General features: G+C 43.8%; 1 long non-coding RNA gene across 1 annotated transcript; it reads right to left on the minus strand.

The window, feature by feature from the left end:
• Nucleotides 1-23490: 23490 nt before the first annotated feature.
• Nucleotides 23491-54287, minus strand: LOC143773383 (uncharacterized). Its single transcript, XR_013215163.1, has 3 exons — nt 54002-54287; nt 31043-31157; nt 23491-23616 (listed from the first exon to the last, which is right to left on the minus strand). It is a non-coding gene; the product is annotated as an uncharacterized LOC143773383 (long non-coding RNA).
• Between the last annotated feature and the right edge of the window lie 17802 nt (nt 54288-72089).

The raw sequence follows: 72089 nt of genomic DNA on the forward strand, positions 1-72089 counted from the left end.
GCCGATAAACCGAGGCTTAAACTTAGGAGAAGAGACCCTCATAGGGACAAAACGAGAAGACAACCACACCAAATCCCCAACAGAAAGCCGAGGACCAACACGACGGTGGCGGTTGGCAAAAAGCTGAGTCTTCTCCTGGGACAACCTCAAATTGTCCACCACCTGCCCCCAGATCTGATGCAATCTCTCCACCACAGCATCCACTCCAGGACAATCCGAAGATTCCACCTGACCAGAGGAAAATCGAGGATGAAACCCCGAATTACAGAAAAACGGGGACACCAAAGTGGCAGAGCTGGCCCGATTATTGAGAGCGAACTCCGCCAATGGCAAAAAAGCAACCCAATCATCCTGGTCAGCAGACACAAAACACCTCAGATATGTCTCCAGGGTCTGATTAATCCGCTCGGTCTGGCCATTCGTCTGAGGATGGAAAGCGGACGAAAAAGATAAATCCATGCCCATCCTAGCACAGAATGCCCGCCAAAATCTAGACACGAATTGGGTCCCTCTGTCAGAAACGATATTCTCAGGAATACCATGCAAACGAACAACATTTTGAAAAAACAGAGGAACCAACTCGGAAGAAGAAGGTAACTTGGGCAGAGGAACCAAATGGACCATCTTAGAAAAACGGTCACACACCACCCAGATGACAGACATCTTCTGAGAAACAGGCAGATCTGAAATAAAATCCATCGAGATGTGTGTCCAAGGCCTCTTAGGAATAGGCAAGGGCAACAATAATCCACTAGCCCGAGAACAACAAGGCTTGGCCCGAGCACAAACGTCACAAGACTGCACAAAGCCTCGCACATCTCGTGACAGGGAAGGCCACCAGAAGGACCTTGCCACCAAATCCCTGGTACCAAAAATGCCAGGATGACCTGCCAACGCAGAAGAATGAACCTCAGAGATGACTCTACTGGTCCAATCATCAGGAACAAACAGTTTATCAGGTGGGCAACGATCAGGTCTATCCGCCTGAAACTCCTGCAAGGCCCGCCGCAGGTCTGGAGAAACGGCTGACAATACCACTCCATCCTTAAGGATACCTGTGGGCTCAGAGTTACCAGGCGAGTCAGGCTCAAAACTCCTAGAAAGGGCATCCGCCTTAACATTCTTAGAACCCGGTAGGTACGACACCACAAAATTAAACCGAGAGAAAAATAATGACCAGCGCGCCTGTCTAGGATTCAGGCGCCTGGCGGTCTCAAGATAAATCAAATTTTTGTGGTCAGTCAATACCACCACCTGATGTCTGGCCCCCTCAAGCCAATGGCGCCACTCCTCAAAAGCCCACTTCATGGCCAAAAGCTCCCGATTCCCAACATCATAATTCCGCTCAGCGGGCGAAAATTTACGGGAAAAGAAGGCACAAGGCCTCATCACGGAGCAGTCAGAACTTTTCTGCGACAACACTGCCCCAGCTCCGATCTCAGAAGCGTCGACCTCAACCTGAAAAGGTAGAGCAACATCAGGCTGACGCAACACAGGGGCAGAGGAAAAACGGCGCTTAAGCTCCCGAAAGGCCTCCACAGCATCAGGGGACCAATCAGCAACATCAGCACCCTTCTTAGTCAAATCGGTCAATGGTTTAGCAATATCCGAAAAACCAGCAATAAATCGACGATAAAAGTTAGCAAAGCCCAAAAATTTCTGAAGACTCTTAAGAGAAGAGGGCTGCGTCCAATCACAAATAGCTTGAACCTTGACAGGATCCATTTCAATGGAAGAGGGGGAAAAAATATATCCCAAAAAGGAAATCCTCTGTACCCCAAAAACACACTTAGAACCCTTCACACACAAAGAATTAGACCGCAAAACCTGAAAAACCCTCCTGACTTGCTGGACATGAGAGTCCCAGTCATCCGAAAAAATCAGAATATCATCCAGATACACAATCATAAATTTATCCAAATAATCGCGAAAAATATCATGCATAAAGGACTGGAAAACTGACGGAGCATTAGAAAGACCAAAAGGCATCACTAAATACTCAAAGTGGCCCTCGGGCGTATTAAATGCGGTTTTCCACTCATCCCCCTGCCTGATTCGCACCAAATTATACGCCCCACGAAGGTCAATCTTAGAGAACCACTTGGCCCCCTTTATGCGAGCAAACAAATCAGTCAGCAACGGCAATGGGTATTGATATTTAACAGTGATTTTATTCAAAAGCCGATAATCAATACATGGTCTCAAAGAGCCGTCTTTTTTTGACACAAAGAAAAAACCGGCTCCTAAGGGAGATGACGATGGACGAATATGTCCCTTTTCCAAGGACTCCTTTATATATTCTCGCATAGCAGCATGTTCAGGCACAGACAGATTAAATAAACGACCCTTTGGGTATTTACTACCCGGGATTAAATCTATGGCACAATCGCACTCTCGGTGCGGAGGTAACGAACCAAGCTTGGATTCTTCAAAGACGTCACGATAGTCAGACAGGAACTCAGGAATTTCAGAGGGAATGGATGATGAAATGGAAACCACAGGTACATCCCCATGAGCCCCCTTACATCCCCAGCTCAACACAGACATAGCTCTCCAGTCGAGGACTGGGTTGTGAGATTGCAGCCAAGGCAATCCTAGTACCAAATCATCATGTAGATTATACAGCACCAGAAAGCGAATAATCTCCTGGTGATCCGGATTAATACGCATAGTTACTTGTGTCCAGTATTGTGGTTTATTATTAGCCAATGGGGTGGAGTCAATCCCCTTCAGAGGAATAGGAGTCTCCAAAGGCTCTAAATCATACCCACAGCGTTTGGCAAAGGACCAATCCATAAGACTCAAAGCGGCGCCAGAGTCGACATAGGCGTCCGTGGTAATAGATGACAAAGAGCAAATCAGGGTCACAGATAGAATAAATTTAGACGGTAAGGTGCAAATGGAAACAGATTTACCAAGCTTTTTAGTGCGCTTAGAGCATGCTGATATAACATGAGTAGAATCACCACAATAGAAACACAACCCATTTTTCCGTCTAAAATTCTGCCGCTCGCTTCGGGACAGAATTCTATCACACTGCATACTCTCTGGCGACTTCTCAGTGGACACCGCCAGATGGTGCACTGGTTTGCGCTCCCGCAAACGCCTATCGATCTGAATAGCCATTGTCATGGACTCATTCAGACCCGCAGGCACAGGGAACCCCACCATAACATCCTTAATGGCATCAGAGAGACCCTCTCTGAAAGTCGCCGCCAGGGCGCACTCATTCCACTGAGTAAGCACAGACCATTTACGGAATCTTTGGCAGTAAATTTCCGCTTCATCTTGCCCCTGAGATAGGGACATCAAAGTTTTTTCTGCCTGAAGCTCCAAATGAGGTTCGTCATAAAGCAACCCCAAGGCCAGAAAAAACGCATCCACATTGAGCAACGCAGGATCCCCTGGTGTCAATGAAAAAGCCCAGTCTTGAGGGTCGCCCCGGAGCAAGGAAATCACAATCCTGACCTGCTGTGCAGGGTCTCCGGCAGAGCGAGATTTCAGGGACAAAAATAATTTGCAATTATTTCGAAAATTCTGAAACCCGGATCTATTCCCCGAGAAAAATTCCGGCAAAGGAATTCTCGGCTCAGATACAGGTGCATGACAAACAAAATCTTGCAAATTTTGTACCTTCGTGGCGAGATTATTCAAACCTGCAGTTACACTCTGAAGATCCATTACAAACAGGTGGACACAGAGCCATTCAAGGGTTAAGAGGAGGTAAGAAGCAGCTAGACAGCAATTAAGGGCTAGGCAGCAAAACTCTGAGGGGGGAAAAAAAAAAAAGAAATTTCCCTTCAACACTTCTTTTTCTCCTGCTTCAGCCCAAACAATTAACACTTTGAAGGCCGGTCAAACTGTCATGATCTCAATGGCAAGAGAACATAGCATAAGCATATATAGGAACTAGCTCTTGGAAGATGGGAACTGAGCTGACCATGAACTAAACCTAACGCACAACTAGCAGTGGCCGGGTAGCATGCCTACGTTGATTCTAGATGCCCAGCACCAGCCGGAGGACTAAATAAAACTAGCAGAGGAAAATATTAGTCCTAGCTCACCTCTAGAGAAATACCCCGAAAGGAGACAGAGGCCCCCCACATGTATTGGCGGTGAGTTGAGATGAAATAACAAACGTAGTATGAAAATAGGTTTAGCAAATTTGAGGTCCACTTACTACATAGCAGAAGACAGAAAGGACACTTTCATGGTCAGCTGAAAAGCCTATCAAAAACACCATCCAGAAATTACTTTAAAACTCTGGCATTAACTCATAACACCAGAGTGGCAATTCCTGTTCACAAGAGCTTTCCAGACACAGTAACGAAACTTCAGCTGTGAACTGGAACAAAAATGCAAAAACAAACATGGACAAGAGTCCAACTTATCTAGTAGTTGTCTAGGAGCAGGAACAAGCACAGAGAGGCTTCTGATAACATTGTTGACCGGCAAGCAACTAACAGAGCAGCAAGGTTATATAGCGACTCCCACATCTTGATGGGAACAGGTGAACAGAGAAGATGAAGACACCAGTTCAATTCCACCAGTAGCCACCGGGGGAGCCCAGAATCCAAATTCACAACACTCCTGCCTCTAATGAACACCCCTTCTACCATTCTTGGGCCCACAGCATCACCCCACTCCTGTCGAACCTGCCTCCTGGGACCCCATTCCATGTAAGCTACCATTCGAATGGACTATAAGGCTAGGTTCAGATTGCGTTAGTGCAATCCGTTTAGCGCGAGCGCTAGCGGATTGCGCTAACGCAATGTCTTTTTCGGGGCCGCGTTCAGGGGTCGCGTTAACGTCCCTGCTCTCGCAGATCCCCGATCTGCGAGAGCGGGGAACGGACCTCTGGTGCGCCGCGGACGCTGCAAGCAGCGTCCGAGGCGCGCTACAAAAGACCGGCACATCGCTAGCGCGTGCCGAAAATGACACGCGCTAGCAATGCGCTCTAACATTGCCGGCAATGGGAGCACTAAGGGACGCGGTGCACGGCGTTAATTTCGCCGTGCAACGCTGTCCGTTAGCGCTATCCCATTAACACAATGGGAACCTAGCCTAACATGCACCACCATTTTATTAAAACATTTTTTTCCTATTTTCCTCCCCAAATTTGGGTGTCTTACAAACCGGTGCATCTTATAATCCCCACAATACTATGTGCAGAACTCCTGTGTATAATACCACTGATGATAAAAAAAGTGTTAGTACTGTAGTTTTTGTTAATGATTAGTATGGTAGTATTATTCGGTCACTATGTGGTGGTAATATGTGGTCTAGTCAAGGTGTAGCAGTATTTATCCCTTGTATGTGGTATTATTTGTTCACTATGTATTGGTAATATGCTGTCTGGTCATGGTATGGCAGTATTTGTCCCTTTTACATGGTATTATTGGTAGATTGATCTTGGTATAGTGGATTATGTTGTGAATGGGAATCACTTGTTCTTTCTGCTATCCATATCAAGAAGTTTCTTTATTTTCATTAGGAATTAAATACTTGAAAGTTTAACCTTTCACGGTTGTGTGACACAGTGGCAAATATTTACATAAAAGGATTTCTCTGGTGAAAATGTATTGAATTGTGGGGGTCCGACTGCTGCATAATGCAGAAATGCAGATAGGTAACATCTTGTGCTCATTGATGAACCCCATTAATGCAGACAATCGTAGTTGTACATCACAGTTATGGTGTGGGAACAGTAGCAGTGTTTGAGCTATATGTAATTTACACACATTTGTATTTTTGGTCTGAGTCCTGTCTTGGAAAAAAGTGACAGCACTTGAACCAATGTTATTCAATTGGGCTGTTCATATGCATGGTTGTTTTCATAGACTGAATTTACATGTGAAAAAAAAAACACACCGTGCACTAGTTTTGTCCATTTGACTGATGAGAGTTGTCCATTCAAATTTTTGGATGCACAAACAAATTGGGTCCCATAAGGCAGGGGTGTCAAACTTATTTTCACAGAGCGCCACATCAGCATTACGGTTGACTTCAAAGGGTCACTTGTAATTGTAAGGGCTCATGCAGACGTCCGTGTAACATGGTATAAGGAAGGACTGCAATGCACAGACTGACCAGAAGCTATAAGAGAGCTGTCTCTGGATAGTAGGGTTATATGACAGCTGTCCCTAGGTAGTACGACTACGAGAGTTGTTCCCTGGGTAGTAGATCTAAGAGTGCTGTTCCTTTGTAGCAGGGCCAAGAGAGCTGTTCCACAGGTGGCGTCACAAACACAAACTTTATTCAAAACCCCTTTAAGGACATTCCCTTTAACATGGGCACCTAGGGCCACGGACCGGGTCGCCGCCACCGTGACATCCCCCTTTAAGTACTGGACCCGGTACCGAGTACTATTGCCCTGGCGGGCAACTCAGAAGACCTGTTGTGGGAGTTTCAAGTTGCTTTCTCCAGAAATGAAGTTGATTTTGGATGTAAAGCCCGCATTGAACATGAGATTCTGACAGGAGACACACCTCCGATCCGTGAGCGACATCGACAAATTCCCCCCAACCTGTACTGGGAAGTAGTAAAAGCCATGATATCATAGATGCAAAGTAGTGGAGTAGTGCGGAAGAGTCAGAGTCCATGGGTTGCACCAATAGTGCTTGTCGGCGATCTGCGAGAGCTGCTACTGTGTAGGCGGTGCAATCTTGGAGGAGGAATTTTTTTTCTTCTCCAGCAAGATGGCACCGCCGGCACCTGCACAATAGCAGCTATCGGATCTTTATATACACCGATAGCTGCTACTGCACAAGCACGGTGGGTGCCATTTTCAATTTTGTTTTGTACTTGCTCAATAACATCAAGAACAGTTATTACTAGGACACTAAATGTGCGATTATGCTGCAGCACAGGTGTTATGGCTGACACCTGCCTGCAGAAGGGTTTTTTTTCTCCAGTATGTACAGGTATTCATTATGTAAACTAAGGGGCAGGTGACTGAGGGATCAGTGACCTGTCAGCAGTCTGCATTATGAATACCTAATCAGAGCAACACATGAAGACCCCCCATAGCCCCGCCCAGGGGCATGAGCATATCAATAACTAAAAACAGAAAAAAAAGATTAAACAACTACCACAAGATGGATTTCAGCAACCAAGGTATCATTTTAATCAGTATAATGGCGCCGACCTGATACTTTCTGTAGGTTACTGAGCAAAATCATGCTGACTGGTTCCCTTTAAGACACAGTACAGCTATGGCACCCAAACCAGAGGTGCAACTATAAAGGTTCTCTAGGGCTGAGGGCCCTATAGAGTTCTTGGACCCTGTTGGCTTGCATAGGTCGAAGCATCCCACAGCGGGCATCCTGCCACAAGATTCCTCCAACACAACTTTGAGTGGCGCCAGTTGCTGCTATTTTTACCAAGACATCAAAATGTTAGTGGGGTAGAATGTAAGGGTTAATCACAGTTTACTGTATTATTTCAGATTTGTGATGTAATATATGATCTGGCCAGTAGAGGGCAGTGGCGAGATACCAGGGTTGGAGCGTATAGGTTTTTGGCAGTTGGTGGGCTTTGGGAGGAGTCAAAGGAGGTTCCGTGTGGAAGTGAAGCTGCAGATCCTTGGAGAAAGTCTGGACAGGGCAGTGTGACTCTGACCCTGTTGTTGGTATCTCTGGGCCATGTTGTTCATCTTATGGAAGAGAAGCTGCAGATCTTTACATGAACCGACTCGTTGAGCACAACCAAGTACACAGCATCTTGGGCTAGGCCACGTGAGGTCTTATCTCAAGGACTTAAGGAAGCCTTGTACTGGAGAAATTGGCATTCCTTAAGAGCTTAAAGACAGCATTTCTATCTCTAAGGACTTAGGGAAGTCCTGTGTTGGAGAGATTGGCATTCCCTAGGAGCTTTAAGATGGCATTCCTGATTATTCGAGACTCAGCCAAGCCAAGACCCTTCTACTTCAGCTTCAGGATGTACCGGCACCATCTTACATCTCAATATATATGCGCATATTCAGTATAAATAGCCTTATAGAAGTTCAGTTAGTTAGGAGAAAAGGCCTCTTCTGTAAGAGACACTTCGAAAACTGCTCCGAGTAGGCGATTACTAAAGTACTGGCACAATATTGTTGTTTTATTGCGTTATGCATAGAAAAGGTTAATCGCATTGTATTTTGCTTGCATATAACTGTTAATTCTGTTTAAGTGTACCTGCATATACTCTTAGTCAGTGTTATTGAGAGTAACTGCTGTCATTGTATTTGTTACTTATATACTGATTACCTACAATCCGTTCCTTCATTTTTTAAACTGTTTAGTAAATATTCATATTATATTATCTAATCTTTGAGCATGTCTGCTGATTTTTTCTGCACCCATCCTCCTGTGGCCGTCCCTCGTCCACGTGTCAGGGATTTCAAGCTTTGATGCCCCCTCTGTCATCAATATAGATTGTTTGGGTAGTACATCCATAGAAATTTAATATTTATAATATTCCATGGATTTACCATTCAACGATGTGGACACTTTTTTTAATATGCACATTTCTACATGATCCCCACATGCTTAGTTATTTAGAGCATATGTGAAATGTGTAAGCACCAGACCGGTCCATTCATGATTTTCCAATGCCAGTAGACTATTCACAGTAACTGATGCAACATATTGTCAGGAAGGCAGCAACAACCTACTTTTCAGGCAGCCAAATACTGGAGCTCCTGCAGACATCTCTTCTCCTAGTACAGAGCACAGTATCAGCCAAGCAAATGTAAGGATTTTGATCATTCCTAACTGCCTGCAATAAACCGGAAAGATACCGAGAATCAGTAGTCAGGGGCGTAGGTGAAAAATTCAATCCGGGGTGAATGCAATAAGAAGATTTCATGAACTGAAAGATATTTGTGTATATATATTTGTGTATATAGGAGTCGGACATTTTCTTCTTATGTACATTTAATGCTATGCTCATGTGAATTAGAGGTTCATGGAACCATTTACTTACTATTCATTATTTCATCTTTATAAGTGGACTTGTCACTGGGCAAAAAGAGGGCAATTTTTGCTCTTGTTTTAGTTCCACTCTTGTCATCTTAGTTTTCGCTTTTTCTTTTAAGTCAGCCATCCGGTTTCAGAAATATGGGCCTTTATATTTAGTGAGACCAATGTGCTGATTTTTATGGTCTGTACCAAGGAGGTGATTCTCACAGCATAATAATGCAGAATGCAGGGCAGCCTAAAGACTTGCCCCAGCAGAGAATCCTGGAGATCACACCCCACTGTAAAGACCATAAAAATTAGTATATGAGGTGCGCTAAATAAAAGGTGCGTCTCTCTAAAACCGTACTGAAGATTAAAAAGAAAGAAAGAAAAATGAATACTTGGGGGAAAGCAGGAACAAAATAAATAATACTCTTTTTGTTTATTTAACATGTTGGGACTAGAGATGAGCGAACCGGAACTTAAAAGTTTAACGTTCTTATAGGACAGTTAATGTCCGATGCTAAACGCCAAACACAGACTTTCTCCGGATATCTGTTGTAATGTTTGAAGAAGAGAGAGAGGGAGAGAAATGGAAAGGGAGGTAGAGGAGAGGCAGAGGAAGATAGAGTCCATTGTTTCAATGGGATTCGGGTTCAAAACAATGGGGTTCGGGTTCTGGTTTGAGTTTGGGTAAAGTTCTGGTACCCCAACCAAACTTTGGAATAAAGTTTGGGGAAATTCCACAGGTCCGTTCATCTCCAGTTGGGACAATACAGAAAAATGCCAGGATATAAAGTAATGTCTAAACTAACTAGTATGTGAGGGTGAGGATGAAACAGATGGGAATCTACATCACATGGGATCTCCTCCATCACGCTCCATCTTTGTTGCATCATTTACCATAGGACTCAATATGGGATTCATACAAGGACAAACTAAATGATAGAGATGCCACCAAATCTCACTGTGAGTAGAAAAGACAAACTAGGCCAAACTGATTGACTGCCCCCATAACGATACCAGTCCCCTCGTTATATTAGGTGGGTAAACTGCTGGTTTTGCTTAGCTGACACTACTAGTTAAAGTAGTTCTGTACCAATGGGATATGCTGTCATTCTGTGATCATTTCAGCTTAAATACTGCTTCAACTTATTGATAAGAATTAGGCTCAAAATAGATCTGTAACCAGATTCTACACTAATCACGGCATACTCTATTATATGGTTCTCTTAGACCTGATGAGGCTAGAGCACTTAGCCTTATTGGCAGCTCATCATGGTCCCTCTTCCCTGCTGCTGCTGAGACCTCACACTGCTTAGTACAAGCTGCTGCTGTCAGTCAGGCTATGTGGGCAGAGACTGAACACAATTGGACACATGAGCTCTGCAGTTTGGATTCATGAATTCTCATGCACATATCAGGACTGCAAATCCTTTCTCCCGTGGATTTAAGTTCATCAGCATTATCCGATCTAATATATATATATACTGTATATTGGACAGATTCACTTTAAAGGAAATTTGTCAGGTCATGTAACTTTCAAAACTGTCAGTATAACTCTATGGGATATGATTGACATTCTCCCCTTATGGTAAGATTTTTGACAATGATGCACACTATATGCTAGCAGTCCTACTATAATGGTGATCAATCACGGCCAGAGAGGAACAGATTAGAGGATTCAGTTACTGTGGCACAAAAAAGCATCTCATTAGAATGAAGAAAAAAATAATGTTGGCATTTAGCTCGCCTTCTTGTGACATCCCAGTGCATTACTTTTGGATTATTAAACAAAACTATAGCAAAAATGACCACTGTACATCAACCAAGGTCAAAGTAACGAAAATGTCAAAAACATACCAAAGAGATGAAGCTGATCCATGCTGCCTGATCCATGAGCAGCATGTATCAGACACTGGATCATGCAGCATGTGTTTGTTGTCAAGTTCCCTTTGCGGAAAATGTATAATCAGACGATGACATATTATCCAAATAAGATTTTTATTATAAATAAAAAACATATTTTTGGTAAAATTCCTCAAGAGCAGGCACAGCATACTTTAGTGCTTTCTGTAGCTCATTTCTCAGTTTTGCTGTGTAGACTTTGACTGAATAAGCAAAGTCATCTCATTATCTTTGTTAAATTGGGTAAACTAATAACAACTCTTTTATACTGTTGGAAGATTCGATAAGGCAGAATGGTAATGAAATACAAATGAATTATGCATTTTCCTTGTCACTACCTGATCTGTGTGTGAGGGGGATGTACTCTATAATTTTCTGAAGAATGTACTAATCTCTGGTATTTCTTTGCTAATTCCCTTTCAATACCGATTCCATTAAGCAAATACTTCCTGCTGTACTATTGTAATTTTTATAATGGTCACAGGAACAGCCATAATTAGCATGCTTTTGTGCTTTCTGCAGCACATTTGTCAGTTTTGCTGCACAGACTTTGACAGAATAAACAAGGTCATGTCATAGTCATGAGAGGTTAGGTGAGCTAACAACAACTTTATTACACTACTGGAAGCTTTGGCAAGGCAGAATAGTAAGGCTATACATACAGATAAGGCTTTGTATGCAACTTCCCTGTCACTACCTGGTCTCTGGGGAAGGGGGAAATGCTTTATCCCTGAAGAATATAATAATCTGTTACGGTATATTTCTCTGTTAATTACCTCTACATCTGCACTAAGGAAGAGTTTGACTCCAATATGGTTGAAAAAAAAATTGCAATAAGAAACTAATTTTTTTCCCTTTAAAAGGGAATCTGTCACCCCTTTTTTTATATGAGGTTAAAATATCCATCAATTCAGCGTCAGTCCTGCATTACAGCAGTACTTTTGATAGACCCTGACTCCCCACCTTTGATGACTAAATACCTTTTTAATATTTCCTGCGTTGTATGTAAATTTCCTCGGTCTGGTCCGATGGGTGGGGCTTATTTGCCTTCTCTCCTCCTCCTCGGCTTGCTGGATGTAATGCAATCTGTGAATAGCACAGATCCCGTATAGTCTCGATGCATGCGCATTGAATTGGCCTCTCGCGCCTGCGCAGTATGCTTTGCCCAACTGTGGTCAAAGCATAAAATCAGCGCATTTTTCATTATGTTCTATGCCCCCTTGCATGGCAAGACTTCCGGGGCACAGAACGTAATGTAAAATCCCGGCGCATGTGAAATAATGATTTTTATGCTTTGCCCACTGTTGGGCACGTGCGAGAGGCCATTTCAATGCGTACGCGTGGAAAATGTGTATGAACGCAGGAATGAAGAATAATAAATGCGTAGAGCAAGACAGGAGGTGAGGAGAGAAGGCAAATAAGCCCCGTCCATCGGACCGGACCAAGGAGATTTACATACAAAGCCGGAGAGATTAAAAAGGTATTTAGTCATCAAAGGTGGGGAGTCGGGGTATGAAAGGTACTGCTGTAATGCAGAGCTGACGCTAAATCGAACGATATTTTTACCTCATATCAAAAAAAATAGGTGACAGATTCTCTTTAAATGACCAACCTCACTCCACTACATCTCTATATATGCAGTATATATGGATGACACATATAATTTACTTTTCATTCTTCCATTCCTTACAGTACAGCTCTAAGAAACGAAGATAAAGGCAGAAGAGCGTGCAGTTGGAATCCAAAGGCACTGACATTTCCCTGCACTGTGCAAGCCCAATACACGTGAAGGTTGCGAGATGGAGATTTGAGATTCTCTCTGCAAGCATATGGCACAAAGGTGAGATGTGAAATAATACCTCAGGGCCTATGTTTACTTTCCAATTAGAAACCAAATGGCCAGCTGTGCCTGGAAATGCCTTGCACGCTGACCTGATTCCCCTCTGCCTTGTTCTCACAAGATGAGCATGGATTCCTGTGGACAGCGGATGGGAAACAAGGAAAGGGTTTCCATTTATTTGGAGCTGAGAACTACACATAAATAAACACACAAATCGAGAGCTCTTATACTGTGAATCGCTGACGAGCGCCCTATCTGGCGTTCATTAGAAGGCATTGAATAGAAATCACTGAGTATTGCCGCTGGAGAATATTATTCTATTAAAAGTCTTCATTTAGGACCAAAGTCACTCACTACTGTTCTTGGAAGTAAGCATTTTTCACTACTTACTTCCCTAAAGGGAACCTGTCACCATGGAAATGCAGTCCAATCTGTAGGTGCCATGTTATAAAGCAGAGGGAGCTGAGTAGATTGATATATAGTTTAGTGAGAAAAGATATAGCATTACTGGTGTTATAGTCAGTTAAACCTCTGCGCTTTCTGGGATGTTTGGTCCAGTGGGCGGTCCTGTCAGTGACAGACAGCTTTCTTTGTATAAGAGTGCATACAGAGGTAGCTCTAAATCACTGCTAGGACCGCCCACTGGACCAAAAATCCCAGGAAGAGCAGAGGTTTAAACTATTAAAATACAGGTTATACTGAATCTTTTCTAACAAAGCTTTGTATAAATCTGCTCAGCACCTCCTTCTCTATAACATTGGACAGATTGGACTGCATTTTCACGGTGACAGGTTCCCTTTAATAGAACACATGTTTCTGTAGCTGCTCTTTTTCTCCTGAGGAAGGATAATTTCCTATTTCTGGATATGATAAAACTTCTATAGAAAGAACATTTTGAAAATTGTTGGTATATTTTAAAAACGTATTCCCAAGCTAAATAAGTTATCCTCAATTCACGGCAGTCGTCCCCCCAGCGATTCCGCGAACGGGGCTCTGGAACCCATGAACTAGGCTCTGCAGGGCCACGTTTTGATTTGAGAGAAGCTCAACCTTGACTTGAGAAATGCTCGACCTCCTCTCCACTCCTTATTTATAGGACAGCTTCAGAACCGGTCCGGTCCAAGTCAATAAGTCTGCAGTCACTCTGTATGACTACACACTCATGAATCCTGCCAGTGCACGGTGTACCGGACCCATTGAAGTGCAGTTCGTACGAAACGGCCATTGTCCACACAAGGCATCCACCTCTTCCCCGCTGTACCCGTTATAATGGATTGAGTAAAGGACTGTTTTAATTTGGTTGGTGAGTGCCACTATCTTCTTTTTTTTGGGACATTATTTGATTATCCCTGTTTGGTGTGCACCCATATTTCTGTAGTTGTCCGGTGTTCAGCAATACAGGCAGAAGTTGAATTACAGCTATAACAATCACAGAAGGAGGTGCCGGCAATATATTCTCCTGTACAAAAAATATTTGGAATGTTTTGTAGTCAATCCATAACTGATGCATTCCTCGGACCTGAAAATTAATTTAAACTCCTTTACCAGACCCCCAAATTGATGTCAAAATGAATTCAGAACCTTTCACAAAACCGCATGCATACCATAAAATTAATTCTTAACTCACAAAATGAATTAACACCCTAGATGTCATATTTAAAAATTAATTCAGACTATTGACTTCAAAAATCACTTAAGACAATGCGTTGCCACATTTTTACTAACCTCATCTGCAGCATAAATTAGGGGTAGAGACCCCGATCCCAGCAATGTGTCACTTACTGAGCTGCTTGCTGTCATTTTGATTAAAATCACTGTATTATCTGATGCAGATCTAGCAGCTTTCTGAATGCTGAGCTCTGTATAACCCCACCCTCACCACTGATTAGAAGCTATCTGCCTATGCACAGTGTACACAGAAAGCTGCATACAGTTGTGGGGCGGATCTATACAGAGCTCATGAAAATGAAGGCCTACCTGGCAGCAGGTTTACTAGTCCTCCAATGATAATCTCCAGCTGATAAAACAGTGGAAATATCCACACAGACATTGTGCAGATATTGCTGCGTTTACTACTATGTAATGGTGCACCTTTATCACTGACCTGATCCTTGGTATAGCAAAGGATGAAATCGGTGGTGAAAATGTTAAATCTGCATCGGTCAATTCCCGCCGTGGATTTTCTCACGAGTATACAGTATGTGTTTTTATTTTAATGAGGTCAAACATGAGGAATGAGAAGGGGTTGTCCAAGTAGTGGACAACCCCTTTTAGCTCAGATTAGGTGGCAAAAATCTGGTGGCAGATTCACTTTAATATTCCAGACATCAAGTCTCCAAATGAATCTAGTCCCTAGATGACATACTCTTAAATGTTTTCACATCTCAGAAAATAGTATTTATTTTACAATGCCACAGCATTCAGATAAAAGAACACATGCAAAGTAGATGTAGGCCGGAGAAGATATGCTGTGGTGACTAGTGGGGAGACAATAAGCAGCGGAGGATGTGTAAGGCTGGACATTCTGCCCTTATAATTGTCACCTCCCAAACTCACCATCATTTCTTACAGTTGTGTTCAAAAGTTTACATACACCGGCAGAATTTTTGCTTTCTTGGCCTTTTTTCAGAGAATATGAATGATAATACCAAAACTTTTTGCTCCACTCATGGTTAGTGGTTGGGTGAAGCCATTTATTGTCAAACTACTGTGTTTTCTCTTTTTAAATCATAATGACAACCCAAAACATCCAAATGACCCTGATCTAAAGTTCACATACCCCATTTCTTAATACCGTGTATTGCCCCCTCTAACATCAATATCAGCTTGAAGTCTTTTGTGGTAGTTGTGGATGAGGTTCTTTATTTTCTCAGTTGGCTTCACCCAACCACTAACCATGAGTGGAGAAAAAGTTTTGTTGTTATCATTCATATTCTCTGAAAAAAGGCCAAGAAAGCAAAAATTCTGCCGGGGTATGTAAACTTTTGAGCACAACTGTAGATTACAACATACTCTAGGTTTTAAGCATCTTCCTCTTGGCTAGCTCTCTAGGTGCTTGACCTTGGTCGTGCTTTTCGTCCTTTTAGGTGCCTTTTATACAAATCTTTGCCTACGGTAACTTTCTAAAAGCCACAGCAAAACCACTAAATTTTTTCTTTGCTAAAAAAACCCCCCGAACAACAACATCAACTATAATCCTTATGCTGATTTAAATAAAGTGTTCATACTTTTTAAGCTATAGCTCTTCTTGCTTTTTTGGATGTATATAATCCTTAGTGGCTGTTCATATACAACAGTGCTTGTTTAACTAGATTCTCCACTTACGTTTATTTTTAGAAAAATCTGATTAATAATGCAGGCTGAGATGGAAAATGACATGGCGTGACTGCTGTCATGCGGTTTTCCTTTTTTCTACTGTCAGTACATTGCCAATTTAGCTTTGAGCAGAACAGACAAGTCATTTCAGACAGATTTCTCAATAGGGAGAAGACTCCAGAACAACTTTCAATATTATTATGGAACTTTAACCCCTTTCTGCCAGCTGACGGAATAGTACGTCAGCTGGCAGATCCCCTGCTTTAAGGTGGGCTCCGGCGCTGAGCCCACCTTAAAGCCGCGACATGTCAGCTGTTTTGTACAGCTGACATGTGCGCGCAATGAGCGCGAGCGGAATCGCGATCCGCCCGCGCCCATTAACTAGTTAAATGCCGCCGTCAAGCGCTGACAGCGGCATTTAACTAGCGCTCTCGGCCGCGCGGCCGGAAGTGCTCGCACTGCTGACCCCCGTCACATGATCGGGGGTCAGCAGTACTTCGCCATAACAACCAGAGGTCTCCTTGAGACCTCTATGGTTGTTGATGGCCGAATGCTTTGAGCGCCACCCTGTGGTCGGCGCTCAAAGTACACGACCATTTCTGCTACATAGAGGTGATCTGTATTTCACCTCGATGTAGCAGAGCCGATCGAGTTGTGCATGCTTCTAGCCTCCTATGGAGGCTATTGAAGCATGCCAAAATTAAGAAAAAAAAGTGTTTAAAAATATTAAAAAAAATAAAAATATATAAAAGTTTAAATCACCCCCCTTTCGCCCCAATCAAAATAAAATAATTAAAAATAAATCAAACCTAGACATATTTGGTATCGCCGCGTTCAGAATCGCCCGATCTATCAATAAAAACAAAGGATTAACCTGACCGCTAAATGGCGTAGCGAGAAAAAAAATCAAAACGCCAAAATTACGTTTTTTGTTCGCCGCGACATTGCATTAAAATGCAATAACGGGCGATCAAAAGAACGTATCTACACCAAAATGGTATCATTAAAAACGCCAGCTCGGCACGCAAAAAATAAGCCCTCACCTGACCCCAGATCATGAAAATTGGAGACGATATGGGTATCGGAAAATCACGCAATTTTTTTTTTTTTTTTTTTAGCAAAGTTTGGAATTTTTTTTCACCACTTAGATAAAAAATAACCTAGACATGTTAGGTGTCTATGAACTCGTAATGACCTGGATAATTATAATGGCAGGTCAGTTTTAGCATTTGGTGAACCTAGCAAAATAGCCAATCAAAAAACAAGTGTGAGATTGCACTTTTTTTGCAATTTCATCACACTTGGAATTTTTTTCCCGTTTTCTGTTACACGGCATGGTAAAACCAATGGCATTGTTCAAAAGTACATCTCATCCCGCAAAAAATAAGCTTTCACATGGCCATATTGACGGAAAAATAAAAAAGTTATGGCTCTGGGAAGGAGGGGAGCGAAAAACGAAAACGAAAAAACGGAAAAAGCTCCGGGGGTGAAGGGGTTAAGTAAGTTTTTGACACTTTGTTGTGATATGATAAGAATTGCTTCATGATCCTTCCAAACTACAAGACAATGTTTAATGTATGAAAAGAAGCACAACATTTGGCGCTCTGTGTACTGTGCTATAAAATTATAGTTGTCCAGCAAATAAATATCTTTATATATGTTTTTAGATGTGTTTAAATGATAAATATATAGAACTTACTAATATAATATTATTTTTAAATGTCCACTAATGTCTCCATCAGCTCCACTTGGCTTTGGTTTTCCATAGGTCAGACCTTTCTTTGCATCATTTGTGATAGAGAGGGGAGCTGATGTGACTATTGAAATGAGCAGTCAGCCAGCCTCCTTCGTTCTCAGTACTTGTCACATGTCAACACTGAAAACTTTCATCTGTTTCGAACCCAAGGTGGAAGATTAAATGCCAGAGCTAGTTCCAACAGACATAGGAAGACATTTGATAAGGTTTTTACTAAGAAATCTGACAGCATTGTAAGGTAGGGACAGAGTCCCTGATTCCAGGGATATATTAGTTTACTGGGTGCAGCAGTTATGAAAGCGTCACAGTGTTCTCTGCTGCAGGTCTAGCAGAGCTCAGTTGATGAGCTGTGTATAATCCCACCCACACTACAGCTTTCTGTGTACTTTGTATAGTGACAGAGAGCTGCTAATCAGTGGTGGGATCATGGTTGGACTAGGAGGCATGAGGACAGTTGTCCTGTATTGCTAGTTACCTGCTAATAAAGCAATGATTGCATTGAAAATACAAAAAGCAGCCTAGTGACACATCTCTTTAATCAGGGTCTCTACTCCAACATTATGGTGCTCTCAAATTACAAAGCAATATCTGGTGACAGATTCCCTTTAAATGAGCCTGTTCTCAAGATTGGGCCCCTAAAGTCATATATTTGTCACATGCGATGGATATGCTATAAATGTTATTCAGCAGTATACTGAGTTTTGCTACAGGGCCATGTGTTTCTTCATATTATTCTGCCTTGCTTTATTAAGGGATGTCAAGGTTGTCTGCGGCAATCGAATGCACTTATAATAAAAATTCTGAATCACAAATTTCCTGTTATCACATTTATATCAGAAAGAAGTTGAGAGCCAATAGGATTGAGAATGACTGCAGAAACAGACTACACAGAACGTGTTTGTAGTCTGTTACTATGGAGACACAAAACTAGAAAATTAGTAATTATGGCAGTTGCCTTTGATGCTTCATTTTTATTGTGGTTATTTCTTTTTTAGCATTATATATATAAGCGAAGGATATCTCATTAGTTAAAGAGGATTTCTTCTTTGGACAATTCTTCATTGGTAGAAGAATCTACTGGTGAAAGTTGATCACATAGAATCCTATTGCTGAGGCTCTCAATTGTGATCTGTCGGGGTACTCACTATCAAGTTCTCGTGCAGCACCACCACAGGTGAATAAAAGCATTACGTGCCTCTCATTGATCTTAATGAATCAATTATGGATCTGATAGCAAAACCTCTAAAATAATTTGCAAACCACCTTTAATTTAAAAAAAAAAATGAATGCATGGGTATGCCAGATACTCCAGAATGAGAGATGTTTGGTCAGGGTAGGGTAGGGTCATAGGACCGTTTTCTGCACATCCGATGAAAAACATCCAATTATTCTGATCAGACTTTGATAGGAGTTTAATCACAGTTTAATCAGAGTTGCATCCATTTTTCCGGATGTGGAGAGAAAAATAAAAGGTTCTCCATCTTCTCCATTCTGTCAGTCCATGAAAATCGAATCGCACTCAGATGTCATTCGAGTGCGGTCTGATTTCTTTCACGGACTCAAAGTTGTTTTTTTCGGTTGACCAGTCGGTCCAAAGGAAAAATCGGACAGCGCCATAGAATATCATAGGTAGGAGTGCTATCTATGAAAACAAATAGTAATCGGTGGTGTGTACGAGCCCTTATAGATAGTCACAGGTAATAGAGGTGTTGCACCCACTATACAGATCCTAAAGTTTAGTAACTACTAGACAATCTGACCAATGTCATTATTACATTCCCTGTTTTTTGATGGTTTCTTCAGAGTATAATTAAAGTAAAAGTCACTAATCTGCCTCCTTTCCAAGGAAATACGAAAGACTGAATGTCATCAAATATTTATTGAGAACTGGTGTATACATAATTATTATTTCGGCAGTTTATGGAAAACGAATGACAAAACTGTTAATCTTTCCTCAGCTTTTATTTTTCGTGATGTGAGCCATTAGAAAAGTACATGAATTTTTTTTTGTTTCATCTTGGGAAATGTGACAAACAGAAGATGTGAAAAAAAGAAAACATGTAATATATATCCACAATAACCCAGCAAGTAATACCGTAATACATGTGTTCATTACACCAGAAAACAGATTGATGGAAATACGTTCTAAGATATTTAGCACTGAAATCAGAAGTGATTAAAGGATTAAAGGGGTAACACCTCTTAAGTCTGCCCCAAATAGTTAACAAAACAATGCTATATCATGACAGTGCAAATGACATGTGAAAGCCATAGAAAGCATGAGGATGGCCCACAAATCGATTAATAGGTGACCGTTACAGGTGCAGGGCAGTAGCCATGGGCGAGGTACTTATCTCTTGCACCCTGGCACATTACATGAAAATGGGGGTTGTGTTTCTGTGTGTGGACCTGTACTATGCGGGCTCGTGCTTGCATGTAACCGATGTTGCTGGTTTGCCAGAACCAGGTGTCCAATGAAGGAGACCATCATTTGAAAATAAATGGGAATATATACAAAAAAGATAGAGGGTACACATTTCTCTGAATGTTTCCTTTACACCACAAAGCATTTTTCAGAATTTCCTTCCTTCTCTTCTCTATTGTTCTCCATTTTCACACTTCCTCTTTACTTACTCTGCTTGTATCCTGTTTCTCGTTACTTCACCACAACCCAGTCCTGCCTAGCAAGAGTCCTTTACTCAACCTACGTCTTCTTTCCCCCCAGGGTGCCAGTATGGCCGGTACTTATCTTCTCCAGTGCTGACGCTCTGGAACACCCACAAGGGACAATCTATTCATCTCATGTACTCAGTCCTGTCCTAGGCCCTTTACCTTCACTAGTTATAAATGATGAACATTTCTGATAGTGTCATGAGTGTATCACGTCCCTCTGAAAGACTTGGAGTTAGACGGTCAAGTCGGATAATGAATTGCAGTCCACCTTAGAGATGGTGTGATTTATGTCCTAATTTAAAAGGAGTTCCCTTTCCTTCAGTGCTGAAAGAGTTAAGGACTATTTCCTTGCTCGCTAAGACCATACAGCCTGGTTGTTCTCAGCTGCAACTGCGTACCCTTAACTCCCTCTATATATACAGGCTCTGGGCGTTTAGTCCCTGCATGTAAAAGATTTGTCTTCCTATGCTGTGTACTAAAGCTAAGTAGTTGAAGCTTGGGGTTGGAGTTGTAGTGTTCTGTTGTCTGCTGTTGTACATGTGCGTTTATCTCCTAGTCCTGTTTCCCATTTCATTTATTCCTCCCTGTCCCTATCCTTCTCCCAATTGTTGGTTAGTGCTTTTGTATGATAATGAATAGACCGGAGTTGCACATTTGAAACTTGACTTACACACTCAGCTCAGAGTATAAACGACAGAGGATCTGTTCAAGCGACTGGCTGGTGCGCTCAGTTTGCCCATTGCTTTCCGGATGGTAAGCTGAGGGAAAAAACAGAGAGATATTCCCAACTTTTTGCAAAAAGCCAGCCAAAACTTAGCTACGAATTGTGCTCCCCTATCTGATACAATGTTCATAGGCACCCCATGTAGACGAACAACCTGAGAGAGGAAATGCCTAGAGAGGGTTTCTGCTGACGGTAAACTAGCCATGGGTACAAAATGCGCTAACTTGGAAAATCTGTCTAAAATTACCCAAATTACGGTATTACCCCGGGATGCAGGAAGGTTGGTAATGAAGTCCATGGACAAATGAGTCCAAGGTCTCCTCAGAATTGGTAAGGGCACCAATTCCTCGGCCTGCCGGCAATGAGAGCTCTTGGAATGGGCACATACCCCACACGCAGCTACGTATTTCTTAATCTCAGAAGGTATTAACGGCCACCAAAAGACCCTCATTACTGCTTCACGCATGGCTGTAATACCTGGGTGAGCACCCAATTTCGAGTCATGGAACTCCCACAGGAGTGTGGTGCGCAAATGCTGTGGAACAAACAATTTGTCTTCAGGTTTGGACCTAGGAGCTAAAGATTGAGCCCCAATAATCTCCTGCTCCAATTCCGATGACAGTTCGGCTATAACCACCCCGGGTTGACGAATGGAGGACTGCGGGTCGGGGGCGGACAGTGGCTCAAAACTACATGATAAAGAATCTGCCTTCACGTTTTTAGACCCTGGACGAAAAGTAATAGAGAATTGGAATCTGGAGAAAAAAAGTGACCAGCGGGCCTGCCTGGGAGTCAGTCTTTTAACTGATTTAATATACTCCAAATTTTTGTGGTCAGTGATGACCGTAATAGGGTGAGCCGCCCCCTCCAAAAAATGCCTCCATTCTTCGAACGCTAATTTGATTGCTAGAAGCTCTCTATTACCTATGTTATAGTTTCTCTCCGCTGGAGAAATTTTTTTCAAAAAATAGGCACAAGGCCTAAGGTTAGTCAGAGTGGCTGAACCCTGTGACAACACAGCCCCCACCCCCACAACATCAACTTCAACCACAAATGACCTGGATGGGTGGGGTTGAACCAAGACCAGAGCGGACATGAAGCAATTTTTCAGAATTAGAAAAGATAGTCTACCTAGAGGGGGCCAATTCCTGACATCAGCCCCTTTACAATTGAGATCAGTAAGGGGCTTAACTATCTGCTAGAAACCTTTGATAAACCTGCGATAGTAGTTCTCGAATCCCAAGAAGTGTTGGAGTCCTTTAAGGTCCTGAGGTTGGACCCATTCCACAATGGCTTGCACCTTCTTGGGATCCATCCGAAACCCCTGTGGTGAAATTACGAGCCCCAAAAATGTCAATTCCTGAACAAAAAATGTACAGTTCTCAAGCTAGACAAATAATTGATTTTCTCTAAGTCATTGAAGCAGTTTTAACATGCAATAAATGAGAATCTGTGTCAGCACAATATATTAGGATATCATCTAAATAGATAACCACAAAGCGACCAATGAGGTCCGCAAATACTACATTGATGAAATTTTGGAAAACAGCTGGTGCAATAGTGAGGCCATCCACATTAACTCTTATACCACCTAACCTGCAAACTCAGCGAGCCATGACAATCTGGACTGGAGTGTAACCAGTTCCATACCACCTATAGAATTTAAACATCTGAGTAGTGTTGAGCATGCTCGCCAGTGCTTGATACTCGATCGAGCATCAGGGTTCCCGAGCACCATGCTCGAGTCCCTGGCACACACGTTTCATGGCTATTAGACAGCCAATAAACATGCAGGGATCACCCGCCATACACAGTAATGCTGTAGCCATGGTGGCTACTGGTATTACTGTGATTGGCTGGCTGCATAATGTAATTTGGTATTTTAGAAGACGCAGAGACACAATGCTTGCCACACTCTCCTTTGGAGGCAGATAATCTACAAGGGAGAGCTTAGATTAATGTATGCCTTCACCGAAATATTTTAAAGTTGCACCATTTAGTGCCTTTCATGTGAGAATAAAATTGTGATTTTTAACCATTTTAAATCCTATTCAATAAATAATTAATAAAAAAAGGATATAGAGTCCCCCCCATTTTTAATAACCAGACAAGGTAGACAACTGAGGGCTGATATCAACAGGCTGGGGAGGTACATGGACATTGGCCCCTTCTCATCCTAAAAACCCGCAATCATCTTAGAATTGGCGCATCACATTAGACTGTGTAGAGTTAGCTGGCATCAAGTCCAGGGGTTATTAACGGAGAGGCCTCTATCAGAAACTTGCATTACTTACCAAGTAAGCTGAATGAAAAAAAAAACACAGACAAAAATATTTTATTTAATAAAAACCTTCCTGACTCCCTGGTTCACCAATTTATAAATATTAATAATAATTAAAAAATAGCCATGCTGGTCTGAAGTTGTCCAAGGATTCCGACGTAGTCCACCAACAGTAACCTGAAAGACGTAAAAAGAGAGAATTAAATAAAGACAAGAAACAGTCCCTTGTTCACCAATTTATTAACCCTGCAGCTCACATGTAGTCCATGGTGCTCCCACGACGTCCACCAATTCTATAGTGCACCTTATGGTGCTTCGTACTGAGAATGAAACTTCAAAGTTCACTCCCGATGATGGAGGAGCTAGGTGGAATTTTTTTTTTTAATAAATTGATGAACGAGGGCTAGTGTTAGAGAGTCTTTATTCAAATAAAGTATTTTTTTCTGAAATACTGGGTTAGAAATGGGGGTGTCAGACAGATACCGCTCCATTACTAACCCCTGGGCTTGATGCCAGCTGACATTACACAGCTGATATCAACCCCAAAAAATCAGGAAGATGCAGGCAAAGGACCAGAATCTAATGGATACCCCAACTCTGGGATAGCTGTTGGCTGGTATTTTCAGACTGAGAAGAGCAAAATTACCATGGACTTTCCCTGATAATATCAGCCCCAGCTGTCTGCTTTACCTTGGCTGGTAATAAAAAATGCAGGGGTACCTCACATCAATTTTTTTTAGCTATTTATTTAGTTTCCAGCAGCAACCTGAAAGTAAAAGATGCATCCAGGTGTCTTCTCCATTCTGTTCCCATTCTATTTGAGTGCTTACCTTCCCAATTGCACAAACAAGTTCTGTGTACAAAATATATAGGAAGCACTGACAACGCTTTCTCCTCTGGTTCCTGTGATCATGTGATTGTTAGGTATAGGAAGAGAGCAAAAGCTTCTGGGTCCTGCGAGATCCTGTCAGTTCTGCTATGCAGACAGGAAGCTGAATATCCCCTGTAACTGCAGCTGAACCTAATATACCACCCCATTTACAGGAGAAATCAGCAATATAAAGAATGTATTAACATATTAAAATGCACCTCCTAATGTCTTTTATGATCCTATAGGGAGCACAGTTGACATAAATGAAAGAAAACAAAGAATTAAGCAAACAAATCTAAACTAAAAATAAAAAACTATCAGTCCAAATTGCTTTCTACTCCTGCTCTGTTTATATATGTTGTGGCATAGCGACTGGTCATGTGATTAATGGGCGGTATGTATAGCAGAGGTGGGTGGCCCTGTGATGGAAGCCTGGGTATGTTTTGCTCAAGCAGATCTACTGCTGAGGGATTTGTTTACATTGGGAAGGCTTCCAGGTGATTGGAGAGACGGATGGGTCCAGTCACCTACAAACCCACCCAAAGAGGCCTGTCTGAACACCTAAGATGGTTTTGTGTTTAAGGACCTGTGGTGATGTCACGCTCACCTGACTGGCCATGTGACAGGTACCTGCGTGTGGTTACACCTATGTAAAGGAGGTGTGTGTAGCCCATGGTGTGAGTGTTTGGGAGTCTGCAACTGTGGACAGACTTCCATGTGTCCTGGCTGGACACTGCAGAGTGGCCTGTGTGTTGGACGGTTCCAAGTGGGGACAGAGGTCCTGAACAGCACACAGAGACCATATTTAGGCTGGAGAGCCTGCGTGCTGGACATGGCACAGCCTGTGTGCCTACAGGTCTGAGAGAGAGCGGAGCTCTACTACGGACATTGAGGATTCATCTGTCTGATGTAAGATTTTTTATCGTTTGTTCATCTTTCTATGGTTTATGGAGAGAATAAACCAAACAGACTGCTTTAAGTTGAAAACAGTGCCTGAGTGCTTGACTACCGCAGCCAAGAGAGTGTCTCCCCAAGACCCGTAATGGGTGAAATGTTACAATTGGTGTTTCGAATGCGGGCAACGATCCAAGGAGCACATGTTGCAGCGCTGGCTGGTCTGAGCCAGAAGAGTGGACGATCTTGACAACCGTGAGTAAATACTGACCGGGGTCCATAAGAACTGCTGTTTATGGGATACCTCTGAGGAGAAGAGGGATCCGGGAACCTGTGTGGCCAGCAGGTAACAGACAGGAGTCTGTGGTATTCTGACCAGGTCAGTGAGAATTGTTGTTTGTGGGATACCTTCGAGGAGAAGAGGGTTCCAGGAACCTGTGTGGCCGGCAGCAACAGGTAACGGACAGGAGTCCGTGTGATACTGACCGGGGTCAGTGAGAAACTGTGTTTGGGCTGTGAAGCCGGGTGTGTAACAGACAGGAGTCTGTGCTGTGCTGACCGGGGTCCGTGAGAGACTGTGTTTTTCTATAAAGCACGTGTGCAGGTGCTTGCTGTGGACCGGCGAGTCCATGTATTTCTTTTTTTTTTCTTTTCTTCTCTGATCAACTTGCTGTGGCTCGGCGGAGCCACAAAGACTGAAGGCGTCTGGCGGTAACTTGGCGGGGTTACGAAGTATGAAGTTTGCTGTGGATCGGTGGGTCCACGAAGTCTGCGGTGGTTACGTGCAGTGCAGTTGCAGTAAGAGGTTCTGCAGCAGCTGGAGTTGCGGTGGCAGCAGCTGCGGCTTGTGATCGGCAGCCGGAGGTGCCGGTGGTTTGTGTCTGCAGCGGGAGCTGTGGTAGCACCAGTAGGAACTGGTGAGGTGTCGGAAAAGACATTGCTGGACCAGGTCGTGCAGACTCTTAAAGGGCCAGTGCCGAGCTAAAGAGACATATACTGTGGAACTGTTGGGGCTTGAGAGTACTGTGGGAAGTCCACAGGGTGTACCCCAGAGTGGGGTGGTGTCCCTAAAGGGGGTGGAGTCCCAAAAACAGAGCGGTGACCCAAATAATTATGGTTGGCCAAAAAGGGGCCTTGCATTCCATAAAAGGGGCGGCATCCCAAAAGGGGGTAGTTGCCCAAAAGGGGGTGGAGTCCTTAAAGGGGGGTGGCCCTAAAGGAGAAAATAGCCCACAAGGGGGTGGTGGCTATAAAAGGGGCAGAGTCCAAAAAGGGGATAGTGACCCAAAAAGGGTGGAGCTTTCAAAAGGGGCGGCATTGGTTACCTCAGTAGAAATGTCTGGGGAACAGCAGTGTTTGTGTTTTGCGTATTCCGAGTGCGGCATAGACTTCCCGTTTGATGACAGGCGACAGGTGTGTACTGTTATGTTACACCGTGAAGGAGTATCTGGACTTCTGGACTCAAAGAGTCAGGTGACTCTGACAGGAACTCCTCTCGTCTTCTGTCTAACCGAGAAAAAGGTCAATGTTCGCTGCATTCATGGGGTCACTGTTGACTATACTGTGGACAGAGTGATCATTGATATGTCCAAAAATGTAAAGTGCCAAGATGGCGGTATAACACCAGACTTGTTCTACCCCTTTGAGAGGGGTTGGGACTTTGTGATCTTTGAAGACATATGGGAAGTTGACGCAGTGTGGGTTTGTTCACAGGAGAGACGGAATGGTCATATTGTAGCCCCACTACAGCAGAAGGCTGTGGGGATTCCTGTTAATGGGATGTGTAAAGAGGAAGTAGCGCCACCTAATGTCAATAGTCCAGAGTTACGGGTGACCGGAAGAAAGTGTGGGTCTGACACCTGTTTAAGTGGGGACTTGTTGTTCCATGATGACAGGGTGAGATAAGGTGACTCCTATTCAGACTTTGACTCAAACGCAAGGGGAAAAGAGTGCAGTAAGGGGGAGCTAAGTAAAAATGGCACATCTTCATCTCATCGTGGGGGCCGCGGAAAGACGGGGTCACGTGCAGATCACGTTATCGTCCCTGATAAGGGGGTTACTTTATCTCTGACAAACCCTAGCACTGAGGTAGTTAGTGACGGGCTGGGGTTAGAACAGACCTTTAGTAGACCCACATCTGCAATGCCCAGAAAGAGTGAAGTGGCTCAGTATGATGAAGGCTCCTGAGTACCTGATGCTGAAAAGATGGAGAACTCTGAAGTTACCAAGATTCAAGAGGTATCTAAGAGTAAACAGAGAGCCCTGCAGAGACCATAGATGTGGGTGCAGAAACAGGTGGAACCCTAAAGAGGCAGAGTGTGGGTGGGCAAGAGACCCCATCTGAAAGTTTAATTAAAGAACTGGTGGTGCGACATGTGCTAGCCATAAGAGAGCAGGACCATAACATAGAGCTGCTTAAAGAAACAGTAGAACGAGAAAGGGTCCTGAGGCAAGCAATTGAGCACAGAGTGGGTGACCTAGAGAAGGAAGTCTCTGAGCTCAGAGGTCACCTATCAGCGTGTCAAAATATGAACAAGGCCATACTGAAAGATATGAAGGTGTTCAGAGAGGCCCAAGAGAAGAATCAGCAGGAGCTTCTCCAGAAAGAGGATGAGCATCATTGCTTGGTAGAAGAGCAAGATAAAGTTCTCCGAGAGCTCAAGATAAAGGAGACTAATCAACAGCTCCAGAAATCCACGGATGACCGGGAAATCGAACTGTTGCGCTCTCCCGATCTGACCGCTATGAATGAGAGTGAGCTGGAGAGGCTGACCAAAGAAGGGGCCTCCATGGAGGAAGAAATCCAGCAAGGGAAGTGCCACGCAGATGGCCGAACAAAGGACATCAAGGTCTTGGAAAACTGCGCTGACGCTAAGGACGAGGAGGTCCAACGATATGACCAAGAAGGTGAGACTTCGATCTTCAAGTGCGTAATAGACATACCCGAAGACATGCAAGAAGCATGTGCCAGTGAGGAGGTGCATGAAGCATTTAAAAAGGCGGTCGAAGAGTGTAGGGTGCACTGGACACATGCGACCCATCAACTGGTCATACTGTCAACTACGGAAATCACAGTGAAGCGGGTGGCTGTCTTGAGAGAGATGCATCTACAATGCCTCTGCACAAAACAAATGATCATGTTGAAGAATAAGGAAGCCACTCGACATCTGGAGCTAGCAAGAGAAGCTCAAAGTCGGTTGGGTATTGTAGAAGATGTCGTGCAAGTGCCCAGAGGTCTGGTGAGGAAAGTCATCGGAAGATTTGGCAAGGTGATGCAAAAGATGGTGAATAGGTCCGGTGTTATGAGAGTGAGCATTCCGGCTGATGATGAAGCCCAGGTTGTGGGTGAGGATGGGATGGTTCCATTCCTTGTCGTCGGATCCATGGAGAGCCTTGGGAATATCCAAATGCTCCTGGGGTATCGTGTCGCATACCTGAAACAGATAGAGCAGCTAAGACGTGAGAGGGAGCAGATCAATATAGAGCTGCAAGGATTGGCAAACAGATTGCCACCACCTTCAACTTGCAGTCTAGAGAGACGAAGAGGTTCTCTAAAGACTGGAAGTCCTGAAACTGAAGTTAACAGAGGATATAGAGGTAAAGGGAAGAGCTGCTCTCCGAAGAAAGACAATAGGAGAGAGCAACAACAGAGAGGGAACTGAAGGTGGCCAGATGGAAGAAGTAGAAATAGTGACTCCTCAGTTAGTTCAGGGTTCAGTGACCTAAGCGGGAGATTCTGTAGCAGAGGAAATGACAAGGGGTCATCTTTATCAAAGGGTGTGACGGAAATGGTTGACGAATGCCGACAAAAGGGTTCAGTAACAGGCCCTGACTTTGACAGATGGTTTGACTGTCAGGAACGACTGAGAAGGATCTCTGGTCAGGTAATAGAAAGTGCCAAGCCCCACGGCTTTAGGCAGAGGGGGGGAATATGTGGCATATAGTGTTGAGCATTCCGATACTGCAAATATCGGGTATCGGCCGATATTTGCTGTATCGGAATTGGAAGTGTGCGGTGCGTATGGTTCCCAGGGTCTGGAGGAGAGGAGACTCTCCTTCAGGCCCTGGGATCCATATTCATGTAAAAAATAAATAATAAAAATAAAAAATATTGATATACTCACCCCTCTGGCGGACCCTGGCTCTTAGCGGTGTAACCGGCAGCCTCCGTTCCTAAGAATGCAGGGGGTGAAGGACCTTCGATGACGTTGCGGCTTGTGATTGGTCACATGAGCGGTCACATGAGCGGTCATCGAAGGTCCTTCACTCTGTATTCTTAGGAACGGAGGCAGACGCTTGGACCGGTGAGAGCCGGGGCCGTCGGAGGGGTGAGTATATCAATATTTTTTATTTTTATTCTTTATTTTATACATGAATATGGATCCCAGGGCCTGAAGGAGAGTTTCCTCTCCTTCAGACCCTGGGAACCATTCCTATATTTTGTGTCCCATTGATATGCATTGGTATCGGGTATCGGTATCGGCGATATCTGATATTTATTGGATATCGGCCGATCCAATCCGATACCGATACCTTTGCATATCGGAAGGTATCGCTCAACACTAGTGGCATAGCGACTGGTCATGTGATTAATGGGCGGTATGTATCGCAGAGGTGGGTGGCCCTGTGATGGAAGACTGAGTATGTTTTGCTCAAGCAGATCTACTGCTGAGGGATTTGTTTACATTGGGAAGGCTTCCAGGTGATTGGAGAGACGGGTGGGTCCAGTCACCTACAAACCCACCCAAAGAGGCGTGTCTGAACACCTAAGATGGTTTTGTGTTTAAGGACCTGTGGTGATGTCACGCTCACCTGACTGGTCATGAGACAGGTACCTGGGTGTGGTTACACCTATGTAAAGGAGGTGTGTGTAGCCCATGGTGTGAGTGTTTGGGAGTCTGCAACTGTGGACAGATTTCCATGTGTCCTGGCTGGACACTGCAGAGTGGCCTGTGTTTTGCACGGTTCCAAGTGGGGACAGATGTCCTGAACAGCACACAGAGACCATATTTAGGCTGGAGAGCCTGCGTGCTGGACATGGCACAGCCTGTGTGCCTACAGGTCTGAGAGAGAGCGGAGCTCTACTATGGACATTGAGGATTCATCTGTCTGATGCAAGATTGTTTATCGTTTGTTCATCTTTCTACGGTTTATGGAGAGAATAAACCAAACAGACTGCTTTAAGTGGAAAATCGTGCCTGAGTGCTTGACTACCGCAGCCAAGAGAGTGTCTCCCCAAGACCCGTAATTGGTGAAATTTTACAATGTGCACATATGTAGATAGATAATCTATGTATATATATGTATATATAGGTATATATATATATATATATATATATATATATATATACAGTTATGCTCACAAGTTTACATACCCCAGCAGAATTTTTGCTTTCTTGGCCTTTTTTTCAGTGAATATGGGATCCAAGAAGTATTGTTTCTCCTTGCGGAGAGTGACATATTAAGCATGTCGAGATGAGGAGACTTAAAGCCGTAATGCTCCTCTGGGAAATATGCAAATTGTCTCTTCAGAGAGGAAGAGGACTAGAACTCTAGTGCCACCTATTGGAAGTAGCAATCCTAACAGTCAATGTCGACCCTTTCACGAGCCTTGTCACATGACTTAGGATAAATACCAAACCAGAATCTCAATTTGCGGACACTGTGTTTTGGGGTACTGCCCCTCGTCAGTGCAAAGTGGAGATCTAGTTTGGCTGAGTGAGAGGCGTCTGACCGGGATCCAAGAAGTATCATTTCAGTGAATATGAATGATAACACCAAAGCTTTTTGGCCACTCATGGTTAGTGGTTGTGTGGCTACTAAAGTTAACATCCTCACCTGTGACCTGTTTCCTTTGAATCAGTGTGTGCGCATAAAAGCTGAGTGAGTTTCTGGGATCCAGACAGACTCTTGCATCTTTCATCCAGCCACTGATGTTTCTGGATTATGAGTCCTGGAGAAAGCAAAATAATTGTCAACGGATTTACGGGAAAAGGTAGTTGAACTGTATAAAACATGAACGGGATACATAAAGATATCCAAGGAATTGATAATGCCAGTCAGCAGCGTTCAAACTGTGATTAACAAGTGGAAAATCAGGAGCTCTCTAAAAACAAAACCACGGTCAGGGAGACCAACAAAAATGTCGTTGACAACTGCCAGGAAAATTGTTGAGGATGCAAAGAAAAACCCACAAATGGCATGATATTACCAGAAGTCAAATTTTTTTTGTTCAACTTTGCGTTGTGCAAAACGTTTTCAACTTTTCAAATACTGTTTTACACCAGAATTGTGCTGTAAACAATCTGATGAATCAACGCTTTTGTCTGAAAGTCATGCCAAAATTAGGATCATGCCTAAAAGGAAAAAAAAAAGTAGAAAATGATACATTTTCCCAAAATGAAACACTGAGGTTGCTACGCGATTGTTTTTTTAATGCAATTTTACTGTATAAATCCGTTTGTGCATAGCTGAGCTCCTTTAAGAGTAACACTTACAATTTTTTATAGCTTGAGATATCTGGCCCCACATTATAAATAATTTATGTATTGTACCGGGTGCAAAACATTTCTTATTTAATCTTCCTAAAAGTACTGGTAATTAAACTGAACACTGAGCAAATAATCAAAAATTCATAAATGATAGGTATATTCAATTTAGAAATTAGTTCCGGTATTTTACAATTGAAAGCAGATTGCATAGTCTCAAAAAGTTTTGTGAAGTCACATGGTCTCACCGTGTAATTGAACAGGCTAATTACCCACTAGGCACACACATTATAGGGCTGTCTAAGCACAAATGGGTAATTATGTAGCTGATTAATTAGCAGCACCGAGACGGAATGATTACCCAATAAAAATGACAAGGTAGTTACTAACTGGCTCCTCTGCATTTGGGATATATTTGTTTTAGGACATGCTATAATCGCCCACTAATAATTTCACCTAAACATACAGACTTTGCGTTCTTCAGCATAAACAAAACACCCTGTCACATCTACATATTAAATGGATACATTAAATTGATGTATTATGCTCAGGTTCAAATAGCATATGGAAATGGAAAATTCCACTTAACTTAATTTTCTTGAAAGGAGGGAGGAACATGTAAAAGCAGCTGTGGCTGGTTCTGCTGTTTTATATGCAGTAGTCAATTTACATTACTTTAGATGATCGTAGTTATCTGACCCCTTCATGTCTGTCATATGTCATTGTTATGGCCCTCCTTTTTGAATCTTCACTGTTATTTCAACATACCTACTATAAATCAATGCTAGAGACCAATACAGTAATCAGAGAAATATGCTTTTTCTCCACTTTTGAGCCACTTCTCATCAAGATAAAAAGTAAACGATGGACCAGCTCACCGAAGGATCAGAGAAGGGTTGGAAAGGAAGGATGAGGAATAGAGTGATTGAGAGAGGCAAAGAAATGATGCTGTTGCTCCTTTTAAGTGTTTTATCTCACCCCAGAGCTGGATTCACAGCTACATTGCTTCTGAATATGTGCTAAATAGAATTTGGAAAGCAGGATCCCTCATGTCTGTGTGTTCGCTACATAGCAGATAGTTTTCACCCAATAGCTGAAAGACTTAGCATTATATTAGAGACAGAACCTGTAGAAAGGAAAACTGGTGAAAAATGAGGGATTTAGGTCATATAGTGAACAAAAATAGTGTTATTCCCACTATTCAAAAAAGAAATTAAAAGATTGCTTTAAATCCGAAAACTAAAATTTAGCATTGGAAGACAATGTCTAACTGGAGGAAGGCACTGGTAAAGTTGATTAAAATTGAATCAAAATAGGGTAAAAACTAGGGATGAGTGAATCGATTTACAGAACCCTGGTCCATGTCAGTAGTCCTTGACCACCAGATGTGAGCTCTATCAACTACCTCCTACTTGCCAGAATCTCCCTGTGCCATTTTTTTTATTAGTACAGGTGCTTCATGCCATAACGTGACATTGTGCTGAGCCAACAAATCAGAAAAGGAGGAGGGGATTCTGGTAGTTAAGTATTAGTTCTCAGGGCTCCCATCAGATGAACATGGACTACTGAAGCAGCCAAAGCTCCAGGGTCCTGCTAATCAATTCACTCATCTCCAGCGAAAACTATAAAGAGAAATATAGTTTAGGTGTATTGGGTTTTTAGCCAGAGGGTATTAGCCTGTGATAGGAAGGGTAAGGGTCATGCAGACGGAGCAGTTTCCCACTGACTCAACTTTGACTCAACCTTTTTTCTACAAATGATTGTGAGGTTAGCATTCTCAAAGTACAACAGTGGGGATTAACTTAGGGTCATTTGATGACAGAAGTTAGTGAATTAAAGTTGAAGCCTTTGCACGTAATGTATGATTTCTTGGTTTACGAGAAGGTACAAATACTGTTCATGCAAAGGGGCCCTCTGCTGTCTGTCTGGTCCTGGATGGAGGGTACTAACAAAGTTTCATAGTTTGTCCTCAGTTTTCCATTCCCGGCTTCTTATATTTATTTTCACATTCTAACCTGAAACTCCTTGGCCCTATTACAAAATCTGTAACAAGGCTCCCAACCATCACACATCCCTTATAGAACTGAATTTCATTTATTGGCCAAGGAGACTAGAGATCAGCTAATCAATTTGATTGAAATCTAATTCATGTTGACTTTTTTAAGAATTTGCTGAAGCTGTCAAATTTGAATTCTTCACCACAATGCCTTATAGCTGTCAAACCATATGGTATAGCACAACCAATCAAGAGAGATTATTACAGCCTATATAAAAGTAAAGGCAGGAAAGGAAGCAGCCATCGTGCAGTGACTCTGAATAGAGAGAGGACACCATGGTTCACAGATTATGGTAAGGATAGAGTTAGAAAACCATAAAGAACTGAATAAACTGTACAAATAGTGTGTAGAAGCAGTGCAGTGATTAAGATTAGAGTAAAAAGAAAATACAGTAGTGTCATACATGTATTTGAAAGGCAATTGGAGATTGTGGAATACTTTCAAATTGCCATTAATCTAATTTTTGCAAAGAATTTGGCATTCAAAAAGATTCTTTCATCTCTAAAAGAGATATTTTATACTTCTTTAGGACTGGGTGAGCTAAAACATCTGCACCACTTTTCGGTTGGGTTACACCTATGTGTTTCCATATGAAACCTATCAGACGTGCATTAATAATAAAATACAATGATTCTGTTTTGCACAGAGCTGTTGTAAAATTATTATACATTTCCATCAGACTTCTGCTGTTTGTTACTAAGCTTCTAATAGAAAAAAATAGTGGTGTTTTTCTTTGGACTCACTGTGACAGAGCAAATGTCTGGAAGCTGCTCCATGTGTAAGAGCCATTTAGGCCCTAGGGCCACCATGTCAGATGGCGCTAAAAGATCTTGTTCACTTAAAACATATGTTTTTCAATATATGATTAATTGAGTTGCCGGAGAAAATAATGGTTTTGCACTTTGCATGTTTTTCTCATTGACTAGTCTCTGCTCTATGATGAATATAAATTTGCCTTGAGTTTAAAACTTGAGAAATCTGTGACAGATTGATGGTTAGAAATGCAATGCTGACACCTTCACAGACCAGACTGTAGCTGTTAGGCGCAGTTGTAGCGCCCCCACTGCCGCAGGGCTGAGGGGTACCCGGTACCGGGCCTCTAAGTCTCTGCTCTGGGGTTGTCACGGTGGCTAGTCCCGGTCCGTGACCCTGCTGAGGGGCGTACAGTAATAAATGTGGATGGTGGTGGTGGTGCGGTGCAGTAAATAATGAGGACACCAGGTTGCAGTCTCTTTACCTCTTTACTGAAGGTTTTAGAGTCCTCAGTCCAGAGCGCTGTCAACAGGGCTGTCAAAGACCGGCCGGTCCAAAGGCACATCAGGAGTTCCCTTTACAGGTGGGAATCAGTGTCTACCTTCTAGCGCTGGGTGTTGTAGTTCTTCCCTGCTGAGCTCCCGGGATAGTCCTCACAACTGTTGTGTCTGTTTCTCGTGTTCGTTCTCTCCGTCCCCCAGGTGATATGGTAGGACGCACCCGTATGACGGGGTAGGCCTGGAGTTCTTCCGGGACCCTAGAGTCGCCCCTCTCCCACAGCTGCCTCCGTTGTCTGCTTAGGTGATTTGTGTGAGACAGCCAACCTATAATTGGCTGTCCGGCCGTGGTTTGCAGTAGTACTTAGAGTCTCTTACTTGCTCGGCGTTCCGGCCACCGACTGTTTGCGCCTCAGAAGGATGTTGCCTCAGTCTAACAGCACGACTCCTTCTGGTCCTAATTCCTCTTTACTGTATTCCCGTTGTTCACTGGTTAGTTCTGCTCTTAGGAGTCTGCCAGGATCCCATCCCTGACAGGTCCTCTCACTAGCTCTTCCCAGTTACTTCTCTCCCCTCTTCCTGTCCAACCCCCAGTTTTACCAAAGTGTGAGGAGTGGCCTACTAGATAGAACCCCCCCCCCTGGTGGCCGGAGTGTGAAGTGTAGTGTGAGTGTTACCTGGTCAGAGAAACTCCGTTAGTGCAATCAGACGTAACATCACTCCCCTTAGTGGCAGAGCGACATTACTGCAACGACCAGGACTCTGGGGCGCTGCACTCCCCCCCGGGTAAATCCAGTACTCCTGGACTGGGAAAACAAGAACAACATTACATGTTAACAGAAAACACACAAAATGTTGAAATATCATAAACAATTAAACATAGCAGTGCTTCCCTTTATGGGAGGTGAGAACTCTTGAAAGTTGCGAAAGTTAGGTCATGCACAGTTTATGACTCTCAGTTCAGTGGTTGAAACAGCGGGGACCCCGGGTAAACAAAGGGGTCCCCTTTTAGAAGTTTTTGGAGCAATTCACCGTCCATTACTCTATTGTCCATTTCAAAACCTGTAACAAAAGATATATACACAAACATTTTCAACTAAATAACAGCCCTTATTAGTATCTCTAAGTTTTGTAGCGGAGGGGAATTTGATTCTGAGTGCTGCGTGTGGACCTTCGCAGCACAGGGGTTGCTACTGGCCTAACAGGGCCCACTATACTTGCTACCCCTGGTGTAGTGTACTGCCTTCTAGCTACACTTTCAGTGAGTCTGGGTAGCACTGGCAGGCTGAAGCTCTCAGGGCTGCTGCTGCTGGCAACAGTAGGTACGGCAGGCTCACCGATAGCAGAGGGAGGATTTGCCGGTTCAACGGTTGGCATGGCATCTTCAGGTAGGGCTTGTTGAGGTTGCGGGGCCGAATGATCTGGTACCACCATTGTTTCTGGTGGGTCCGGCTGTTGAAACGTTAGAACAGGTACCACGATGGCCTGATTTATCTGAGTCCAGGACTGGGGAAAGTCACCAAGGACGGTATGGATCATCTTCTCCTTTTCCACTGGCGGGGAGATTCCTGGGGCCGTGTCCCTCTCTCTCAACTTATCGGGGCAGACTTTAAGGTGATCCCTGGATACCGCTGTCGAGGTCTCCCCTCTGTCCTTACTGATGAGACAGACCTTCATGTTGTCGAAATCGGATGGCAGGATGGTATACGGTTCTGCTTCCTATTGGTCATCGAGCTTGTGTAGTCTCCTCTTTCTTTTAAGTACTTGCTCACCAGGTGACAGGGGAATCGCAGGAGCATGCTGGTTGTAGTCCCTTTCCTTTTTCTGCCTAGCCTGGGCGAGACTTCTTTCCACGCACTCCTGTACTTTGCGGTACCTTCGCTGCCTTTCTGCATCCCAATCCACATCCGGCGAGGTATCTTCGGGGACTAGGACCCCCATGTCCAGATCAACGGGTAACTGGCTAGGCCTTCCCCTCATTAAGTACGCTGGAGTACAGTTGGTGGAATTTACTGGGATGTGATTGTAGATATCCACCAAGTCAGGCAACTTTGTCGGCCACAGGTTCCGTTCCTCTACGGGCAAGGTCTTCAATAAGTCGATCACCACCTGGTTCATCTTTTCGCACATCCCATTGGTTTGAGGATGGTACGGCGTGGTTCGGATCTTCTTACACCCGTACAGTTGGCAGAACTCTTGGAACACTTCTGCTTCGAATGCTGGTCCCTGATCAGTCAGTACCTTCTCCGGGTAGCCATGGGGCCTACAAAAGTACTGCTGGAAGGCCTTGGCGGCAGTCCTGGCCGTTAGATCCTTGACAGGTACAACCACCAGAAATCTGGAGTAGTGATCTACGATGGTAAGAGCGTAGATATAGCCGGACCGGCTAGGTGTCAACTTCACATGATCCAGCGCGACCAGTTCGAGCAGCCGTTTGGTGATGATAGGCTGCAGGGGAGCCCGTTGGCTGCCACGGTCCTTCCTGCGCAGGCTACATGGACCGCACTCCCGACACCACTTCTCAATGGCTCTCTTCATGCCAATCCAATAGAACCTCCCTCGGAGTAGCCTCTCTAGCTTCCTCCATCCGAAGTGTCCGGCTCCATCGTGGTAGGCTCCCAGAACCATGGGCGCATCTCGCCTTGGCACCACTATCTGCCACACCAATTCATGCGTACGTGGGACGATGCTCCTCCTGCACAGCTTGCCATCATGGATAAACAGTTTGCTTCTCCCCTTCCACAGCTGTTGGGTTTCCTGTGGATCATCTGGGCCGGGATGCAACCCTGCCTGCGTCAAGAGCTCTTTCACCCGACAGACCGCGGGGTCACCATCCTGAGTTTCCGCCCATCCGTGATGGGGCAGGGGATTCAGCGTGGCATCCGGTTGGTTTCTGTGCCTGTTCTTCACATGATGAGAGTTCTGAGTGGCTTTGGGGCAATGGAATGCAGGCAGCTCCACCTCTTCAAGTGCCTCCGGGTCTTCTCCCGTTTCTGGCAAGTTGGGCATTCGGGACAAGGCATCGGCATTGGCATTCTTGTGTCCTGTCCGGTACTTGATGGTGAAATCATAGTTGGACAGCCGGGCCATCCACCGCTGTTCCAAGGCCCCGAGTTTGGCAGTATCCAGATGCGTTAGCGGATTGTTATCCGTGAAGACGGTGAATTTCGCGGAGGCCAGGTAGTGTTTGAACCTCTCTGTCACTGCCCAAACGATGGCAAGGAATTCCAGCTTAAAGGAACTGTAGTTATCAGGGTTTCTTTCCGTGGGACGGAGTTTCCTGCTGGCGTGTTGTGATTCGGTTCGTGGGCTCCCCCGGTGGTCTCTTGTGGTACTGGTGTCCTGCAAGCTTTGCCTTCTCAGTTCACCTGTTCTTATCAGGATGTGGGAGTATCCTATTTAACCTTGCTCCTCAGTCATTCTAATGCTGGCCATCAATGTATCCAGAGTGATTCTGTTGCATGTTCCTGCTCCCAGTTTTCTGCTCAGCTAAGTTGGACACTTTAGTCCTTAAGTCTATTTTTGTATGTTTTGTCCAGTTTGCACTTATGTGAATCTCTGCATCTGGAAGCTCTTGTTGGGCTGAAATTACCACTCCAGTGGCATGAGTTGTCACATGAGTTAAGGTAATTTCAGGATGGTGTTTTGAAGGGTTTTGCAGCTGACCGCGAAGTCCTCTGTTGTATCTTTCTGCTATTTAGTTAGCGGGCCTCTCTGTGCTATCTGCTTTCATACTACGTGTGTCTTTTCATCTGCTCTCACCGTTATTATATGTGGGGGGCTGCTATCTCCTGTGGGGACATTCTCTGGAGGCAAGCCAGGACTGTGTTTTCTTCTACCAGGGGTAGTTAGTTCTCCGGCTGGCGCGCGGCATCTAGAGACAACGCAGGAATGCCCCCTGGCTACTTCTAGTGTGGTGTGTAGGTTTAGCATCGCGGTCAGCTCTAGTTTCCATCACCCGAGAGCTTGTCCGTTTATTCTATGCTTCTGATGTTTCCTTGCCATTGGAAACCATAACAGTATGTGGGGGGCTGCTATCTCCTGTGGGGACATTCTCTGGAGGCAAGCCAGGACTGTGTTTTCTTCTACCAGGGGTAGTTAGTTCTCCGGCTGGCGCGCGGCATCTAGAGACAACGCAGGAATGCCCCCTGGCTACTTCTAGTGTGGTGTGTAGGTTTAGCATCGCGGTCAGCTCTAGTTTCCATCACCCGAGAGCTTGTCCGTTTATTCTATGCTTCTGATGTTTCCTTGCCATTGGAAACCATAACAGTATGGCCAGCCCAAATGTTTAATCTATAGGCTGAAGCAGGAGAGAAAAGGAACTGTGTGAAACCTTTTTTTTTTTTTTTTTTTTCCTTCCTCTGAAGTTGCACTCCAGCTCTAATTGCAGTCTCCTGTTTTCCTCTCCTCTTAACCCCTGAATGGCTCAGACTTTATCTGTTGAAATATGGATCCCCAGAGTCTGGCTACCAATTTGTATAATCTTGCCTCTAAAGTTCAGAATATACAAGATTTTTTGTTACATGCTCCTCGGTCTGAACCTAAAATTCCTATACCGGAGTTTTTTTCTGGAGATCGATCTTGTTTTCTAAATTTTAAATACAATTGTAAATTGTTTCTTTCGCTGAGATCTCATTCTGCTGGAGATCCTGCCCAGCAAGTAAAAATTGTTATTTCTTTACTGCGGGGTGACCCCCAAAATTGGGCATTTTCATTGGCACCAGGGGATCCTGCGTTGCTCAATGTGGATGCGTTTTTTCTGGCTTTGGGGTTGCTTTATGAGGAACCAAATTTGGAGATTCAGGCTGAGAAAGCCCTAATAGCCCTCTCTCAGGGGCAAGATGAAGCCGAAATATATTGCCAAAAATTTCGAAAATGGTCTGTGCTTACTCAGTGGAATGAGTGCGCTCTGGCGGCAATTTTCAGAGAAGGTCTCTCTGATGCTGTAAAAGACGTCATGGTGGGGTTTCCTGCGCCTACTGGTCTGAATGAGTCCATGACAATGGCAATTCAGATTGATCGGCGTTTACGGGAACGCAAACCTGTGCACCAGTTGGCGGTGTCTTCTGAAGAGGCACCACAGAGTATGCAATGTGATAGCTTTCTGTCCAGAAGCGAACGACAGATTTATAGGCACAAAAATCATTTGTGCTTCTATTGTGGAAATTCTACTCATGTTATATCAGCATGCTCTAAACGAACAAAGAAAGTTGATAAATCCTCTGCTATTGGCACTTTGCAGTCCAAGTTTATTTTGTCTGTAACTCTAATTTGTTCGTTATCTTCTATTGTTGCGGATGCGTATGTGGATTCTGGCGCCGCTTTGAGTCTTATGGATTGGTCCTTTGCCAGGCGCTGTGGGTTTGATCTAGAGCCTCTGGAAGTTCCTATACCTTTAAAGGGTATTGATTCTACACCATTGGCTAGTAATAAACCACAATACTGGACACAAGTGACTATGCGTATGACTCCAGACCATCAAGAGGTGATTCGCTTCCTTGTACTGTATAATCTACATGATGTGTTGGTGCTGGGATTGCCATGGTTGCAAACTCATAACCCAGTCCTTGACTGGAAAACAATGTCTGTACTAAGCTGGGTATGTCAGGGAAATCATGGGGACACATCTTTGGTCTCCATTGCTTCATCTATTCCCTCTGAAATTCCTGAGTTTTTGTCTGATTATCGTGAGGTTTTTGAGGAATCTACTCTTAATTCTCTTCCTCCTCACAGAGATTGCGATTGCGCCATAGATTTGATCCCTGGCAGTAAATTTCCTAAGGGTCGTCTATTCAATCTGTCTGTACCTGAACATGCTGCCATGCGAGAGTATATTAGGGAGTCCTTGGAAAAGGGACATATTCGTCCTTCTTCGTCTCCTCTTGGAGCGGGGTTCTTTTTCGTAGCTAAAAGCGATGGTTCTTTGAGACCTTGTATTGATTATAGACTCTTGAATAAGATCACAGTCAAGTATCAGTATCCTTTGCCATTGCTGACAGATTTATTTGCTCGCATTGAGGGGGCGAAGTGGTTCTCTAAGATTGATCTTCGCGGTGCGTATAATTTGGTGCGAATTAAGCAGGGGGATGAGTGGAAAACCGCATTTAATACGCCCGAGGGCCATTTTGAGTATTTGGTGATGCCTTTTGGTCTGTCAAATGCCCCTTCGGTCTTTCAGTCTTTTATGTTTATGCACAATATTTTCCGTGAATATCTGGATAAATTTATGATTGTGTATTTGGACGATATCTTGATTTTTTCGGATGACTGGGAATCTCATGTTCAACAAGTTAGGAGGGTTTTTCAGGTTTTGCGGACCAATTCTCTGTTTGTTAAAGGTTCAAAGTGTGTTTTTGGGGTTCAGAAGATTTCTTTTTTGGGGTACATTTTTTCCCCCTCTTCTATTGAGATGGATCCTGTGAAGGTTCGGGCTATTTGTGACTGGACGCAACCGACTTCTCTTAAGGGCCTTCAGAAATTTTTGGGCTTTGCTAACTTTTATCGTCGATTCATAACTGGTTTTTCTAGCGTTGTCAGGCCTTTGACTGATTTGACTAAAAAGGGTGCTGATGTTGCAGATTGGTCTCCTGCTGCTGTGGAGGCCTTTCGGGAGCTTAAGCGCCGTTTTTCTTCTGCTCCGGTGTTGTGCCAGCCTGATGTTTCTCTTCCTTTTCAGGTGGAAGTTGATGCTTCCGAGATCGGAGCGGGGGCGGTTTTGTCGCAGAAAAGTTCAGATTGTTCAGTGATGAGACCTTGTGCGTTCTTTTCTCGAAAATTTTCACCCGCCGAGCAAAATTATGACGTCGGTAATCGGGAGCTTTTGGCGATGAAGTGGGCATTCGAGGAGTGGCGTCATTGGCTTGAGGGTGCTAAACATCAGGTGGTGGTCTTGACTGATCACAAAAATTTGATTTATCTTGAGTCGGCCAGACGTCTGAATCCTAGACAGGTGCGCTGGTCGTTGTTTTTCTCCCGGTTTAATTTTGTGGTTTCGTATCTGCCAGGTACTAAGAATGTGAAGGCGGATGCCCTTTCTAGGAGTTTTGAACCTGATTCCCCTGGTGATTCTAAACCTACGGGTATACTTAAGGATGGGGTGATATTGTCTGCTGTCTTCCCAGACCTGCGACGTGCTTTACAAGAGTTTCAGGCGGATCGGCCTGATCGTTGTCCGCCTGGTAGATTGTTTGTGCCGGATGAGTGGACCAATAGAGTCATCTCGGAGGTTCATTCTTCTGCGTTGGCAGGTCATCCGGGAATTTTTGGTACCAGAGATTTGGTGGCTAGGTCCTTCTGGTGGCCTTCCCTGTCTCGGGACGTGCGTACTTTTGTGCAGTCTTGCGATGTTTGTGCTCGGGCCAAGCCTTGTTGTTCTCGGGCTAGTGGGTTGTTGTTGCCCTTGCCTGTTCCTAAGAGGCCTTGGACACACATCTCTATGGATTTTATTTCTGATCTCCCTGTTTCTCAGAAGATGTCCGTCATTTGGGTGGTGTGTGACCGCTTTTCTAAGATGGTTCATTTGGTGCCCTTGCCCAAGCTGCCTTCCTCATCTGAGTTGGTGCCCCTGTTTTTTCAGAATGTGGTTCGGCTGCATGGTATTCCGGAGAATATCGTTTCCGACAGGGGATCCCAGTTTGTGTCCAGATTTTGGCGGGCGTTTTGTGCCAGGATGGGCATTGATTTGTCTTTTTCGTCTGCATTTCATCCCCAGACAAATGGCCAGACGGAACGTACTAATCAGACCTTGGAGACTTATTTGAGGTGTTTCGTGTCTGCTGATCAGGATGACTGGGTCTCCTTTTTGCCGTTGGCTGAGTTTGCCCTTAATAATCGGGCCAGTTCTGCCACTTTGGTCTCCCCTTTCTTTTGCAATTCAGGGTTCCATCCTCGTTTTTCATCTGGTCAGGTGGAGTCTTCGGATTGTCCTGGAGTGGATACCATGGTGGATAGGTTGCATCGTATTTGGGGGCAGGTGGTGGACAATTTGGAGTTGTCCCAGGAGAGGACTCAACGTTTTGCTAATCGCCATCGTCGTGTTGGTCCTCGTCTTCATGTTGGGGACTTGGTGTGGTTGTCCTCCCGTTTTGTCCCTATGAGGGTCTCTTCTCCTAAGTTTAAGCCTCGGTTCATCGGTCCTTATAAGATTTTGGAAATTCTTAACCCTGTGTCTTTTCGTTTGGACCTCCCAGCATCCTTTGCTATCCATAATGTCTTCCATCGGTCATTATTGCGGAGGTATGAGGTACCACTTGTGCCTTCTGTTGAGCCTCCTGCTCCTGTGCTGGTTGAGGGTGAATTGGAGTATGTGGTGGAGAAAATCTTGGACTCCCGTGTTTCCAGACGGAGACTTCAATATCTGGTGAAATGGAAGGGCTACGGTCAAGAGGATAATTCTTGGGTTACAGCTTCTGATGTTCATGCTTCTGATTTGGTCCGTGCCTTTCATAGGGCTCATCCAGATCGCCCTGGTGGTTCTTGTGAGGGTTCGGTGCCCCCTCCTTAAGGGGGGGGTACTGTTGTGATTCGGTTTGTGGGCTCCCCCGGTGGTCTCTTGTGGTACTGGTGTCCTGCAAGCTTTGCCTTCTCAGTTCACCTGTTCCTATCAGGATGTGGGAGTATCCTATTTAACCTTGCTCCTCAGACATTCTAATGCTGGCCATCAATGTATCCAGAGTGATTCTGTTGCATGTTCCTGCTCCCAGTTTTCTGCTCAGCTAAGTTGGACACTTTAGTCCTTAAGTCTATTTTTGTATGTTTTGTCCAGTTTGCACTTATGTGAATCTCTGCAGCTGGAAGCTCTTGTTGGGCTGAAATTACCACTCCAGTGGCATGAGTTGTCACATGAGTTAAGGTAATTTCAGGATGGTGTTTTGAAGGGTTTTGCAGCTGACCGCGAAGTCCTCTGTTGTATCTTTCTGCTATTTAGTTAGCGGGCCTCTCTGTGCTATCTGCTTTCATACTACGTGTGTCTTTTCATCTGCTCTCACCGTTATTATATGTGGGGGGATGCTATCTCCTGTGGGGACATTCTCTGGAGGCAAGCCAGGACTGTGTTTTCTTCTACCAGGGGTAGTTAGTTCTCCGGCTGGCGCGCGGCATCTAGAGACAACGCAGGAATGCCCCCTGGCTACTTCTAGTGTGGTGTGTAGGTTTAGCATCGCGGTCAGCTCTAGTTTCCATCACCCGAGAGCTTGTCCATTTATTCTATGCTTCTGATGTTTCCTTGCCATTGGAAACCATAACACTGGCGTAAGCGATCACCCTTTCTTTGCCTTTCTGGACCTGGGACAGCACGGCTCCTAATCCCACATTGCTGGCATCTGTGTACAGCACAAACGGTTGGTCGTATTCGGGGTAAGCCAGTACCTCTTCTCCCGTCAGTGCCGACTTCAAACAAGTGAAGGATCCCTCCAGCTCCTCGTTCCAATCAAAGGGGGTGCTCCTCCCCTTGGTCCTCTTTGGTTGGCCCACCAACAGGTTTTGCAAGGGTGCGGCCTTCTTGGTAAAGTCCTTAATGAACCTCCGCTAATAGCCTACCAGCCCGAGGAACTGCCGGACTTCGTGAAGGTCACTGGGCTTTGGCCAGTCCTTGATCACCGTGACCTTGTCGGGGTCTGGGGCTACTCCTTCAGCGCTCACCACATGGCCCAGGTACTGCACTTTAGGTTTCAGCAGATGACACTTGGACGGTTTCACCTTTAAGCCAAAGTTGGACAGGGCTTCAAACACCTCGGCCAGGTGCTTCAGATGGTCTTTGTAGGTCTTAGAGAAGACAATGACATCATCCAAATACAGCAGCACGGTTTCGAAGTTCATGTGTCCCAGGCAGCACTCCATCATCCTCTGGAACGTTCTGGGAGCATTGCACAATCCGAAGGGCATGTAATTGAATTCGCAGAGACCCATTGGTGTCGTGAAGGCCGTCTTCTCTTTGTCCGCCTCTGCTACAGGAACCTGCCAGTACCCACTGGTGAGATCTAAGGTAGAGAAATAGTTAGCAGATTTTAAGGCAGCCAGAGACTCCTCTATCCTGGGCAGTGGGTATGCGTCCTTATGTGTAATGCGATTCAACTGCCTGTAATCAACACACATTCTCATTGTACCATCTTTCTTTTTAACAAGGACTAACAGAGCTGCCCAGGGGCTACAGCTGTCTCTCACCACCCCAGCCTCCTTCATTTCCCGCAACATGTCCTTGGCACACTGGTAATGAGCTGGGGGTACAGGGCGATATCTCTCTTTTATGGGTCGGTGATCTCCCGTGGGGATATGGTGTTGGATCCCTTTCACCTGCCCAAAATCTAAGGGGTGTTTGCTGAATACCTGCTCGTACTCGTGTACCACCCTGTAGGCCCCCTGCTTTTGATGGGATGGGGTAGAGTCAGTGCCCACATGCAATTCCCGACACCAGTCTTTTGAGTGCTCTGCAGAACCGTTGTCCTCCGCCACGTTTGACGGGACCAAGGGTTCAGGTGTCTGTATCACACTATTATTAACAGTGAACAATTTGGCAAGCGTGGCATACTTGGTGAGGTGAACCTCTTCCTCCCCACAATTGAGGACACGTACGGGCACTCTCCCCTGGCGAACGTCGACCACCCCCCGGGCTGTCAGAATAGTAGGCCTATTGTCTGAATATACGGGTTCTACCAAGGCCTGGTAGTCCTTTCCCCTGAGGCCTATGGCTGCCCGACACCATATTAACATTTCACTCCTGGGGGGTATCACGATGGGGTTTGAATCACTCACAGTGACACGACCAATCTCACCACCAGTCAGCTCTACCTGCTGCCTCTGCATCAGAGCTCTGATTTCCTTCTGCAGGGCACGTTGCTCACTGTGGCCAGCGGTTTCTGCCACCTGTTGCAATAAAACAATAACTTCAGCAAGACCATTTTCTATAACATTAGTACCAAGAGTCATCATGGGATTACATTCTCGACGGTCAATATCAACAATCACAATCCCTTGGGCTTTCAATTCCACCCGCCCCACCTTGATGGTGACCTCCTTATACCCCACTTGTGGCAACGGCTGACCATTACTGGCTATTATGGTGAAATCATCGTCAGGGCCACGAGTAATATCGGTGTCCTCCCAATACCGTCTATAAAGCACGTAAGGTATAGTCGTCACCTGAGAACCGGTGTCCAGCAAAGCGTTCAAGGGGATTCCATCAACCACTACAGGGAGAACTGGTCGTCCTCCAATGTACTTGGTTCTCCAATGCTGCGGGCCTGACCGTCCTACTCCTGGGGGTTGGCCCTTTGCCCCAGGGGTTGCTCGTTTAAAGGACAGTACCTTGCAAGGTGGCCCACCTGGTGACAGCGGCGGCAGATGGGTCGTCCGTCCTGGTGAAAGCGATCGTCGTTCCGGCCTCTGGTCGGCGGAGTCCTCCTCTGTCGCATCCAAGGGACATCCTCTGGTCTGGAGGCCAACTGGATCTTCTCCTTGGGGGCCTCCTGCACCGTCCGGGCCAGGGCAGCAACGCTCTTGGTTAGCTCCTGCATCTGGAGGCGAAGTCCTGCAGGGGAGTTGTCCTCTAGGCTCTGGGCATCGGTCTCGGCGGCGACTGGGGCATCCGACGCCACCTCCTGGTGGTATGTGAGAGCGGGGCGCCGGGGAGGTACTGCACAGCTGGGTTGTCGCTCCTGCAATGCCTGGATAGCTTTATCTTTGAATTGCGCAAAAGTCAAGTCTGGATTTTGCATGGCCAGGAAGTGCAATTGGCCCCGCTGGTGACTGCACAGGAGCCCCTCAATGAACTGCTCCTTCAGGAGTTTATCCTCATCCTGCATGCTGCCGGGGTCACTCTGCTTAATGGCCCGCATCGCCTCCTGGAGATTAAGGGCATAGTCCCGTAAGCTATCCTGCGGTCTCTGTTTGCATCCATAGAAAGTCAGTTTAATTTCTGTAGCAGTGCGAGTATCGAAGGTGGCTTTAAGCTTTGCAAAAATCTGCTGTGCAGTTCCCTTATCCTTGGCGGGCGAGGACTTCAATTCTCTCAGAGCCACCCCAAAGAGTTGGCCGGTTATCATATGAACCTTCTGAGGCTCTGTCAGGGGATAGAACTTGAGCAGGCTGCAGAGCCCTTCCTTAAAGTCAGTGAATGTATGCGACTCCCCAGAGTATCGCGGGAGCCAGGCCGCTCCGGGCAGGTACGGCATAGAGAAGGGCATTATGGCTTTTGTGTTAGCGGCAGCGTCCGACTGGCTGAGGGGAACAGCGGACTCTGCGGCAACCGGTGGTTGTTTTAGGGCCGCGGCTTTGCCCGCTGCGGGGCCCGGAGGTGCCCCTGCATCCACGGCTGCGACCGCCGCCTCCGCTCCTCCCGACTCGGACATGGCTGGCCCTTCCTCCACTAACCTGCTGGAGATCGGGGTTCCTCTTCCGGGATCAGCACGTTACCGCGCTTTCTCGTTCCGCGCTTCTTTTGGCTGGTTCCGCCCACGAAGCTGTGGCTCCTCCCTCCGCACACTGCGATGGCGAATCGTGGCGGGAACTCTTGTCGGCAATTGTCGACGCACAGTCTTTGCAATAAGTTACAGTCCAAGCACAATAAATCACAGTTCCAAGGCACACATGACCCGATTCCTCAGGCTTAAGTAGATCCTGTTCGTGACGCCAAGTTGTAGCGCCCCCACTGCCGCAGGGCCGAGGGGTACCCGGTACCGGGCCTCTAAGTCTCTGCTCTGGGGTTGTCACGGTGGCTAGTCCCGGTCCGTGACCCTGCTGAGGGGCGTACAGTAATAGATGTGGATGGTGGTGGTGGTGCGGTGCAGTAAATAATGAGGACACCAGGTTGCAGTCTCTTTACCTCTTTACTGAAGGTTTTAGAGTCCTCAGTCCAGAGCGCTGTCAACAGGGCTGTCAAAGACCGGCCGGTCCAAAGGCACATCAGGAGTTCCCTTTACAGGTGGGAATCAGTGTCTACCTTCTAGCGCTGGGTGTTGTAGTTCTTCCCTGCTGAGCTCCCGGGATAGTCCTCACAACTGTTGTGTCTGTTTCTCGTGTTCGTTCTCTCCGTCCCCCAGGTGATATGGTAGGACGCACCCGTATGACGGGGTAGGCCTGGAGTTCTTCCGGGACCCTAGAGTCGCCCCTCTCCCACAGCTGCCTCCGTTGTCTGCTTAGGTGATTTGTGTGAGACAGCCAACCTATAATTGGCTGTCCGGCCGTGGTTTGCAGTAGTACTCAGAGTCTCTTACTTGCTCGGCGTTCCAGCCACCGACTGTTTGTGCCTCAGAAGGATGTTGCCTCGGTCTAACAGCACGACTCCTTCTGGTCCTAATTCCTCTTTACTGTATTCCCGTTGTTCACTGGTTAGTTCTGCTCTTAGGAGTCTGCCAGGATCCCATCCCTGACAGGTCCTCTCACTAGCTCTTCCCAGTTACTTCTCTCCCCTCTTCCTGTCCAACCCCCAGTTTTACCAGAGTGTGAGGAGTGGCCTACTAGATAGAACCACCCCCCCTGGTGGCCGGAGTGTGAAGTGTAGTGTGAGTGTTACCTGGTCAGAGAAACTCCGTTAGTGCAATCAGACGTAACATCACTCCCCTTAGTGGCAGAGCGACATTACTGCAACGACCAGGACTCTGGGGCGCTGCACTGTCATACCTTGTCATCTTCTGAGTTAAAAAAAGAAAGATTACTTTACTGCCTATTGTACATTGACAAAGACGGGCTTCACTGTGGGACGGTAGGAGCAGGTCGGTCATCTGACTATATTGCAGTTAGCAGGGAGAGAAGAAGGGTCACTGAGGCATCAATTTCCTTCACAACACAAGATTGCTGGTGCAGCCACCTAATACTTTGCGTGACTCTATTAGCAATGGAGGCAGGTAACTAAGAGCAGTGATGCTCTACAGGATGGAGCTGTATACATAGGCTGAGAGGAGTGATATACCACAGGATAGGGCTATGTATAGTGGACTGATGTTCTGCAGGACATAACTATATACAAGTAGACAAGCTGCGGAGACACCATCATGTGTTTCTCAATGCAAGCAATGAATAGCCAGGTCTTTCACCGGGAAGGAACAACCACGGGAAGGGCAGCATCCAATAAAGGAAAACCACCTATGCCAAAACATGGTATCCATCCACAGACAGCTGTTTCGGGGTATTTGCCCCTCATCAGTGTCTGGCTATTCATTGCTTGTGCTTGCGCTGAGAAACACGTGATGGTCTACATGCATTTGCATATTTCCCATAAGGGATGGGGGCAGTGTTCTGGATCACTGCGTTGAGAAACACGTGATGGTGTCTCCGCGGTGTTGGATGTTTTGATCTCCCCGAGGTCATTCACCCTTATGTTTATAACTATATACAAGGACTGAGAGGAGTAATATACTGCAGGATGGAGCTATGTATAGTGGACTGATGTTCTGCAGGACATAACTATATACAAGGACTGAGAGCAGTGATATACTGCAGGATGGGGCTATGTATAAGGGACTGATGTTCTGCAGAATAGAACTACATGCAAGGACTGAGTGATATACTGCAGGATGGGGCTATGTATAAAGGGGTGATGTTCTGCAGGATAGAACTATATGCAAGAACTGAGAGGAGTTATATACTGCAGGATGGGACTATGTATAGAGGGGGAATGTTCTGCAGTGTAGAACTATATACAAGGACTGAGAGGAGTGATATACTGCAGGATGGGGCTATGTATAGAGAACTAATGTTCTGCAGGATATACAGTAGCTATATACAAGGACTGAGAGGAATGATATACTGCAGGATGGGGCTATGTATACAGGGGTGATGTTCTGCAGGATAGAACTATATACAAGGACTGAGAGGAGTGATATACTGCAGGATGGGGCTATGTATAGAGAACTGATGTTCTGCAGGATAGAACTATATACAAGGACTGAGAGGAGTGATATACTGCAGGATGGGGCTATGTATAGAGAACTGATGTTCTGCAGGATAGAACTATATACAAGGACTGAGAGGAATTATATACTGCAGGATGGGGCTATGTATAAAGGGATGATGTTCTACAGGATAGAACTATATACAAGAACTGAGAGGAGTTATATATAGTACTTCAGGATGGGACTATGTATAGAGGGGGAATGTTCTGCAGTGTAGAAATATATACAAGGACTGAGAGGAGTGATATACTGCAGGATGGGGCTGTTTATAGAGAACTGATATTCTGCAGGATATAGCTATATATAAGGACTGAGAGGAATGATATACTGCAGGATGGGGTTATGTATAGAGGGGTGATGTTCTGCAGGATAGAACTATATACAAGGTCTGAGAGGAGTGATATACTGCAGGATGGGGCTATGTAGAGTGGACTGATGTTCTGCAGGATAAAACTATATGCAACGATTGGGAAGAGTGATATACTGCAGGATGGGGCTATGTATAGAGAGGTGATGTTCTGCAGGATAGAACTATACACTAGGACTGAGAGGAGTGACACACTGCAGCATGGGGCAATGTAGAGTGGACTGTTGTTCTGCAGGATAGGACTGTATGCAAGGACTGAAAGGAATGATATACTGCAGGATGGGACTGTGTAAAGAGGACTGATATTCTGCAGCATATAACTATATACAAGGATTGTGAGGAGTGATATACTGCAGGATGGGGCTATGAATAGACGAGTGATGTTTTGTAGCATGAAACTGTATACAGGGGCACAGAGGAGTGATGTATTGCAGGAAGGGACTGTATACAAAGGGATGAGCAGTGATGCTCTGCAGAAGTAGGCTGTATATAGAGGGAAATGCTTTCTATAAATATGGGGGAGGTTGAAAGGAGAGGATGATATATTTTTACATGGGATTGTTTGCTAGAGGGGGTGATATTTATTTACATTGGACTGTATGTTGAAGGGGGCCAAAGGAAGAAGGGAAGGATATTCTACAGAATGGGACAGAATGGTAGGCATGAAGTTATGACTATAGGGTAACTAAAATATTTAGAATTGAGAGTCCTCAGTGGTTGATACCTTTTAATGGCTAACTGAAAAGATGGTAACAAATTGCAAGCTTTCGAGACTACACAGGTCTCTTCATCAGGCAAAGACTAAAAGAACATAAATCGTTAGACTAAATGTAGAGAGAAAAAGAGGGGTTGGTTGGCACAGAATGAACTTCAATACGTGTGGACCACTGCTGCAATTGTGGAGTGTGGATATCCGGGGGTTAATGCTGATTCGTTTTGGAAGGATCGGGCGGTGCTGAACCTTGAATGGTAACACATCCAAATGCAATAAAGAAAAGAGAAAAAGGAGGCAGCACTCACCCTTCTTTCTTCCTTTGTAAAAAGTCCTTTTAATTCATAACGTTAAAACTTGACATACAGGTACGGTATCGGCTAGGGCATGTGTGCGGAGAGGGAGCAGTGAAGACGAGACGACGGCCGTTTCGCACTTGCGTGCTTCTACGGGTCCATGGACCCGTAGAAGCACGCAAGTGCGAAACGGCCGTCGTCTCGTCTTCACTGCTCCCTCTCCGCACACATGCCCTAGCCGATACCGTACCTGTATGTCAAGTTTTAACGTTATGAATTAAAAGGACTTTTTACAAAGGAAGAAAGAAGGGTGAGTGCTGCCTCCTTTTTCTCTTTTCTTTAAAGACTAAAAGAAATTCTGAAGAATCACATATTTATGCACAACACAGCACAGAAAAAAAAAAGGAAAAAACCATGGATAAGACAGGTGGCATGAAGCAGAATTGCCATGAGTGATAAACAGTTATGTCCATAAATATTGGGCCAGTTCTTAGATAAGGAATGTTTTATTATCTTCTGATTGGGGTTGATTCGGTTGTGATGACCCCACATGGTCTGAGGGGCAGTTCCTTAGTTGATGTAAAAAGACATAAATCCATGCGACACATTCATTCCTGCAGTGAGAGTGTCAAAGGTCGTCATCAGTTTATATTCCCAGACTCTTCTGTCTATCTTAGATTTGAAGCTACCTTTTAACACAAGTAATTTCATGTCCATAAAGTTATCATTTGGGAGACAAAAATGTATTGCCACAGGTAGATCCATTCTTTTTTCTCTTATTGTATGGCGGTGAGAATTCATTCTTGTTCTAAGCTTTTGCCCTGTCTCCCCCACATACAGACCCCCAGTTGGACATTTAGTACAAATAATTAGGTACACCACATTAGAAGTGTCGCAGCTGAAAGTACCTGGGTTCTTGTAGTCCTGATGTGAATTGGGGATCTTTATCTTGTCCGTGGTCATTATAAATGGACAGGTTTTACATTTTTTCTGATTGCAGGGAAAGGTACCTGCAACTGTTGGAGAGGACAGGGAGCTCTTGACAATGATGCTTCTTAGATTTGGGGGCTGCCTAAAACATAGTAGTGGGGGGTCTGGAAAAATGGATTGTAAGCGGGCATCTTTTTGTAGTAAAGGTTGTAATATAGGGTTACTAGTTTTATTTCTAATGATATCAGCAACATCCTGATGCTTTTCTTTGTCATATGACTAATATTTAGGCTAGCTGGCTAGCATGGCATCTTTTGTATGAATAGGAAGTTGGTTTCTCAATGTAACACTATAACATCCTGTATATGGCTCTCATAGGACTGCATTCAGAAAATCAGCTTGTGGTCCATATAGCAGAGGCTATGTAAGCCAGATAATCTGAAAGAAGGACCCGGAAAATATGGTGATAGATATCTCTTGTAACTACACGAGTATATACCCCATCACAATATTGAATATATGCAAAAAATATATACATTTGCAAATGGAATAAAAGACTCCAAAATTATTGTTATTTGTAGGAAAAAAACTGCCCACATAGAGGGTTATACCTAACAATAGAAAGGTAAAATAGCACTAAGTGGTAAATAGTTAAAACATAACTTTTAATGTTACTCACTAAAAAAGCTTAACAATATATACAATTAAAACAGTGTCCATCCGGACAAAAAATCCAAAACCAGTAGAAAGAAAAATGCAAAAAAAACAAATCCTTGTAAGGGATATCACAGAGAGCTAGGATAAGATGTTTCATAGCTTATGGTATACAATGACCTACTATGGCAACAATTAGTGACCAGCAACAACGATCTGGTGTTTGAAATATTAATGCCCTGTACAGTAGATATGCATGAGGTGGGGGAAAGAGAAAGAACCTTACAATGTCGTGAGAACAGTCAATAAATGACCATAAAACAAAATGGAACAATCTCACCCATATACTGTATGAAGTAAGGAATAGTCACCCCTGCCCGTGTTAGTCAGATAGTGATCTTATTTTATACCTCTGTTTTCTCCTCTCTTCCGTATCTGAGGTTTGTTGCTCCCAATGCATTTCCTCTTTCGTCAGATTTATCAGGAGAGTTTCTTCAAACTGGTGGGCTATTACTGTGACCAGGGTTCATCTGCTATAATCTCCAGTTACCTTTTTCACGTCAGTGACACACACTGCAGGAGCGTAATCATGCTCCTGTCTCAGTGTGTTCTGACTGGCATGGAGAGCAATCGCATCACTGATGTCTCTCTAAATCATTCAGATGATAGTGGGACATGACCCTTAGTTGATTATCGTCGTACAGGTGAGGAATATGGTGTTTTATTATTTTTTGTCTTTTACAGGAGACATGGGCTTCCATTAATTATAGGTGTAAATGTGAGTATAATTTTTTTTTTTTTGGTGGCAACTGATCCAGCTCCACTGTCCTTGTGTGGAAACCTGGGGATGAGCGTGTTTCTTCAATAACTACAGGAAACTAAATGTAGTGTTGAAATGTGATGCGTATCCGATGCCCCGCATCGAAGATTGAAGATCTCATAGGAAAGCTAAGATCAGCCAGATACATCCCCACCCTGGATCTTTCGAAAGGTTACTGGTAAATCCTGCTCTCTCAAAGTGCAAAGGAGAAGATGGCTTTCCCTACACCTGATGATTGTGTCCAGTATACCACAATTCCGTTTGGATTGCAAGGAGCCCCTGTTATCTCCCAGAGGGCCATGGACCGAATCTTAACCCTTCACAAAAAATACTCTTACCTAGACAACATTGTGATATTCAGCCCGGATTGGGGAAGTCATCTGCAGAAGGTCCAAGCTGTGCTGGATGTACTGATGAAGGGCAGGTTTACCATACACCCAAAAAAGTGTGCCATGGGGAACAAGAAAAGAAAATACTTAGGTTACATCATCAGAAGAGGCGAAGTAAAGCCACAAGTGAATAAGGTGGAGGCAATCCAAAATTGTCTGAAATCGGTCTCCAAGAAACAAGTTCGGGCATTTCTAGGAATGTGGGATACTATCAGCAGGGTATCCTGAATTTCACCATGAGAGCCACACCCCTGACCAACCTTCTTAAACGCACAAAAAAGTCAATGGCCAAATGGTCTCTTAAAGAAGAAATGGCATTCCAAGAGTTGAAACTCAGGGCTACAAGACTTCAACTTTCATGTGGAGCACAAGCCTGGGAAGCTGCAGGGCAATGCAGATTTCCTGTCTAGACTTCCCTGTTTGGTAACAGAAGGTGTCAAAACCCCACGGTTTGGGCAGAGGGGGATATGTGACAAAGTCAGTGGCAAAGTACTAGAGGGGAGATCTGTAGCACTGAGGTTGTTAGCTTCAGTAAAATAAGCCTACAAAAAATCATCTAGTACACCAAGTGATGAGAGGGGTTAATCAGCCATGTTTAGTGCTAAGATGATTGAACAGCTGTAGAGTGGGAGGAGTCTAGAGGATAAATACCCAGATTTCTAGAGCATTTGAGTGTGGGTGAGTCTGGAGATGTGCTTTTGTGTTAAGGAAAGCTGGATGAATGGATATTGCAGGTCTCTTCAATTCAATATCCTTTGCTAAAGGACATGGAAGCTGGAATTTAAGCCAGGTGAGCTAACCAGCACTATTGTATGGACTTGATTCTCTGTTTTACCTTCTGCTGGAAAAAGGCTGTTTTTTTTTTACATTTTCTGTTGATGAGGTTTATGAGGATTGCAATAAACCAAGTGGACTTAAAATAAAAATGGTTCATGTGTCTACCTCTTTAAAAAGCTGAGTGAGCTAATCTACCATAATGTGCAATAGAGGGTGTGGAGTTGTATTTCAAATTAGCTGAAGAGCCCGGCATTGCCCGGGCATAGTAACTAACCATGGTTAGTTATAGCACCTCACTTCTCCTTCTCTCATTTTCCCATCACACCTCTCATTTTCCCCCTCAAATCTCTCATTTTCCCACTCATATATATCATTTTCCCCCCACTCCTCTCATTTTCCCCCCTAACACCTGTCATTTTGACCTCACACCTGTCAATTTCCCCTCAGTATACACCTGTATGTCATCTCCCCTGTATATAGTATGCATCTTTATGTCTTCTCCTCCTGTATATAGTATGTACCTGTATGTCATCTCCTCCTGTATAAAGTATATACCTGTATGTCATCTCCTCCTGTATATAGTATATACCTGTGTGTTATCTGCTCCTGTATATAGTATATACCTGTATGTCATCTCCCCTGTATATAGTATGTACCTGTATGTCATCTCCTCCTGTATATAGTATATACCTGTGTGTCATCTGATCCTGTATATAATATATAGCTGCATGTCATCTCCTCCTGTATATAGTATATACCTGTATGGCATCTCCTCTTGTATATAGTACATAACTGTATGTCATCTCCTGTATACAGTATATACCTGTGTCATCTGCTCATGTATTTAGTATATACCTGTGTGTCATCTGATCCTGTATTTAGAATGTACCTGTATGTCATCTTCTCCTGTATATAGTTTACACCTGTATGGCATCTCCTCCTGTATATAGTATATAACTGTATGTCATCTCCTGTATACAGTATATACCTGTCATCTGCTCATGTATTTAGTATATACCTGTGTGTCATCTGCTCCTGTATATAGCATATACCTGTATGTCATTTCCCCTGTATATAGTCTATACATGTATGTCATCTCCCCTGTATATAGTATGTACCTGTATGTCATCTCCTACTGTATATAGTATATACCTGTGTGTCATCTGCTCCTGTATATAGTGTGTACCTTATGTCATTTCCTCCTGTATATAGTATATACCTGTATGTCATCTCTCCTGTATATAGTATATACCTGTATGTCATCTCCTCCTTTATATAATCTATACATGTGTCATCCCCCTGTATATAGTATGTACCTGTATGTCATCTGCTCCTGTATATAGTATATATCTGTATGTCATCTCCCCTGTATATAGTATGTACCTGTATGTCATCTCTTCCTGTATATAGTATATAACAGTGTCATCTGCTCCTGTATATAGTATATACCTGTATGTCATCTCCTCCTGTATATAGTATACACCTGTACGTCATCTCCTCCTGTATATTATGCACCTGTGTGTCATCTGCTTCTGTATATACTATATATCTGTATGTCATCTCCTCTGTATATAGTATGTACCTGTATGTCATCTCCTCCTGTATATAGTATATACCTGTGTGTCATCTGCTCCTGTATATAGTATATACCTGTATGTCATCTCCTCCTGTATATAGTATATACCTGTATGTCATCTCTTCTGTATATAGTATAGACCTGTATGTCATCTTGTTGTGAATTCCGCTCTTGGGCTCCCTCCGGTGGTTGTAAGTGGCATTTTTGTGAATTCTGTTCTTGGGCTCCCTCCTGTGGTTTTGAGTGGTATGGCTGCTTCTGGGATTTAGCATCAGCAGCTGTTTTCACTGATCGTCTTTCTGGCTCGGCTATATTAGTCTGGCCTGTTCTCTCATTCAATGCCAGTTGTCAATTGTTCCAGCCTGGAGTCACGGCTCTTTGGATTTCCCTGACACTCTGACCAGTTCAGCAAAGCTAAGTCCTTGCTTGTCCTTTTGCAGTTCACTTGTTATGGACTTTGTTGTTCAGCACTTTCTATGTTTTGCTCATTTGTCCAGCTTATCAGTATGAACCTAAGCTGGAAGCTCTGGGCAGCAGAGTTTGCCCTCCACACCTTTAGTCAGGTGTGGAGATTTTTGCATTTCTCTGCGGTGGACTTTTTCTAGTTTTTATTACTGACCGCACAGTGTTCTGTCCTGTACTAATTCTATCTAGCTAGTAGTGGCCTCCTTTGCTAAATCTTGTTTCATACTACGTATGTCATTTCCTTCTCCTCTCACAGTCAATATTTGTGGGGGGCTATCCTATCCTTTGGGGATTTTTTCTGAGGCAAGATAGCTTTCCTGTTTCTACCTTTAGGGGTAGCTAGTTCTCCGGCTGTGACGAGGTGTCCAGGGAGTGACAGGAACATCCCACGGCTACTGCTAGTGTCTGTATTAAGATCAGGAACTGCGGTCTGTATAGTTACCACCTGCTCAGAGCTAGTCGCATGTCGCTCCTACATCACCAGACCATAACACATCTTCTCCTGTATATAGTATATACCTGTGTGTCACCTGCTCCTGTATAAAGTATATACCTGTATGTCATCTCCTCCTGTATATAGTATATACCTGTATGTCATCTCTCCTGTGTATAGTATGCACCTGTTTGTCATCTGCTCCTGTATATAGTATATATCTGTATGTCATCTCCCCTGTGTATAGTGTGTACCTTATGTCATTTCCTCCTGTATATAGTATATACCTGTATGTCATCTCTCCTGTATATAGTATATACCTGTATGTCATCTCCTCCTTTATATAGTATATACCTGTATGTCATCTGTCCTGTATATAGTATATACCTGTATGTCATCTCCTCCTGTATATAGTATAGACCTGTATGTCATCTCCTCCTGTACATAGTATATACAGTTATACGAAAAAGTTTAGGCACCCCTTATTAATCTTAAGCTTAATGTTTTATAAAAATTGGTTTTTTTGCAACAGCTATTTCAGTTTCATATATCTAATAACTGTTGGACACAGTAATGTTTCTGCCTTGAAATGAGGTTTATTGTACTAACAGAAAATGTGCAATCTGCATTCAAACAAAATTTGACAGGTGCATAAGTATGGGCACCCTTATCATTTTCTTGTTTTAAATATTCCTACCTACTTTTTACTGACTTACTAAAGCACTTTTTTTGGTTTTGTAACCTCATTAAGCTTTGAACTTCATAGCCAGGTGTATGCAATCATGAGAAAAGCTACTTAAAGTGGCCACTTGCAAGTTGTTCTCCTGTTTGAATCTCCTCTGAAGAGTGGCATCATGGGCTCCTCAAAACAACTGTCAAATGATCTGAAAACAAAGATTATTCAACATAGTTGTTCAGGGGAAGGATACAAAAAGCTGTCTAAGAGATTTAACCTGTCAATTTCCACTGTGAGGAACATAGTAAGGAAATGGAAGAACACAGGTACAGTTCTTGTTAAGGCCAGAAGTGGCAGGCCAAGAAAAACATCAGAAAGGCAGAGAAGAAGAATGGTGAGATCAGTCAAGGACAATCCTCAGACCACCTCCAGACCACTTTTTTATGTTTATTATATTGTTGGTTACTGTATTTATATACTTACCTGTGGTTGTTGAAAAATTCTTTGAATATATATTTATTTGTTATGTACAAATGGTTTGCATTTACTATAGCAATAGATTTTTATTATCTCTGTATTTTCTAAATAGAATATATGTCCGGTCTGAGTATTTGCCACCTTAAATATGGCGTTTTATCCACTTCCTTGTTTTATATTTCACTTCCGGTTCGGGGGTCATTGTATCTCCGTTCCGGAACATAATATTCTAGTTATTTTTATATGTAATTCTTGTTCACGGATGCGGTTTTATTCACTGTTGCTATACGGGCATATATATATATGTTATCGGTATTTTTGTATTATTTTCATGAGTCTTGTTTCACTTCCGGTTTACGGGTCAGATGTGTCTGATTCGTATTCTGAATATTAGTATTTGTGTCATTTATTTCAATTGATTAGGTTCATCATATTATGGGGTGATTGTATTTTCTTATTTTTCTGCATTTTTTCTTTGTTACTGTCACGCGTCTTTTTCACTTCCGGTTTGCGGACCGGATGTGTCCGACTAGTATTATGTCTGTTTTTAATAACAGTTATTGTATTATCTATTTTAAACCGACTTGGTTTATTATATCATGTGATGTTAGTATTTATTAATTTCTCTTCACAGTTTTACAACCGGACATCACATTTTTCGTCACTTCCAGTCCGGACTATACATTTATACTGTTATTTATCTATTTTTCATATACTATTTATGCCCGTTTTGCATGCGTTTTTTATATAATAACCTCTGTGATTATTCCCAAATTCTTTTTTTCTTATTTTTGTGATGATGGTATATAGGTATGTTACACTAATTATTTGTCAGCTGTTTCATCGCTGCCACAGCTCTTTATTGGCCCGCTTTTTGTATATAAGCATTCCCCTTCCTATTCTCTCTCACTCCTTGAAAAAGCCACGTCCAGGCGAAACGTGCGTTGGAGCTAACAGGATATTACTGGGTATGGACTATTTGATGTTATAGGGTACTTATGTTATTTTTCTTGTTATCTCTTGTTGCCATATCTTAATCTTTACTGAATGCATGTGTGCAAAAGAAATATTGGCTATGTACTAGAGGATCTTTTACTGAGTGTACCCTTTCTTAATTGTGTCCTTTTAGCCCTCTCCAAATATTGCACTATGGGGGGTTTTATGTGTATTGTTCTGATGTTCTTGGTTTTCCCCTTTTTTAATGTGTTTTTTAATAATATCTAATAAACATTATACAGTTTTATGACATTGTTCTTGTATACTTCATTTTTTTCACCTTTTCTTTGAGGAGGTCGTACTTAGTTCTTAAAGGTGATTCTTCATTTGTATATGATTTATTGTAGTAGTTGTATTCATTACCTCCAGAGAGCTGCAGCATCAACTTGCTGCAGATGGTGTCACTGTGCATCGGTCAACTATACAATGCACTTTGCACAAGGAGAAGCTGTATGGGAGAGTGATGCGAAAGAAGCCGTTTCTGCAAGCACGCCGCAAACAGAGTCGGCTGAGGTATGCAAAAGCACATTTGGAGAAGCCAATTTCTTTTTGTAAGAAGGTCCTGTGGACTGATGAAACCAAGATTGAGTTGTTTGGTCATACAAAAAGGCATTATGCATGGCGGCAAAAAAACACAGCATTCCAAGAAAAACACTTGCTACCCACAGTAAAATTTGGTGGATGTTCCATCATGCTTTGCGGCTGTGTGGCCAATGCCGACACCGTCAATCTTGTTAAAGTTGAGGGACACATGGATTCCTCTCAGTATCAGCAGATTCTTGACAATAATGTTCATGAATCAGTGACACAGTTGAAGTTACGCAGGAGATGGATCTTTCAGCAAGACAATGATCCAAAACACCACTCCAAATCTACTCGAGCATTCATGCAGAGAAACAATTACACTGTTCTGGAATGGCCATCCCAGTCCCCAGACCTGAATATCATTGAACATCTGTGGGATCATTTGAAGAGGGCTGTCCATGCTCGGCGACCATCAAACTTAACTGAACTGGAATTTTTTTGTAAAGAGAAATGGTCAATAATACCTTCATCCAGGATCCAGGAACTCATTAAAAGCTACAGGAAGCGACTAGAGGCTGTTATTTTTGTAAAAGGCGGATCTACTAAATATTAATGTCACTTTTCTGGTGAGGTGCCCATACTTATGCACCGGTCAAATTTTGTTTGAATGCAGATTGCACATTTTCTGTTAGTAGAATAAACCTCATTTCAAGGCAGAAACATTACTGTGTCCAACAGTTATTAGATATATGAAACTGAAATAGCTGTTGCAAAAAAACAATTTTTATAAAACATTAAGCTTAAGATTAATAGGGGTGCCCAAACTTTTTCATATAACTGTACCTGTGTGTCATCTGCTCCTGTATATAGTATATACCTGTGTGTCATCTGCTCCTGTATATAGTATATACCTGTATGTCATCTCCTCCTGTATATAGTATAGACTTATATGTCATCTCCTCCTGTATATAGTATATACCTGTATGTCATCTCCTCCTGTATATAGTATAGACTTATATGTCATCTCCTCCTGTATATAGTATATACCTGTATGTCATCTCCTCCTGTATATAGTATATACCTGTATGTCATCTCCTCCTGTATATAGTATATACCTGTGTGTCATCTCCTCTTGTATATAGTATATACCTGTACGTCATCTCCGCTGTATATAGTATATACCAGTGTGTCATCTTCTCCTGTATCAGACCTCGTTCACACATTATTTGGTCAGTATTTTTACCTCAGTATTTGTAAGCTAAAACTTGTAGTAAAATCAGAGGAAAAGTTTATTAGAAACATGTCACCACTCCTGTATTTTTCTGCCACTTGTGGTTTTGGCTTATAAATACTGAGGTAAAATACTGACCAAATCCTGAACGTGTGAACGTGGCCTAATACACAGCCTCCACCTGCAGCACCTCACTTTTCTCTATACACAGCCTCATACTGCAGCAGCACCTCACTTCTCTCATTTCCCCCCTCATATCTCTTATTTTGCCCCTCACATCTCTATCCATGAGGCTCCTCCCTTTCCATTGACGTTATGCCTCACAGGAGCAACTCCATTCTAGATACGATGGAGATAGAAAACTGTTGCTCATAGCAACCAATCATAGCTAAGCTTTCATCTTTTAAACAGCTCTGGTGAAATGAAAGCTGCTGAGTGATTGGTTGTGGAGTGGGCGGGGCTATGTGGGGTGGGCGTGGCCGATACATACACACACACTCATACATATACTCAGCTTTATAAATTAGATAAGTTCTATAGCTAAATTATCAGAGAGATCTATATCTTGCCCATAGATCTTAACAGTTAAATTACATATTAAGAAAAACATGGATTTCTCTGTAAATCATATTGCAGATATTAAGGTATCCATTTCTTCTTTCATCTGGGACTGTGATAATAGTTTCCCATGTAAAGAAATTGCCTCCATTCCATGCAGTTTTATCATTTATCACAATGACTTGTTTGCTCATAGGGGATCACCATGAGATCACATGACTCACGGAATAGAAGAAATGAAACATTTTCAGAAAGAAAGAGACCACTAAATAAGGTAATGCTGGCTGAAATATATATCTGGACTGATAACATAATTAATGTGGGTGACTTTAAGATATTATTTCTGGGCAACGGTCTCAGAAAAACATTTAAGAAATTAGATTTTAGTAATAAACCCACCCAAAATAGACTTTAATTAATAGATAAACTTAGATAATCTAGACATACTGTATTTACAAGATTTCAATCTTCATGTACCGGATTTACCAGTTAGCAAATGCCGGTGTTCTGTGCAGATTACATTTGTCTAATGAAATCCCTGCGCTTGGGCAGACAGCTCTCAGGAGAGTTCATTTGTGCCCACCTACTCCAATAATGCATCAGTGCCAAGTTATCTAGAGAGTTGATGCAGAGATACTGAAACAACTTTCCACTAGCGGAAAATAAAGCAAATTGAGAAGCATGGGTGCTTATTATATTTATTAGTCTATTGAATATCATCACAGTTATGATGATGAGTGTAGGCAGAGATTTGCTGAAAAGAGTGAGGTATATTCACACAGACTGTAATTTTGTAATTGCACTTACTGTTCACATAAACATCATCAGCCCTGTCCCTGCAAACATTCTTAAAGGGAATCTGTCAGCAGGTTGCTATTTAATCTGAGAGCCGTATAAAATAGGGCAAGTGAGCCTGATTCCAGTGATGCGTTACTTATTAGGCTGTGTGTTGTAGTTGCAATACAATCAGTGTTTTATCAGCAGGAGATTATCACTGCCTGACTAGGTCTCACATGCAAGGCAGTCGTGCTAATCTGTGTAACCCCACCCACAATACTACTGATTAGTGGCTTGCTGAAAATGTACAGTGTACACAGGAAGCAGCCAATCAGTGGTGTGGGTGGAGTTATACAGAGCTCAGCATTCTGACTACTACTAGATCACCAACAGAAGAGAAAACAGGAATTCAATCATAACTGCACAAAACAGTCTAGTAAGTGGCACATCGATCTAATCAGACTCTCTTGCCCTACGTTATGCTGCTCTCGGATTACATAGCAAACCCTGTTGACAGATTCACTTTAAAGTCTTTTTAAAGTTTTTTTGGACAAGACAATTTTGGTGGGACCATCCGGTCATGTAGTGTGTGAGGAGATATATCAGGCAGATGTCATCTAACTGCCCAATCCTTGTATTAGCATTGATAATAGGTTAATGCTTGGGTATGAATGCGCATGGGGGTCAAGAGAGCTATTGAACAGTTATCTGCTGTATATGACCACCATTAGGCTTCCAATATAAAATAATTTTTCAGAAATCTTTTCTGACATAAAAAAACCCTCATCATTACAGTTGCAATAAAACAAGTGAAATTTCTACTGAAAATTCTATTAATTAGAAAGTTTTAAAACTCTGCTGTTTGCAATAAACTAAAGACGTGAGATCAATTTAAACAGTTCAACACAACTGATATAACAAGAGGTTTCTACAAATTCAATACAAAATGACATTACTTCAGAGACTACTGTAGTCTCAGAAATGATCAAACACCTTAATGACAAGCATATTTAGTATTTAGCAGAACACTCTTTGGTTGTTATCACCTGCTGCAAGCATGACGGAAGCCAGACACAAGCTTCTAGCAGAGTTCTAGATGAATCGTAACCCATTCTTTATTGGGAATCGCCTCCAGTTCACTTATATTCTTGAGCTTGTGTACTTCAACCACCCACAAATCCCGCCAAAGATATTCTACGGAGTTCAAGACAGGCAACTGTGATGGCCACTCCAGAATCTTCCATGACTTTTTCTGAAGCCAAGCCTAGGTGGACTTTAAGATATGCTATAAATTATAGTCCTGTTGGAAGGTCCAATGACACCCAAGCTTTAGGTTCCTCACAGTAGGCATGAGGTTTTCTTCTAGGATTTCCTAATGTTTGACTAAATCCATCTCACCGGCTATCCACTGTAGGTTTCCAGTGCCAGAGGAAGCCAAGCAGCCCCAGACCATTACCGTATCATGCTCCACTCAGGGTTTTCTTCTCAGCTTCTGTTTAATTCCTGCTCCTCCAGACATACTGCTGATCCATAGGCCTAAAAAATTGCAATTTTATTGCATTACTACAAAGACAAAAAACCTCGAATTTCTCTGACTTATTTAGATTTTTTTTTAACATATTAGAACCATGTTTTTATGTGCTTTTGAGTTAGTAAAGATGTATGTCTTAGAGTTCAGACATGGAGAAAGTCAGCCTTTTGTAAGCATCTTACTATACAAATTGAAACCACAGAGCTTGCTGCCATCAAATCTTATTTCACGTCTTTTGTTGTTACTCAAGACTTTTTGACTCCCTGCCCTCTTAGGAATCTGGTGACAACTGGTAATGGCTTCCTTTTGCTGCCATGCACAGGTAGTGTTGCCAGTTTTCTCATAATTTTGAACTTGCAATCTATTTTTCCACCAGTGTCTCGAGGAACATTCAGTGCCTTTGCTATCTTCTTGCATCTTTTTTTCTTATTTAAGGAAATAATCTTTTCTCTTAACTTTTTGGACCACTCTCTTGACAACCTAAAAATATTATTGAACTGGAGACCATTGCCAATGAGAAACAAAATTAAGATCCCTCAAGAACGCTGTTGAAAGCTGCTGTCTGGATATACATTACATTTACAACAGGTCATGACAGCCTAAGGTGCTCTGCTAAGTATTAAAGATGCTTTTCATGAAGGCACTGAATAATTCTAAGACTGCAGTAGTCATAAAAAGTGGCATTTTGTGCTGCACTGAGAGAAACCACTTGTTTTATTAGTTGTCTTTAGCTATAGAAGTTATTCTTATGTCAATGTTTTATTGAAAACAGAAAATGTGTAACTTTGTTAATAAGCCTAATTTACCAATGAGGTTGAATAATCTTGATAGAAACTATGTTTTCTCAAGAGTTTCTTGTTTTTTTTTTTATACACATTTTTATAGACATATTTTTTATCCATTTCTTTTTTCTCCATAAGGGTATGTGCACACGTAGTTTTGAGCTCTGGGGATTTTTCCGCAGCGAATTTGAGAAATCCGCAGGGAAAAGGCACTGCGTTTTACCTGCGGATTTACCGCTGATTTTATGCGGATTCCACGTGCGGTTTTACACCTGCGGATTCCTATTATGGAACAGGTGTAAACTGCTGCGGAAGCCACACAAAGAATTGACATGCTGCGGAATGTAACCCGCAGCGTTTCCGTGCAGTTTTTTCCACAGCATAGGTTTACATTGTACTGTAAATGCATGGAAAGCTGCTGCGGACCCGCAGCTGCAGATCCGCTGTGGATCCGCAGCAAAATCCGCAATGTGTGCACATAGCCTAAAGAAGCCTATGGGAAGAAAAAACACCATACTTTGGGGCAGACACATCGAAGTGTTTACGCCAGAAAACTGTTGTACAACATTTTTAATAATTTCAAAATTCTTGAGAAAACTGATGTTTTTATGCCAGTTTCAAGCATTCCATAAAAGAAGAAGCATAGCTAGGGAGGAAAAGGGGTGGGATGAGGCATAGTTAATACCACCCATCAAATTCACATAAAGTGTTGGCGCTTTTTATGCCACAAATGTTACTCTGGTCGCTGACTGGAGTAACAGTTCTGGAGTGGCATGTGGAGGCCTCTTTATGAATTTGGCATGTGACAACACAGCATTTTATCTTAATTAACTAGACATCTATCTTCAGTAAGCCAGGAGTCATTGACTATTATATATATGTTGACTTTTGAATTTGTGTGTTTCTTTCTTGTTGGCCAAGAATCTGAAATGTTGACTCATCTTGTGGGTTAAATTGATATTTGTAAATGGATAAATAGCTAATATGTTTGCCTCTTACATCACCTTCTACAACTTATTATCTGCTATCTTTGTAAAACAGTCATGCAGAGTTATTTGAACAATGATGTTTGCTGATATGCTGATTACACATTGTCCATGCCAGCTAGTTTGTTGACTTGAAAAACAAAGGCGGAAGACCTATGCAAATAGATTACATAATCAAACAATGAAAGTTGGTCTCATCACCATTCTTCTTCTTTACCTGTGAATGCTGGCTTCATGGACATTTGTTACCTATAAAAAGGAGAGATATTTCAATATACAGAGATACATCCAGACATCAAAACATCCAAAGAACCAGCCAAGACATCATGGCTTCATCACGAGGGACACAGATTTGTCATTCTGCAGGATGCCAGCTTAGGGGAACTCGGCCCCGGCTCATAGAATACATATCTGCTCCATTGACCATTGCTGGACCATGGATACATTTAGGGTAATCAGGATTTGGACCCACTGGTCTCCTGAGCCCCATGGATACTTTTTGAAAGCTGGGAATGGGACCTGTCATGATTCCCAATGGCAGGGAATTTGTCAACATAACACGGGCAAAAACAGGACGAGCTCTAGGGTGATGGAACCTGAGCTGACCGCGATCCTGAACCTCAACACTCAACTAACAGTAGCCGGGGGACGTTCCTGGGGGGCCCTAGACGTCTCGCGCCAGCCGGAGATCTAGCTTCCCCTATCAGAAGAATAACAGACCTCACTTGCCTCCAGAGAAATATTCCCACAGAGATAGCAGCCTCCCACATATAATGACGGTGAAATGAGAGGAAGGCACAAACGTAGTTATGAAAACAGATTCAGCAAAATGAGGCCCGCTTAAGCTAGATAGCAGAGGATACAAAAGGTGAACTGCGCGGTCAGCTGAAAAACCCTTCAAAATACCATCCTGAAATTACTTGAACTCATGTGCCAACTCATGGTACATGAGTGGTAATTTCAGCCCACTAGAGCAACCAGCAGAGAATTACATATCTGCAAGCTGGACTAAAAAACATGAAAGCAATCATGAAACAGGGAAATACAGACTTAGCTTGTCTTGAAGGCCTAGGAGCAGGTAACAGAGACACACACTTATACATTGATAGCCGGCAAGGGAATGACAGGAAAGCCAGGTTAAATAGGAAACACCCAGCCACTGATGGACAGGTGGAAACCAGAGACCGCAACCCACCAAAGTCACCCAGTACCAGTTGTAACCACCAGAGGGAGCCCAAAAACAGAATCCACAACAGGGACCCACCGGTCACCTGGCTCCATGGAGCTGTTTAGAGAAGCCAGGTTGTGACCCTCTGGTCAACTGGCCTTGTACCTGAATGGTTATGATCTGGTGACCTTGGAGCCGCATGAAAACTTTCTCTGGAGTTGGTGGAACCTGTACTGACCGCAAATCCTGAACTAACACCGCAACTAGAAGTAGCCGTGGGGTGTGCCTAACAAACCCTAGACACCTCGACACAGCCGGAGGACTAAATACCCCTATAGATGGAAATAGGAATGCTATCTTGCCTCAGAGAAGACCCCCAAAGGATAGGCAGCTGTTATGATCCCAATGGCAGGGGACCTCAGAGATTACAGCAAAGTCTGAAAAACATAAATACCAGCTCATAGGGAAGTGGTAACTAGGCTGACCATATACCTGATCCTAGCACAAAACACTAACAGCAGCCGGGGAACGTGCCTACGTTGATCCTAGACGTCTCGCGCCAGCCGGAGAACTAACTAACCCTATCAGGGAAAATAAGACCTCTCTTGCCTCCAGAGAAAAGACCCCAAAGTAATACAAGCCCCCAACAAATAATAACGGTGAGGTAAGAAGAAAAGACAAACGTAAGAATGAACTAGATTTAGCAAAGAGAGGCCCACTGACTAATAGCAGAATATAGTAAGAAGACTTATATGGTCAGCAAAAAACCCTGCAAAATATCCACGCTGAATATCCAAGAACCCCCAAACCGACTGACGGCGTGGGGGGAGAATATCAGCCCCCTAGAGCTTCCAGCGACAACAGGAATCACATTTTGTACAAGCTGGACAAAAAATATGAACAATGCAAATGATCAAAAGTACGAAAGCAGGACTTAGCTTATCTTGCAAAGAACCAGGACCTGCAGACAAGAGCAAACAGAAGTGAACTGATTACAACGATGCCAGCACTGGACTGAGAATCCAGGAAGTTTAAATAGCAACACCCCAGGCCTAACGAAGCAGGTGAGTACCAACCTGGGAAAGGACAATCCAAGTGCCAAACCACTAGTGACCACAAGAGGGAGCCAAGAAGTATAGTTCACAACAGTACCCCCCCTTTAAGGAGGGGTCACCGAACCCTCACCAAGACCACCAGGGCGATCAGGATGAGCAGAGTGGAAGACACGAACCAAATCGGCCGCATGAACATCTGAAGCGACCACCCAGGAATTATCCTCCTGACCATAGCCCTTCCATTTGACCAAATACTGAAGCCTCCGTCTAGAGAGACGAGAATCCAAGATCTTCTCCACCACGTACTCCAACTCGCCCTCAACCAACACCGGAGCAGGAGGCTCAACAGCAGGAACCACAGGCACAACGTACCGCCGCAACAAAGACCTATGGAACACGTTGTGAATGGCAAACGACACAGGAAGATCCAAACAAAAAGAAACCGGGTTAAGAACTTCCAAAATTTTATAAGGACCAATAAAGCGAGGCTTAAACTTAGGAGAGGAAACCTTCAGAGGGACATACCGAGAAGACAACCAAACCAATTCCCCAACACGAAGTAGGGGGCCCACACCGCGGCGGCGGTTGGCAAAACGCTGAGCCTTCTCCTGTGACAACTTCAAGTTGTCCACCACATGACTCCAAATCCGCTGCAACCTATCCACCACAGAATCCACCCCAGGACAGTCAGAAGACTCAACATGACCCGAGGAGAAACGAGGATGAAAACCAGAGTTGCAGAAGAATGGCAAAACCAAGGTAGCGGAACTAGCCCGATTATTAAGGGCAAACTCAGCCAACGGCAAGAAGGTCACCCAATCATCCTGGTCCGCAGAAACAAAACATCTCAAATAAGCCTCCAGTGTCTGATTAGTTCGCTCCGTTTGACCATTAGTCTGAGGATGGAAGGCAGATGAAAACGACAAATCAATGCCCATTTTAGCACAAAAAGAACGCCAGAATCTGGACACAAACTGGGGACCTCTGTCGGACACGATATTCTCCGGAATGCCGTGCAAACGAACCACATTCTGAAAAAACAAAGGAACCAGATCGGAAGAGGAAGGCAACTTAGGCAAGGGTACCAAATGGACCATCTTGGAAAAACAATCACACACCACCCAGATGACAGACATTCCTTGAGACACCGGAAGATCAGAAATGAAATCCATGGAAATGTGTGTCCAAGGCCTCTTCGGGACGGGCAAGGGCAAAAGCAACCCGCTAGCACGAGAACAACAAGGCTTAGCCCGAGCACAAGTCCCACAGGACTGCACAAATGACCGCACATCCCGTGACAAGGAAGGCCACCAAAAGGACCTAGCCACCAAATCTCGGGTACCAAAAATTCCCGGATGCCCTGCCAACACCGAGGAATGAACCTCGGAAATGACTCTGCTGGTCCATTTATCAGGAACAAACAGTCTGTCGGGTGGACACGAGTCAGGTCTACCAGCCTGAAATCTCTGCAACACACGTCGCAAATCCGGAGATATGGCCGACACGATTACTCCCTCTTTAAGAATACCAGCTGGCTCCGAGACTCCAGGAGAGTCAGGCACAAAGCTCCTAGAGAGAGCATCAGCCTTAACATTCTTCGAACCAGGCAGGTATGAGACCACAAAGTCAAAACGAGAGAAAAACAATGACCAACGAGCCTGTCTAGGATTCAGGCGCTTAGCAGACTCGAGATACATCAGATTTTTGTGATCAGTCAAGACCACCACACGATGCTTAGCACCCTCGAGCCAATGACGCCACTCCTCAAATGCCCACTTCATGGCCAACAACTCCCGATTACCAACATCATAGTTCCGCTCAGCAGGCGAAAACTTCCTCGAGAAAAAGGCACATGGTCTCATCACAAAACAACCAGAGCCTCTCTGCGACAAAACAGCCCCAGCACTGATCTCAGAAGCATCCACTTCAACCTGAAAGGGAAGTGAGACATCAGGCTGGCACAAAACAGGCACCGAAGTAAACCGGCGCTTCAGCTCCTGGAAGGCCTCCACGGATGCAGGAGCCCAATTAGCCACATCAGAACCTTTCTTGGTCATATCCGTCAAAGGTTTAACAACGCTAGAAAAATTAGCGATAAAGCGACGGTAGAAATTAGCAAACCCCAAGAACTTCTGAAGACTCTTAACAGACGTGGGCTGAGTCCAATCATGAATAGCTCGGACCTTGACTGGGTCCATCTCCACAGCAGAAGGGGAGAAAATAAAACCCAAAAAGGAAACCTTCTGCACTCCAAAGAGACACTTTGAGCCCTTCACAAACAAAGCGTTATCACGCAAAACCTGAAACACCATCCTGACCTGCTTTACATGAGAATTCCAATCATCCGAGAAAACTAGAATATCATCCAGATACACAATCAAAAATTTATCCAGATACTTCCGGAAGATATCATGCATAAAGTACTGAAACACTGAAGGGGCATTAGAGAGCCCAAAGGGCATCACCAAGTATTCAAAATGACCTTCGGGCGTATTGAATGCAGTTTTCCATTCATCTCCCTGCCTAATGCGCACAAGGTTGTACGCACCACGAAGATCTATCTTGGTGAACCACTTGGCACCCTTAATCCGAGCAAACAAGTCTGACAATAGTGGCAAAGGATACTGAAACTTAACAGTGATTTTATTCCGAAGCCGATAGTCTATACAAGGTCTCAAAGACCCGTCTTTCTTGGCCACAAAAAAGAATCCCGCACCGAGAGGGGAAGAGGATGGACGAATATGCCCCTTCTCCAAAGACTCCTTGACCATGCTCGGGTACAGACAAATTAAATAATCGTCCCTTAGGAAATTTACTGCCAGGAATCAAATCTATATCGCAGTCACAGTCCCTATGAGGAGGAAGAGCACTGGACCTGGACTCACTGAATACATCCTGATAGTCACACAAATACTCAGGAACTTCTGAAGGAGTAGAAGTAGCAATAGATACCGGCGGAGAATCACAATGAATTCCCTGACAACCCCAACTTGAGACAGACATAGCCTTCCAATCCAAAACAGGATTATGGGTCTGTAACCATGGCAGACCTAAAACGACCAAATCATTCATTTTATGCAGAACAAGAAAACGAATCACCTCCCGATGTTCAGGAGTCATGCACATGGTCACTTGTGTCCAATACTGCGGTTTATTTTCCGCCAGTGGCGTAGCATCAATTCCTCTGAGAGGAATCGGAACCTTTAAAGGCTTCAGGACAAAACCGCAGCGCTTGGCAAACGACAAGTCCATAAGACTCAGGGCAGCACCTGAATCCACAAATGCCATAACAGGGTAGGAAGACAATGAACAAATCAAAGTCACAGACAAAATAAATTTAGGCTGCAAATTACCAATGGTGACAGGACTGACAACCTTGGTTAGGCGTCTAGAGCATGCTGATATAACATGTGTAGAATCACCACAGTAAAAACACAGCCCATTCTGACGTCTATGATTTTGTCGTTCGGTTCTAGTCAGGATTCTATTGCATCAAGACAGGTGTCTGTTCAGACAACACCGCCAGAGGTTTAGCGGATTTGCGCTCCCGCAAACGCCGATCAATCTGAATAGCCAGCGCCATAGAATCATTCAGACTTGTAGGAATTATAAAACCCACCATCACATTCTTAATGGCTTCAGAAAGGCCATTTCTGAAATTTGCGGCCAGAGCACATTCATTCCATCGAGTAAGCACGGACTATTTCCGAAATTTTTGGCAGTACACCTCAGCTTCATCCTGGCCCTGAGAGATGGCCAGTAGAGCTTTTTCTGCCTGAATTTCAAGATTAGGCTCCTCATAAAGCAATCCGAGCGCCAGAAAAAACGCATCAACATCCGCCAATGCAGGATCTCCTGGCGCTAACGAGAAAGCCCAATCCTGAGGGTCGCCACGCAAGAAGGAGATAACAATTTTAACTTGCTGAGCTGAATCTCCAGACGAACGAGGTTTCAAAGATAGAAACAATTTACAATTATTCCTAAAATTCCTAAATTTAAATCGATCTCCAGAGAACAGCTCAGG

This window comes from Ranitomeya variabilis, chromosome 5 (assembly GCF_051348905.1).
Source record: "Ranitomeya variabilis isolate aRanVar5 chromosome 5, aRanVar5.hap1, whole genome shotgun sequence".
Lineage (NCBI taxonomy): Eukaryota > Metazoa > Chordata > Amphibia > Anura > Dendrobatidae > Ranitomeya > Ranitomeya variabilis.